The sequence below is a fragment of the Lycium barbarum genome, chromosome 11 (genome assembly GCF_019175385.1).
Source record: "Lycium barbarum isolate Lr01 chromosome 11, ASM1917538v2, whole genome shotgun sequence".
In the NCBI taxonomy this organism is placed as follows: Eukaryota; Viridiplantae; Streptophyta; class Magnoliopsida; order Solanales; family Solanaceae; genus Lycium; species Lycium barbarum.
The window spans coordinates 75,593,990-75,666,078 of record NC_083347.1 but is presented as its reverse complement, the minus strand read 5'-3'; the positions used below and the strand labels follow the sequence as shown (position 1 = coordinate 75,666,078).

Sequence of the window (72,089 nt, the reverse complement as noted above, 5' to 3'; positions counted from 1 at the left end):
CCAATGATTGTGAGGAGAGCTTTCAAAAGCTCAAGACCCTTTTGACTTCAGCCCCGATTCTAGCATTACCCGTGGAGGGTAAGTATTTCTCAGTTTATTATGATGCATCATCCCGTGTGGGTTTGGGTGCTGTTTTGATACAAGAGGGTAGATTCATAGGCTATGCTTCCCGTCAGTTGAAGATCCATGAGAGGAATTACTCTACCCATGATTTGGAGTTGCTAGTTGTGGTCTTCGCTTTGAAGATCTGGAGGCATTACTTGTATGGTGTCCATTGTGAGGTTTTCACCGATCACCGTAGCTTTCAGCATGTGTTCACCCAGAGAGATTTTAATTCCAGGAAAATCCGATGGATGGAGTTACTAAAAGACTATGACATCTCTATTCTTTATCATCCAGGGAAAGCCAATGTTGTTGTTCATGCCTTGAGTCGCAAGGCCACGATTATGAGGAGTTTAACCCGTTTGGTTGTTTCCTAGCGTCCGTTAGCCTTGGAGGTTCAGACTCTGGCCAACAGTTTCATTCGCCCTGATATTTCATCCCCATGCAGAGTTTTAGCTTGTGTGGAGGCGAGATCGTCCTTGTTAGATTAGAACAGGACTCATCAGTTTGAGGATGCTCAGTTGAGTAAGATTCTAGATAGGGTTCTGAGGGGTGAGGCCAAGGAGGCCATGATTGATTCTGAGGGTACTTTGAGGATTAAGGGGCGTGTGTGCGTTCCTCGCATTGGTGACTTGATTCATTTGATTTTGACTGAGGCCTATAGCTCTCGATATTCCATTCATCCGGGGGAGACTAAGATGTATCGGGACTTGAGGTAGCATTACTGGTGTAGTCGTATGAAGAGGGATACAGCCGACTTTGTAGCTAAGTGTGGAAATTATCGGCGAGTTAAGTACGAGCAGCAGTGACCCGGTGGTGTACTTCAAAGGATGCCCATTCTCGACTGAAAGTGGGAGAGAATTGCCATGGATTTCGTTGTGGGTCTTCCAAAGACCCTAGGTAAGTTCAATTTGATTTGGGTAATAGTTGATCGGTTGACTAAGTCCGCTCATTTCATTCCAGTTCAGGTTTCTTATACCACGAAGAAGTTAGCCAAGCTGTACATTTGTGACATTATGAGATTGCATGGGGTTCCCATTTCTGTCATATCTAATCGAGGTACTATCTTTACTTCCCATTTCTGGAGAGTGTTTCATGATGATTTGGGTACCTGAGTAGATCTTAGTACAGCTTTCCACCCCCAGACCGATAGGCAATCTGAGCAGACCATTCCGGTGCTCTAGGATATGTTGAGGGCTTGCGTTATAGACTTTGGTGGTCATTGGGATCAATACTTGCTATTGGTAGAGTTTACATATAACAACAGTTATTACTCGAGTATCGACATAGCGCCTTTTGAGGCTTTGTATGGTAAGAGATGTAGATCTCCGGTTGGTTGGTTTGATGCATTTGAGGTTCGACCTTAGGATACGGATCTATTGACAGAGTTTGTTGAGAAGGTGAGGGTCATTCAGGCCATGTCTTTTGCAGCTCAAAGTTGACAAAAGATGTATGTGGATGGGAAGGTCCGAGATTTAGAGTTCGTCGTTGGTGATCAGGTTCTATCGAAGATTTCACCCATGAAGAGTGTTATGCGATTTGGGAGGAGAGATAACTTGAGTCTGAGGTATATTCGACCATTTGAGATCCTTGATCGTGTGGGCGATGTTGCTTATGGATTGGGCTTGCCACCGGGCTTGGCAGGCGTTCATCCAATTTTCCATGTGTCTATGCTGAAGAAGTTTCATGCCCATGGTACTTATATCGTTCGTTAGGACTCGGTGTTTCTTGATGAGAATCTGACTTACGACGAGGAGCTTATTGCGATTTTGGATAGGCAAGTTCGAAAATTGATGTCTAAGGAGATAGCTTCTGTGAAGGTGCAATGGAAGCATCATCCTATTAAGGAGGCCACTTGGGAGACTAATTCTAACATACATAGCCGATATCCTCAGTTGCTTGCCAATTCAGGTACTTTTTTTTTCTTTTCCATTTCTCGCTTGAGGACGAGCGATGGTTTAATTGGTATATGATGTAACGACCTGTTTGGCGTTATAGCCTTTTTGGTGTTTTTGACCCTTTCCTGAGCTTGTTTAGCTCACATTTGACCCGAGAGGACCGTTGGCATGCTTTTCGAGATCTTTGAATTTGATTTGGTTGACTTGGTGAAAAATTTAGGCTTAAAGCCAAAAAGAGTTGACTTAAAGTTGACTTTTGGATGAACGGACCTTTTTCGGGAATTCGTCGATTCCGAGAGGTCCGGATGGCCGTTTAGAACTTGTGTGTATATTCAGTTCGATTCCCAATGCACTCAAGAGCATTTTTAGACTTGGGTTGGGATGTTGGTTATGAGGTATCAGGGTTGACTCGGGCAACGAGACCTCCATTGGGAATTCCGAGGCCACGAGCACGTTCGTAGCGTATTTTTATGTATATCTGCATATATGGTTTGTAAGCAGATGGCCTCGGATGATAGTCAGGATTTCGGGTTGAATTAGTGAAACTTAGGAGTTTCTAGTGTCTGGTGCCCGCTATGGCAGCACCAGGACGGCGGCATTGGTACCGTTTTAGTGATGACCCGGCCGCTATAGTGACCTGGTACATTTGGCTTAAACCACGTGTAACGACCCGCCTGGTCGTTATAGTGTTTTTGACCCATTTACCTTGTTTACCTTTCTCGAAGTCCCGTTAGTATGATCTATGACTTAATAAAGTCATTGGGTAGGTTCACGCAAGGTTCGATTGTAAATTGAGTCATTGGTGGAGAAGATAGTTAAGTTAACGAGTTAGAGTTGACTACGATCAACGTTGGCTTAGGATGATCCCGTGTCAATGTTTTGGAATTTCCAACAAATTAATATGATGATTTTGAACTTGTCCGCAAGTTTTGGTGAGCTTCCGAATAGTTTTAGATGGGTTTGGGTTTAGTCACGCTCGTATTCGATGTTTTCGCCATAGGTCTTTGGCTAGAAAGGGCTCCATATTGATCAAACTACCTTTGTTTTGTGTGAGGATTGAACCATTAGATCCGTATCATAATTACGAAGCTATAGCAAAAAGAATCGTCGCGTTTCACCTCCGTATGAGGAAGTTATGACCATTTTTGTTCGGGCTGTTCCAGCAGGTCCGCTGTAGCTGACTCAGGGACGCCGTAGCTGGTCCGCCGCAGCAGACATGGTGGCCGCCGTAGCGACCGACGGGGGCAGAAAACCCTATTTTTATATTCCAACTCTGAACCATTACCCATAAGACCCCAAAGTCAGTTTTCAAAAGAGAAAGAGGCAAACTTCATTCCATTCATTGGTGAAAGCATCTTGGAGGGTAAGTCCCCACCTTTATTTGTTCCTTTTCGTTTCTTCTTCAAGTGCAATGATTAGTTTAAGGTCCATCAATAGTAGGTGAAAATCCTAGAACCCTAGAATTAGTAAACCCTTAAATAATTGATAGGTTGTTGATTTTGTTGTTGATTAATCTTCTAGGAGTATAGATAATCACTTTCTAGGAAGAAAATTTGGTTTCTTATGGTTAAATTGCATGTTGATACTTAGTGTTCTAATAAAAATAGAAACTTTGTCTAAAATCTGTTTGAAAGGGTAAAATTGATTAGAAACCCATGAATTGAAGGTTAATGATTATAGAGATAGAAGTTATGATAAATTCACCATTAAAGGATGGTTTCATCCATTGAAAAGGGTAGAAGTAAGTGGGTCTTCTTCTCTAAATTGTTGTTCTTGTTTAAATACATGGTTTGTTGCTTACTTTGCATCATATTGTTAGACTTTGACCGCTCTGAGGCGCTTCGGAAACAGAAGGCTCGTGTGGAGTAGTTCGTGGATCCTATTCTGCATTCGAGGTAGGTTATAGTTTACTTTAGTTAGACTTTGATTAGCGAAACGTATATATTGTGTAGAATTGATGGGAGAAAGCATGATTACGTCTTCGGATATGGTGTTTGGTTGGATATTATCTAGGTTGGTATGACTTCTGATTATGCGGGCTTGTCGCCATTACTTTATGTATTGAATAGGAAGTGTACTTGTGGTGATATGGGAATAAAGGAGTTATTGTATACTCGTGATGTTGATTGTGGCTTGCTGCCCTGTTAGTATAATTAGGCTGTTATCTTGATTGTTGTTATTGTGATACGTGTTGTAGTCGACTCTCTCTTATTGTGACACACATTTTCGGATAAAGGAAGGATGATGAGTTTAGACCTGAATCGTGATATAGACTTTATGATAGTACATAGATGAAATCTAGATTATGATTTACTATTGATAACGATATTGTGCATGGCATACATGCTCATTCATATGCATAGTAATATTGAATTATGACTTGGTGTTGATGATGACATATCAGAAAATGGAGTACCTTGGTGATATAAGACTTAGTTGGGAGGTGTACGTGTTATGTTGGGAAGTAAAGAGAGACATAGACCCTTATGTTGGTTGAGATGGTTGGTATGATTCATTTCATGGTTGAGCTGATTTATCTAAGTCTTGATATGACTTGTGGCTTTGTGACTTGTACCTCCATTGTTATTTTGTTTGCATTGTTTTACCCTGTTTACACTCATTTATGCATTCATACATTCATACATGATGGAAAGTGATGTGAAATTAGTGAAGAAGTTAATATAATCTTCTTGTTGAACTTGTGATACTATTTGCTACATGGTACTTGATAATCGCTCATTAAAAGTGATATATAAAGGCACATTTGAAAGGGGGTGAGGATGTGACCTAGATTTTGGGCACATTTGACAAGGGGTGAGGATGTGGCCTAAGTTAAATGCTCGTGATCTGAGGTAAGATTCCGAAGCAAGGGTACATGGACACCATAGATCCCCTGCAGGTCATGACTATTGAGCAAAGACACCAAAGCATGTGTGTACACAAGTGATGAGTGACTGAGGAGTGATGTATTTGGCCGGTGCATTGTATTGAATTGCATGCACATCATCATATTTTGCATTGCACATCATTACATTTTATTCTGCATTATTATATGCTCGTTTAGTTCTGATTTTGGCATGGTTGGTTGAACGGCTATTATGATACAGATATGATCATTGATTGAGTGAAATTGTGGTTAGTGATTCTACCTAGGGTTGGAACTTGGACTTGTGATTATCAAGTGATATTATTGAGACTTGACGTACTTATGGTTTAGAAGCTTCATCTTAGGCTGAGACTCAGTTATGGGATGTTCTGTGACTTGGATTTAAGTATTAAGTTCCTATATGTTTATCTTGTTTATTTTATACTTATATGCGTGAACTAATCTTAGCCAGCGTATGATGCTTACCGGTACATAGTGTTTGTACTGATACTACCTTGCTGCACCCATTTTGAGTGCAGATTGTGTTCCAGAGATTTCATCCAGACCACATCTCTAGCTTGAAGCTAGTTAGCTTGATCAGATCCGAGGGTGAGCTTCTATCCATGCCATGCCACCAGAAGATCTCTCTTTCCAAATGTCTACTTTCATTCCAGACGTTAGTTGTTATTATATTTGAGATATACTTCATTCTTTAGACATTGTTGGCTAGAGTCCTTGTAGGATGACTTTCAGATTCTAGGGATGTAATAGTTAGACTTCCGCACTTGTATTATTTATTATTTATGACTTGGAATTCACATGTCCATTGATTGTTTAAGTATAAATGATTAAAGAAGTTAAAATTGGCTAGTGATTAATGGATTAACGGATAAGTGTTTGCCTACTAATGATAATAAGGTAGGTGCCCACCTCGGAAGCAGTAATGGGACCATGGAAGCGGGACCGCTGAAGCTCAAATGTGGGCGCGGAAGCGGGTGACGGGCAGTTAGATTCATTAAAAGTTAAAAGCCCTAAGTCTTTCATTCAATACCACCCCGACTTTAGAGCTTTTTGGGAGAATTCAAGGCTATTCTTCATAGAGAATCATTGTGGTAAGTCCTTTCACCTTCCTTTCCATTCCATGTTTCATTAATCACCTTAGGAATCCATTAATCATGCTAGTTTCATTAAGAGCTTGAGGATTAAAAGAGGGTTCAATGAGTTCTTTGTTCAAGGCTATTAAATCTTGAATTATTGATTGGGTTAGCTTCACTAAGCATGGAATTGATGATTAGAAACTATTATTGCATGATTCCTTCCCAATCAGCGGCTAATTTATGGAATTGGAAAATAGGGTTCATACCCAAATTTGGGGTTTTTGCCTAGAATCCGAATTTAAGTGATTTATTAGTTCTTCTAGCTTATAATTTATGGGAATTGATCACCTAGAACATTTATTTCATGTTGAGACCTATAGATTCCTAATTTCATCTTTTTAGTTCATAAACCCATTCCATAGGTTGGGATTTGGGTCTTGAATAGAAGTAAGGATTGAATGATGTTTCTTCTTGAATCTAATTTCATAATTCGGATATGATTAGACTTTCATTATCTCGAGGCTCAAAGGAAGGGAAAGACTAAGGTTTGACTATTGAAAATTTTATTTTTCGGCTCTCCAGGTGACTATTGGAAACTTTGTTTCTCGGCTCTCCAGGTAGGTTACGGTTTACCTTATGGTGAAACTTCGATTAGCGAAGTGTATGTTTAGATGATATTGTCGTAGAATGCATGTAAACCTTAGGGTATGAAGTCGGGTTAGGCCTTGTTGTATGATTTGGGGGCTAGCCACCCCGTTGCGTTATTGACTTATCTTGATTTACTTACTTATTGGCTCACTGCCACGTTGAGATATTGGGTATTGGTGATTAGTGATATATCATGATTATGATATTGCGGTACTTTACCTTGATTTGATATTTAGATGAGGATTGTGATTCCATTGTGGCTTATTATGTAGCCTGATTTATTAATACTACTTGTGTCCCATGTGTGGTACAATTTGGGATTGAATTGGTTATTGATATTACATTGCATCGTATTCATACTCATTTCCATGATACATTGATATTGCATTGTTATGGTACTGATGATGATAAGTGAAAAGGAAAAACAAATTCTATTGAAACACACTATATATTGAGTCATCTCTGGGCTGTGTGCGGAATGACTGATACGAGGTGTACAGGCGGGAAGTAATCATCTCTGGGTTGTGTACGGAGTGACTGGTACATGGACTTCGCAAGTCCCCCATGGGTTGTGCTGCCGAGATGTGATGTTTCATCGGTCGGAGTTCATGTGTATGGTGCATATGTGTTGCATTCATCATTCACACATTATTGGATTGCATTGTACCTCTTGGTATGGTATGGTTGTGATATACTGGTTCGGAATGGTTACACTGAGACTTGGCACAGTTTTAGATGATATAACATAGGTGATGACTTGCTGTGATATGATTGTGATATACTGGCTCGGAATGGTTGGATTGATACTTGGCACGGTTGGATTTAGATGCTATAACATAGGTGATGACTTGTACTATGGTTATAGATTCGTGTTGACTTGTACCTTGTCGTTTTACGTGTTTATCTTGCCTTGTTGTCTTTATATACGTTCGCTAGTCTTAGTCGGCCTATGATACCTACCAGTATTGTTGTTTGTTCTGACCTGCACTTGCTGCATTCTTTTATGAATGCAGAGTATCAGGTTGGATCTACTTCTACCCCTCATGGTTGATATTCGAGGATTGTTGATTCGAGTCTTTTCAGGGTGAGCATGAGGACGTTCGCTGCCCTGAGACTCTTCCTATTACTTATGTCTTATTTCCATTCGAGACATATTTTGAGACTACTTATGTATTATTATTTAGACTTTTAGTATTTTGAATAGATGCTCTTATATGACCAGACTAGATACTGTGGTGGATTTCATTTACTTCCGCACTAATTTATATTATATTTGTGAAACTTACTTTATTTTACTTTCTTCCGCTATTTTCTAGCTTATGTAAATGTTGGGTTAAGGGTTCGCCTATCGAGGTGGGATAGGTTGGTGCCCGCATGACTTAGTTAAATTGGGTCGTGACAAGGAGACCCAACAAAAGGACTCAATAGAACACACTCATCTGTGTTTCTTTTTTTGTTTTTAATTCTGTTAGCATTCAGTTGTAGTATGATTTAAGAAAACATTATAAAATTGATTAGCTTTTATTTTAATGGAGAAAAAAGTTAAGAGGGACAGTTGGTGCTAGAAGAAAGAAATGAGGGGGATGAGTGATAGCAGTCTAAAGAGGAGTGGCATTAGGAGACTCAGCGGGAGACCCAAGGTGACGACGTCGCTTTTGAAGCTACCAAAAAGGAATTTAGTTCTTCCACGAAATGAATTCAATTCGGGTGGGCTATAGCATAGAAATAGAATAGGCCTAAGGTATATTTCGGGTCCAATAGTTCAAAGCATGGTCATTTCTTTTGTTGGCTGCAACACCATGTCCTTTTCCCTTTTATAAAGGGTATTGCAGAGCCCAATAGGGAAAAATTGAGTGATAGCTAAAGCGTGTTAAACTTTAGGAATAAGGAAAATATAGGTTTGATTGTGTTAGATTGAAATCTCTTTTTATTGGAATATTTGATCGCAAAAGGCAAGAACCTTATAGTGAATAGTAGATTAATATTGTTAATAGAAAAAGAGCAGAGGTCGTCCGGGCTTAGGGATTTGAAAGGTTGGAAGGAGTGAACCACCTTATAAACTTCTAGTTCAATAAGAACTTGGAGGAGTTGCTCACAGTCAGTCGCATTAACATGTTGACTAGGGGCAGAACGATTATGAACAGACGAATAACGAAGGTCTCTAGAGTAAAAAAAATTTAAAAAAAAAAGGAGAGGATAGAGTTGGTAACACTAGGAGGATAAAAGCACAAGTTTCCCACTGGGTCCTTGAGAGCTGAGATACGATTTTTATGACGATGTTGTAAAGTTGAGATTTGAAAAAATCGAGTATTAGTGTCACCATCAGATAACCATTGAATATAAGAATTAATTTTCTAAACCTTTTCTTCTAAAAGTATAATATGATTAAAGTTAGCTTGTAGTGATTGCTCAATGTTTGAAGATAAAAACTAGTTGGATAATGAGGGTACGATTGAAGCCCATCTAGACGGGCAAGCAAATGTCTTTTGGGACGAAAGATGTTACCAAAGGATTGCCTATGCCAGTGAGTAACATCCTCAATGAAGTTAGCAATACGTTTAAGTAAGGGGTGAGGGCTGGTCCAATGAGATTTAATTAAATTTAGAAAATATGCGTGGAAGGTCCAGATATGCGTGGGAGGTCCAGATATGGTGGGGGTTATGATCAGAGTGGGTTCGTGGTAACTGCAGTACAGATGCCTCAGAGTACAAATTAAACCACTCATAATTTGCTAAAAAGCAATCTAAATGCTCTAAAATGGTATTTCCAAGCCGATGTTTATTTGTCCAAGTATATTTACAACTATGATATCCTAGATAAAGCAAATTACAGCTGTTGATACAATCAATAAAATGATAAGAACGAGAATTATTGATAGATCTACCACCATATTTTTCATTAGCACGAGTTATTTCATTAAAATCACCTTCAAGTAACCGGGGCCATTGTAATTATCATATAAAGACTTTAAATATCTCACAATAAACATGATTGAAAACATGTGGAATAGCATATATAAATATCAGAAAACAACCATTTCTAAGGAGGAATAACTTGAATGATGATGTGTACTTCCTGATCTGTCATAGCATGATTTTCAACTATGACATAGTTATCATGCCATAAAAGAACAATACCTCCCACCTGACCTATTAGCTGGTACCTCATAGTATCTTAGGAAGTGAAAATCATGGCAGATAAAATAGTGTTCAGAACCATGAGTCTCAAAGAGGACTATGAGAGCAAGGTTGTGATAATCCAGAAGAGAAAGAAAGTTCCTACAAAATTCATCCAAGTGGGAACAATGACAATTTCAAACTAAAAAATCATTTTGGGGAGTTGATGGTCATCAAGAGCTAGGAAGGATTCAAAGACAGTGCTCCTCTAAGGTAGAGGAGTCGGGGAGGAACTCGGACCATTATATCCCTAGGTATCATAACATATTTTGGAATGGAAATGAACATGAGTGTGTAATTCCCGCTTCCTTGAGTATGGTTGGTCGAATAGTTAGGGAATATTTGCTCATATTCTGAGGGCAATTGAGCTTTTTTTTAATTCCTCCTTGAGAACAAACGATCGAAGTATTTCGGAAAAACCTGGTTGATCCTTATTTTCCTGAGGTGATTGATGGTCTCGAATAGCTCTAGTTGGACATTGGCTTCTAGTTCTATCGAGCTGGGAGGAGTAAGAGAGGGAGAGTTGTTTATGTTTTGGAGAGGACTTTGAGGAAGGGTTAGAGGCTGCAGAGGTATTGATTGCACATGTTAAGGATTCTAGGGAGCAAATACTCGACAAAGAAGCAGGGAATGGTAAAAGGGGAGATCTAACGGGGTTTGGGAGGGTTTCACTAGAGTGAGCGTTTGAGTTAGCCCCTAATGATAAGCATTAAGGCTTAACCTCATGCCCTTTGTCACAATTTGATCCATGCATGATGTGTTCTAAAGAACTACCATTACATCTTGATCCAAGACTATTAGACGAAAGAGAAGGGCTGGACCTGTCAGTCCCATTTCGATCCAAGTTATGGGAAGATTATTGGGTGATCCTTGAGTGAATTATATCGAAGAAGATTCCATAGGAGGGGTGTTGACTTTCCCTTTTTGATATTAGAGGTTGAAGTGGAAAGAAAGTAAAGAAGATGTCGTGAGACTCTATAGCGGACGTACTGTGAGTTGAAAAAGTTGCATGGACATAAAAGGATCATACAGAGGCGATTGTATTGGACCATGAGAGTCTGGGGGTGGGGTCTATGGAAATAAAAGATGCTAAGTCATGGGAATCTAGTGGAGTATAGAGCTGATGTGGAGAGTAGTGAAGATGTAAAGGAGAATTATCTACAAGTGGTAAATGATTAACAGGCTGGGTAACTTAGGGTAAACAGAAGGGGATGATGGTCGGTGAAGGGGACATGGTCACATGATACAAGTGAATTGGTAATGGATTATAGGTTTTCTCATGTGGGATATAATTTTTATTGGAAGGCGTAGGAGGTGGAAGAAATTGACTACTCGATTATAGAGAAATAACAATGGATTTGGGCTTGGATTGTTCATACCCCATGAAGAGGAGTTGTGAAGTCTTATGAGAGGTTGTAATTGGGATAGATTGGGCCTACATTGAGGGAGGACAATTGTAAGGAGGTTGGCAGTGGTTGTGGGGGAGCCAAAGTCACTTAAAAAAATAGGACTAGGGAAATTATTGTATAGGAATTGAGATTGATGAAGCCAGTTTGGAGTATAAGATGATATATGACAGTTAATAGTTGATATAAATTTATCATGATTCTAGGTAAACCTAATGTATTAGTGTTAAAAAATAGGGGGTAGTAGATTCATTTAATCTTGAAGTAGGGTCAGGGTTCTTGGGTTTTAGAAGAGGCGACTTACCTGTGGCCTATGTAGACTTATTTGGGGGAGTTGCTAGCTCCGGCTGACTAACACCAACAGCTGCATACCTTGGTTGTGAGTTGCATGAATCTGGCTGTAGCATTGCATCAGTGGCATATAGTGGTCTAACAATGATTTTGGATTTCTTAAGGGGAGAGGAAGAAACTATTTGCCAAGAGGTCTCATCTGTGTTAGATATGGAGGTTGTTTCCATTGAGGATGTAGAGAATAACTGGTTGTAGATGGGTGGTGTTCATTAAAGGATGAAAATGACACGTCTTGGTGTTGTGGAAAAGGCGAACACAACTGACACATAATAGATTAAGTCTCTCATATAGAATAACTTGTTTCTTGTAACCAATGTAAACATGAGTTTTAATGGCGTCTCTAAAGGAAATTACTCGAGCATAACATCCTCTAGTCGTAGATGAAGTAACATTGTCAATCTTTAGTATATTGTCAATTTTGTTGCCAACCTTTTGAAGGATAATTGGATCATAATATTCTGTTGGGAATTTAGCGAGTCACAGTCAGACCGCAAAAAATGTTAGTTAAGTGGTGGATGTAACAAACTTAGGTTCACTACGTCGAACAAAGAGAAAATGACCAAGAATAAACCATGGTCCATCATGAAGGGAATGATGCATATTTTCCCTGGGGGTGAAGTCGTAAAGGTAGAACCTAAGACAATAAGATTCATTGGCTCGGAGGGTTTTGTAAATTTGTTTTTAGTAGGTGATGGCCAATTTCTTGGCCAAATAGTTTAACTATGACAAAATATTTCCATGATTCAAATATGTGAGATTTGTCGTCAACAGTGAGGGGAAGAAAACTATCTGTATCATAAAGATTGCCCGCTTCATCCTCCAACTTAATATTGAAAGATAGAATACTAGCTAAGGATGTAAAGGGTGAGTCTTTGTGGGATTGGAGCAAAGATTTGAAGAAAAGAAGATTGAATATTAGGCCGGGCTATGATATCAAGTTGCATAAAATGCATTTCATTTGGAGGATCATGTTGGTGAGTTGGGGAGTTAGCATTGGAAGGTGAATCCATAGTGTCAAAGAAGATGATAGTGTTAGCTTAAGTAAGTCAAGTTATCAATAGTGTTTTAATGATGACAATTTTAATGTGCAGGTAACCCAAAAAGGAAGAAGTTGCATTCAAGGAAATAGCAAACTCTCAACTACACAAAAGGGGAAAACCCATAAAAGGAAAACAACATCAAGGAATACAGAAGGAAACAATATACAAGGCAGCACTAGAAGGCAATGAGATCAGTCCAATCCACATCAAGAATACAGGAGGAAAAGATACACAAGACAACTCCAAAAGGAAAGAAGATCAATCAAGACCACTGAAGATTCAATCATCAGGCTTGTGACCTGAAGGATTCAGATCAGTCAAGAAGATTTTTACACCATCCACTGCTAAGGAAAGGAAGTCAATACAACTCACTAAAGGGTCAAGCCATGTCAAACACGAAAGAATAAAGCTACAAGATCAATCAGCGGATACTTAAAAATATTAATTGAGAACAAACTCCCTTGGGTTACCTTAGAGTAAGCAAATCAAAATCAATCAAATAGAAAGATTGATTTGTCACAACCTGCCAAGATCTGGAAGCACTGAAAGCATCAATTATAAATACAACACTTGCAAGCCGAAGACAACTACACCTTCACTTGAGCAATATTCCTGTTCACTCTTGATCTTGTAACAAAGCACTATATTCATATAAGTCTATCAGTGTTAGAAAAATAAAGAAAGAGTAGGTAGCTATACAGGTGAGGTTTTCTACTAAGAATTCAGGAGAAAGCATACTCGGTACATGTTGAACCAACTCTGTAATCAAGTTACTCAAAGACTCTAAGGAAACCTTTGTAACCCAAAGGGACTGGATTAGACACCACATCGGTGATCCGAACTAGTATAAAAATCCTTGTATAATTCTATTCTGCGTCACTTTATTTATCTTTATCTGTTTACAAATCTGTTTCTTCTAGACGTACAGGGCAGTCGACTATCTAAACTATTAGTTGACTTAGTAAAATAAACAAGGGTAACAATCCCCCCCCCCCCCCCTAATTTGTGTTTCAATTGGTATCAGAGTAGGTCTCACTTCAAGTCTCCTAATAGCACGTGAAAAAAGATCTGATGGTCGGATATCAAATACCTGGTGAGATTTTACAAGATAGGCATTCCACAATGAGACCTCCCTACTTCAATGGTCAGCATTACAATTACTCGAAAGAAAGATTCAAAATTTTTGTTCTATCAACTGACTACCAAACATGGCTCGTAATCAAGAAAGGACCAAAGCCAGTTCCAAATGTTGATGCATGGGAATCAACAAGCAAGATTGATATGGAATCCTTTGAAGTCACCAAAGAGCAACAGGAGGTAATTGAAACTAACGCTAGGACTATACGTTTGCTTTATTGTCCAGTTAGCAGTGAGGAGTATGGAAAAATATCAACTTGCAAAACAGCAAAAGATATGTGAGACAAACTGGAAGGCACCTCAGAAGTTAGGAATTCATGAATTAATGTTTTTCAACATGAATACGAACTATTCATGATGAAGGAAGAAGAAGGAGATATTGAACCCATGTTTACTCGGTTCAGTAAAATCACAAGCGAGCTTAAGTCTCTAGGAACTGTGTACACGAGTGGAAAAAAGTCAGAAAACTCGTAAGAAGTCTGCCTGAAGCATGGGAAACAAAAGCCATTGTTCTAGAATGTGGAAAACTGGATGACATGACCTATGATGAACTCAGAGGAAATCTAATGGCCTTTGAGACTAATCATATTAAGAGATATTCAAAAGAGGAAAGAAAAAAGTTGTTGCATTTAAGCTGCTACAGATGAAAGTGATGAGGATGATGAAAGTAATGAAGCTCAGGCTATGATCAACCAAGGAGTCAAAAGCATCCAGAGGGAAAGAAAGCAGAAACCTCGCAACGGGTACAAACACAACGATTAACAAAAGAATGATGATAGATGTTATCAATGTGGAAAGCTAGGGCACACAAACCAGAATGTCCAGATCTTAAAAAGAAGAACTACAGTAGACAAGCTTTTATATAGTCTTTGGATGTAGTTTACATTTCATTTCTATTTTTTAGGATCTTTGTTTATTTTTTTTTTCTTTTTCCTTTCTTGTACAGAAAACTTCTATTTTAATAAAACACTGCCAAACTTGGTTTGGTGGTTTTCATTATTAAAACGAATAACTAAAAGAGGCAACATACCTCTAAATCCTATGGAGCATGGAGTGATGATGAGGAATCAGATGCAGAACCAGAGAATGTAGTCAATATGTGCTTTATGGCTATTGGACAAACTAGTGAGGTGAGAACTCCTAACTGTCCAAAATGGGTAGAACTTCAAGCATCTCTTAATCTGGTTACCGATGACCTTCAAAAGATAATTGATAAATAGAACAACTTAGCTAGAGAAAAGAAGGACTAGCAAATTCTTTTAGAAGCAAGTCAAATCGAAGTAGACTTGTTTGATGAGGAATTGGGTGAGATCAAAATGCAATTAAACAGCATTAGGAAATCACCTAGTCACAGTTCTATTAAATCAAAATAATCTTATTTGAAAAATATAAATAATGGCATATTTGTTAGGAACCAGTCGACTTCCGACTAGTCCTTAACTGAATTTTACTCTGCCTCAAAAGATTTTTCCTAAAAACAATTTCTCGTGTTATTCCTGTGGTAGATTAGGTCACAAGTCTTTCAACTGAAACTACAAGAAAACCAAATCAGGAAAATGGGCTTGGAGACTTAAAAACACTGTCTCAGGGCAAGACACAACTAACCCCGAAGGACCCAAGAACACTTGGGTACCTAAAAGAAACTAATTTCTTTGTTTTGCAGGAACAACACATGAAGACCTTTAACAAGGATATGTGGGTCACTGACAGTAGGTGTTCCATACTTATGACGGGTAAACGAAATAATTTCAAAACTGTGAAAAAGATAGATGGAGGACAAATCAGGTTCGGTGACAATTCGAAAGGAGATGTTGTTGGAGTAGGAAGCATTGGAAGCATTACTCTGAGTCCATCATGTGACTTAGTGGAAGTATACCTAGTGAAAGAACTCAAATACAATCTTTTGAGTATCAGTCAACTATGTGATGCGGGATTCAAAGTTCTGTTCGATACTATAAAGTGCACACTGAGTCATGCAGCAAGGAATATTGTTATTTTCGGTGAAAGAGTGGAAAATATTTATATTCTTAGTAATGTTGATTGACATACTCTTACTTGTCTTGCATCTGTAGCTAGTGATCCTTGGCTTTGGCACAGAAAATTAGGATATGCCAGCATGCACATTCTTGAAAAACTTTCTAAGCATGATTTGGTCCTAGAACTCCCTAAACTAAATTTTTCAAATGATCATATCTGTGACACTTGTTAACTAGGAAAACAAACTCGATCTTCTTTTAAGCCTAAGGACATTGTTAGCACCACCAAACCCCTTCAATTATTGCATAAGGATCTTTTTGGACCTACTAGAACTGCTAGCATAGGTGGAAAAAATATGTATTTGTCATTGTAAATGATTATTCTAGATTTACCTGGGTTATTTTTCTAACTTACAAAAATGAGGCCTTCACTCAGTTTGACATTTTTTGTAAAAAATTTCAACGAGAACAGGGGTATTTTATTTTAACCATTCACAGTGATCATGGAAAAGAGTTTGAGAATAGGTCATTTGAAGAATTTTGTCTTGAGCAAGGATATACTCAAACCTTCTCTTCACCACGATCTCTATAATAAAATGGAGTCATAGAAAGAAAGAATCGATCTCTTCAATAGACTGCTCGAACAATTCTCTTAGAACAAGGGCTACCTGATCGGTTCTGGGCTAAAGTTGTAAGCACTGCATGTCATATTCTAAATCGATGTTTGATAAGGCTAGTTCTTAATAAAATGCTTTACGAACTCCGTAAAGGTAAATGTCCTACAGCTATTTCCATCCTTTCGGATATAAATGCTTCATTCACAACAATGGTAAGGACAATCTTGGAAAGTTTGATCCTCGCAGTGACAAAGGTATTTTATGGGTTATGCACCAATTAGCATGTCATTTAGAGTATACAATAAAAGAACTATTGAAGAATTTGTTCGTGTTGTGTTTATTGATACTAACCCCAGTGTACAGGACACAAGCTCTACTAATGATGATGCAGGAGAAAAAGTTGACTTAACAAAGTCGACTATTGAAAGTGTGACCAAGTCGACTGGAGAAGTTGATAAATGAGAAGACAAGCTTGTTCAGGAATAATGATCAGTCAACTCAAGAGAAGGTGGGCATAGAAACTGCACCCGAATCTCAAGTGGCAAATATCCCTAGAGAATGGAGAAGTGAAGCAAGCTTCCCAAATGAATTCATTCTTGGGGATCCGGAAGCGAAAATGCAAACTAGATCTTCTCTCAAACAACTTTCAGCATTTGCACCCGTATCAAAAATTGAACTCTAGAAGGTTGATGAATCCTTGAATGATGAATCTTGGACTCAAGCCATGCAAGAATTCCAAGACCCAAAAATGTCTCTGTGATAGGAACAAAATAGGTTTGCCAAAATAAATTGTACGAATTTGGACAAGTCGTCAGAAACAAAGCTAGACTGGTAGCTCAAGGCTACTCTGATGAAGCATTTTCACCCGTAGCAAGGATAGAATCAATTCATATTCTTTTAGCATATGCATCCTTCAAACGCTTTAAACTATTTCAAATGGATGTAAAAATTTCTTTTTTAAATGGGTTCATTAAACAAGAAGTCTTTGGGAAACAACCTCCAGGTTTTGAAAATGCATCATGTCCAGATCATGATTTCAAACTAACAAAAGCTCTATACTGTCTAAAACAGGTTCCTAAAGCCTAGTATAAACGTCTAAGCTCTTTTCTTCTCAAAAATGACTTTTTACGAGGAAAAAATTGATACAACTCTTTTCATTTAGAAACCTTCAAACTGCATTTTAATTGTTTAAATCTATGTTGATGACATTATATTTGGAAGTTCTGACCCTCTTTTGTGCAAGAACTTTGCTGATATAATGAAGGAAGAATTCGAAATGAGTATGATGGGAGAACTAACATTTTTCTTAGGATTGCAAATAAAGAAGTCGACTAATGACACCTTCATAAGTCAAACAAAATACACAAAGAAGCTAAAGTTCGGAATGGAAAAGGCTAAAGCCTTTGGCACTCCAATGAGTCCATCAACATGCCTGGATACAGATGCCCCGAGGAAGGATGTTTATGAGAAAACTTATCGAGGGATAATTGGGTCATTAATCTATTTCACCGCTAGTCGACCAGATATTATGTTCAGTGTGTGCAAATGTTCAAGGTTCCAGTCAGCTCATAAGGAATCTTATTTAACAGCAGTCAAGAGAATCATCTGTTATCTTATTGGGACACAAGAACTGGATTATGGTAACCTCACTCTAATAACTTTGACTTCTGGTTACTCAGATGCTAATTTTGCAGGTCATAAGACTGATCGAAAAAGTACTAGTGGCATGTGTCAAATCTTAGGAGACTCTCTGATAGCTTGACATAGTAAAAAAACAAATTCGGTTGCTTTATCCACAATTGAGGCCGAGTACCTAGCCTTTGGGTGTTGCGGAATGCAACTTCTATGGATGATGCATCAATTAATTGATTATGAACTATTTTATGACTTTGCTCCTATAATGTGTGATAATACTAGTGCCATTAGTCTATCAAAATATATTGTGCATCAATCTAGCGCAAAACACATAGATATAATGCATCATTTTATTCGTGATCATGTTGAAAATAGTGATTTTATGCTAGAATTTGTTGATTTTGAAAATCAATTAGCTGATATTCTTACAAAACCTCTACTTGAAGAGAATTCTATTCCCTTTGTGCAAATCTTGGCACAACACTGTGTCCAGAGGATTTCCAAAACTAGTGTAGTACTTTAGGAAAATATAAACCAAAAAGATTTTCTTTGCTTACTTTTTATTTTGTGTGAATTATTTTAGGAACGTAATTTTACTAGAAGTTTTTATAATATCTTATGTGTGAACTGTTTATTTCTAAAAACATCATTACCCCTAGTCCTTATGACTGAAGAGACATAACTCTTCAGTCACGTCTGTTCAATTTCTCAAGAAAGCCATCCGCCCCCTCTTCTCTTCTTTATCTCCATCTGTCCTCCTCCACTTATCACTCCTCATCTTCTCACCACTTATTATCTTCCAAAAAAATTCTCTCTCTCTCTCTATCTCTCTCTCTCTCTCTCTCTCTCTCCCTCACATTCACCAAGGTTAAGGTCAAAGGAGAAAGTTTTTGTTGTCGTTGCTCTGGTCGGCGATTGCATAGCATCACTGAAGATCATGTAGACCTCACCGAATCATCTGATGATGAAGTTATCATAGCCTATTTCGACAAAAAGTGAAGTATTTCTCTTCAGGCTAAAGAGAATGTCTCGAAGAAGACCAAAACTAAGGGTTCTGATGCGTTTGGACCAGAGGACATGCAACTATTTGGGGGGTCTGCTGAGAAAGTCGATTCAATATTTTTAAGAACATCGCATTGCAACTGGTCGTATCATAAATCTTGAGCAAATGAAGGACATCAACTGCAATGTAAGTTCTTTTTTCAAAGCACAAAAATTGCCTCTTGTGTTTCAACTTTGTGAAAATGAGTCTATGAGGAATACGTTAGGATGTTTTATGCAAATCATCAAATATCTAAAGATAGTGGAGAACTTGAAACCCTTGTCATGGGAACAAGGCTTGTGGTAAATGAATTTTTGTTCGAAAATTTTTTTAGAGTTAAGTTTTCTGGAAAAATTGATTTCACGAAAAATGGATGGCCTGAAAATTTTAAAGTCCCGCTTGATGAAGCATGAACGTTTATGTCTGAACTTGATTCCGATCTCTCTGATTTTGGTCCCTCAACCCTATGCTTTATAAATAGTATTCTTGCTCACATTGTAGCAACCACTTTGTTGGCCCGAGTTGGCTCTCGTAGCACCACTACAAATATGGATGTATATGTGGTATACTGTCTGCTTAAGAAATATCGAATTAATTGGGCAATGTGGTTTAAAGAATACATGCTTGAGAGTGCTGAGGACCCTTCCCCCACTACAAGTCTTCCCTATGGGATGATCATATCTCGTATCTTGAAAGACCAGTTCATGGATCTCATTGACTTTCCAACAGTTGGGGTTAACTCAACTTATGATAATCGTACTTTTGCAAATATGAATTTTGTGTTCTCTAAAAATTAATGGACCAAGAAGGATGTTATCAAGGTGAAAACTGAACCAGTGCAAGCCACTGCTCAAATCCAAGTGTAACTCGGGAAGTTAATGAATCGAAACAGAGTCTTGCTGTAGTGGAAGGTAGCCTAAAGAAAATTCATAACACTCTTGAAAATGTGTTGAGCACATCCAAAGAAATGGGAGCTGATGTTGGAAAGCTACGAGTCAGAATGGAAGGATTGCAAAAGGAAGAGTAAGGACTGTGAATAGGCTAATTGAATGAGTCGACTTTCTATCCAGAAAAGTTACAACTCCAACACTGACCTAGCCGTGGCTGTTAAGAACTCCTATTCAACTTTCTCTCCTGGGACATTGAAACTTCCTATAATTCCTTCTCTAACAAATCAACACCCTCAAATACTTCTGGAAACTCTCTTCTAAAAACTCTGTGTTTGATATGTACTTTTGGACTACTATTTGGACTTGTTTTGTTGTTTTGCTACTACTGAGACTGTTTATGTCCTCAACAACTATGTTGTTTTGTTGTGTTGCTACTATTGAGGATTGTTTGTGTCCTCAAAATCTATGTGTTTAGGATAGCTTTTAGTTATACAGGTTCCTATTTGTGCATATATTGCTTGTTTTTTTCATTTCTGAAGATATCAAAGGGGGAGAAGTCGGAGTAGCACCAACACATGCTCAGGGGGGGCAACAAAGTAGGGGGAGCATCGCATTTCTTCAGGGAAGTAAAATGTCATATTCCTTTTTGGTTGTCATTATCAAAGAGAGAGAGATTGTTAGCTTTAGTAAGTCAAGTTATTAATAGTGTTTTAAGATGACATTCTTAATGTGCATGTAACCCAAAAAGGAAAGAAGTTACATTCAAGAAAGTAGCAAACTCTGGACCATACAAAAGGGGCAAACTCATAAAATAAAAACAACATCAAGGAATATAGAAGGAACCAACATACAATGAAAAACTAGAAATCAAGGAGATTAGTTAAAGTCGCATCAAGAATACAGAAGGAAAAGATACACAAGATAACTCCAAAAGGAAAGAAGATCAATCAAGACCACTGAAGATTCAATCACCGGGCTTGTGACATGAAGGATGCAGATCAGTCAAGAAGATTTTACACCATCCAATGCTAAGAAAGGAAATCAAGTGTCACGACCCGGCTGGGGGCCGTGACGGGTACCCGGGGCTAGCCACTAAGCACCACTCATTCTGCTACTCACCTTACCCATTTAATGCTCTTTTATCAATTCATGCTTAGGACATATGAAAATCATCTTTTCATTTGGGAAAATAAAAATACTTTTGTATACATAAGCCTCTCGGCCATCAAAATAATACATACATATACATAAAAGCCTCTCGCGAGACCATCTAACCCACACTACGCATCTACGAGCCTCTACTGACATACTATACATGTAGACGGAACAAGACTCCGTCATGCCCAAAATATATATATGTACCAAAAGAATAATCATAAGCACCTCTGAACAATGGAGTGCTTTCAATCAGCTGACAGCTCCTAAGAATCCGGATCGAGCTCACCTCCCTGTCTACCTGTGGGCATGAACACAGCGTCCAAAGAAACCGGACGTCAGTACGAATGTTGTACTGAGTATGAGAGGCATGAACAATAACAACACATCAAGAAAATAAAGGGAGCATCAAGTATGGAGCAACTGTACCTGGCTAGGAATCGTATGAAAAGTAATGCATGCTGACTTACTTTTATGCTTATCATCATCTCATGTATGCATATCATGTACATATATATATAAACTGCCCGACCATATAGGTGCGGTGTGATAATCAGTAACATTAGCCCGCGTCCAGGCCTCCCGCGTCCGGGGTACCATCTCATGTCGCCCACTAGTGGTGTCTTCCCATGCCAACTGGCCATGGTGTATCGTATAGCTACCCGCTTTCGCGGTGACTGCCCGGCCAACTAGGCCCGGTGTAATATGATTATGACATGCTCATTATGAAATACTTATAATAATATGCTTATCAAAATATGCTCACAATTGTGCATGCATAGGGACTCTAGAACAAGTGTATTTTATCGAGGTGACGTAAGGTCGTGAACCCTCGATTCCATTATGGGAATTCATGAACATTCTGCCTCACCTTGAAGGGATTAGTATGTAAGGTGAGTGTATAAAATGGACGACATCATTTACTTTATAGGAACGTCATATCATATCTCTTGACTCATATAGCTATTCATGATCTTAAGCTCTTGGCTTTCCGGAATATAGGAGAATCATTGAGAGGAAGAAGAATCATATCATGGGATTCATGCCATAGAAAGAAAATGATTAGCCTCACATACCTTTGTCGCTTAGTTAAGCGATCGTTCACTTGTTCTCCTTCAATATCACGTTGCTACTTTCACGAGAGAATACGCATTATAGTTAGTCAATCGACCATAAGAACGCATCGTTATTTCTAGAGAAAATTGGGCAGCGTTTCCTTTGTTTCTACTACTTTTCTCATGTTCTATTTCAACTCCCAAACATTTACAACAACACTCACAATATCTTATCAACATTCATCACTTATCTATATTTGGCAAAATCCCCCATTTTTCTCCAATTTCTCCACATTTAATGGTTTTAGCTCATCATCATAATTTTTGCTTTCTTCACACCTATTCCATGGTCTATACACCACTTATAACGTATTCATCATCACAACATATCAACGTTCATGATTCCATTCAACTATCATTCAATTGTGACACTATTCACTCAGTAATGGCCCATTTTCTATGTTCTTCTACATTTCAAGCATCTTAGCGTTCCAATACCTTAAATAACATGATAAAGTCATGAAACATACCTTAGATAATGGTGGAACAAGCCTAGAGTGGAATCACTCCTTTAGCACCAAAACCCTTCTTCACCTCTTTTGGAATTTCTTGAAGGAGATGACTTCCAATTAGGTTTCATACACTTTGTTTCATAGATTTGGTGTTGATGATCATTGATTTCCTTGGTATTCTTGTGGTTGAAGTGTTTGGAGTGTTCTAGAGATTTCGAGGGAGAAATTCGTGAAGATGAAATGAGAAAATGAACTTGGGTCCCTTCTTTTTAATAGCTAAAATCTGATTTTTATGAACAGTGGTAGAAATGCACAGTGGTTGTAAACCCCACTTTACGGGCCGTATACTGGTTTACGGTCCGTCCCCCACGACCGTATTTAAGCATATCAGAAACAGAAAGGTTGGCTGAAGATCATGGCGGTTTACGACTCAATTTACGGGCCGTATTTCAATTTACGGTTCGTATTCCAAGTCGTTTTTTACCATTCGAAGCATTTGACAGAAAGTTGAAATTTTTGAAATGCTGAAGGACGATGGCACTTTACGGTCCGTAAATCAATTTACGGGTCGTATTCCATTTTACGACCACTGGCTGAAATGAAATTCTGCAACTTTCTTAATTTCAAAGTTCATAAATAGTCATTCCCTACTTAGTAAAACATCGCACACTCATGCCCTTCGTTGATCTATTCATGGCTGGCTCACGAAAAATTTTTGAGGTGTAACACTCTTCCCCCCTTTTTGGAACATTAGTCCTCGAATGTTAAACACCCGGGATTCTACGAAAATTCCGCCAGAGTTTCCCCTGTAATTTTACACTACCAACATGTCACAACAACCCATAATATCATCGCCTCACAGGGCTACATCACAATATCAACATATCCGGGGCCACACACGACCAAAAGCATAAAAATGAAGCGTACATACCTCATATCGTCGGCGTTTCATCTTGGATCTCTCCCGGGGGTTGGAATAAGTGTGGGTACTTGGATTTCATGCTCTCTTTGCTTCCCAAGTCATTTCTTCCCGGTTGTTGTTTCGCCACAATACTTTGACTGACGCAACCTCTTTATTTCGAAGCTTGCGCACTTGCTTATCTAGGATGGCAATAGGTACTTCTTCATAGGTTAGCTTTTCCGTTATTTGCACATTGGATACCGGGACAATCTTGGTGGGGTCTCCAACACACTTGCAGAGCATCGAAACGTGGAAGATTGGATGGACTGATTCAAGCTCCAAAGGCAAATCCAATTCATAGGCTACCTGACCCACCTTGCGGATGATTTTGTAGGGTCCAATGTATCTAGGACTTAGCTTCCCTTTCTTACCAAATCTCATCACCCCTTTCATTGGAGACACTTTCAAGAACACCCAATCACCGGCTTGAAATTCCAAGTCTCGTCGGCGATTGTCCGCATAGGACTTTTGGCGACTTTGAGCTGTCAACAACCGATCTTGGATCACCTTGACTTTTTCTATTGCTTGTTGGATCAATTCAGGGCCCACTAGTTGTGCTTCTCCTATTTCGAACCATCCGATTGGAGATCTACATTTCCTTCCATATAAAGCTTCATATGGAGCCATTGTATACTGGAATGATAGTTGTTGTTATATGCAAATTCAACTAGCGGCAAATGATCGTCCCAACTTCCACCAAAATCCAGCACATATGCTCGTAACATATCCTCCAAGGTCTGAATAGTACGCTCGGCTTGTCCGTCAGTCTGTGGATGAAATGTCGTGCTAAGCTTCACTTGAGTGCCTAGACCTTCTTGAAAGGATTTCCAAAATTTGGCTGTAAACTGTGCCCCTCTGTTTGTGATGACAGATAATGGGATTCCATGGAGTCACACAATTTCTTTGAGATACAACCTTGCATAGTCTTCTGCTGAGTACGTGGTCTTGACTGGAAGAAAATGGGCTGCTTTCGTCAGTCTATCCACGATCACCCATATAGAGTCATACCTGCCACGGGAACGGGGTAATCCCACGATGAAATCCATGTTTATCACTTCCCATTTCAAAGTAGGGATTTCTATTGCCTGTAACAAGCCCCCTGGCTTCTGATGTTCAGCTTTTACCTGTTGGCAATTTGAACATTGTGCTACGAATTCTGCTATGTCTCTCTTCATGCCATCCCACCAATACATCATCTTGCGATCACGATACATTTTTGTTGCACCTGGAGGAATAGAATACCGAGAATAGTGAGCTTCTTCTAGAATCCGTTGGCGCAAATCCGCCACATTCGGCACACATAACCTGCCTCGGTATCTAAAAATTCCATCCACAGAGACTTCAAACGGAGACTTTTCTTTCCCATAAGATGTGTCTCTATAACGACATAACTGCGGATCTTCGCACTGCCGTTCTTTCACTTCCATATCCAAGGATGAAATTGTGGAATCATTTATACTAATTCTGGCATCGCCCGAATCAATTATACGCACTCCCAAGTTTGCTAATCGGTGAAGTTCTTGAACTATCTCTTTCTTTTCCGGAGGGATTTCACATAAACTGCCCATCGATCGGCGGCTAAGTGCGTCGGCTACTACATTCGCCTTCCCGGGGTGGTATAAAATATTAACATCATAATCTTTTAATAATTCTAACCACCGCCTCTGCCGTAAATTCAGCTCCTTCTGTTTAAAAATGTACTGGAGACTCTTGTGATCTGTATAGATATCAACGTGCACCCCGTATAAATAATGCCTCCATATTTTTAGGGCATGAATAACCGCAGCTAGTTCGAGATCATGAGTTGGATAATTCTTCTCATGTTTCCACAATTGTCTCGAAGCATATGCAATAACTTTCCCGTGCTACATCAATACGCATCCTAGTCCAACACCGGACGCATCACAGTATACCACGTAGCCATCTGACCCTTCTGGGAGTGTTAAGATTGGAGTTGAGGTCAACCTGTCTTTCAACTCTTGGAAACTATCACATGCATCGTCCCACTGAAATTTAGCGGACTTCTGAGTTAGTTTCGTCAATGGGGCTGAAATAGATGAAAAGCCCTCTACGAACCTTCTATAATATCCTGCCAAACCCAGGAAACTACGAACTTCTGTGGGCGTCGTAGGCCTTGGCCAAGTCTTCACAGCTTCAATTTTCTGAGTGTCTACTCGGATACCATCATCTAAAATAATATGGCCCAAGAATGTTACATAATTCAGCCAGAACTCACACTTTAAAAATTTTGCATACAATTCTCGGGCTCGAAGAATGCCAAGTACAATTCTCAGATGGTCTACATGTTCTGATTCTGTGCGAGAATACACCAAAATATCATCGATAAATACTATCACAAATAGATCCAAGAGAGGCCTGAATATGTTGTTTATTAAATTCATGAATACCGCCGGAGCATTAGTCAACCCGAATGACATTACTCGAAATTCATAGTGGTCATATCTCGTTCGGAAAGCTGTTTTAGGAATATCTGCTTCTCTAACTCTCACTTGATGATAACCCGACCTCAAATCTATTTTTGAAAACCACTTAGCACCTTGCAGCTGATCGAATAAATCATCAATCCTTGGAAGAGGATATCTGTTCTTTATCGTCACTTTGTTCAATTACCTGTAGTCGATACACATTCGTAAGGATCCGTCCTTCTTTCTCACAAACAAGACTGGTGCTCCCCACGGTGATGAGTTGGGTCTGATAAACCCCTTGTCAAGCAGATCTTTCAGCTGTGTTTTTAGCTCTTTCAATTCGGCCGGAGCCATTCGATAAGGAGGAATAGAAATGGGCTCGGTGTCCGGCAATAAATCAATGGCGAAATCAATTTCTCTTTCTGGAGAAAGACCTGGGAGTTCGTCTGGAAATACGTCTGGGAATTCATTCACCACCGGAACAGATTGAAGAGTTGGCGAATCTGCTTCTGTATCATGAACTCGAACTAAATGATAAATATAGCCCTTGGCTATCATCTTCCTTGCCTTGAGGTAGGAAATAAACCTACCCTTTAGGGATGTCGTATTCCCCTTCCATTCAAGTATGGGCTCTCTCGGAAATTGGAATCGGACCACTTTCGCCCGGCAATCAACATTAGCATAACATGACGCTAGCCAATCCATGCCCATGATTACATCGAAATCTACCATTTCAAGCTCAATCAAATCAGCTTTAGTCTGACGATCACATATCACAATGACACAATCCTTATACACTTGTCTGGCTATCACGGGATCACCAACCGGAGTGAACACTTCGAAAGGTCTAATTGGCTCTTGTTTCACCCCAATACAATCAGCAATATACGGAGTAACATAAGAGAAAGTGGAACCCGGATCAATAAGAGCATATACATCACGGGAAGATATAGTCAATATACCTGTGACCACATCTGGGGAGGACTCAAGATCCTGTCGCCCAGCCAAAGCATATACGCGGGGCTGAACAGCACCTGAAGTAGACGCTCCCCCTCTGCCTCTACCTCTACCTGCTGGAGTTTGATGAGTCTATGCTGTCGGACGTGCTGAAGAAGATCCCACTGCTGAACCTATGGGCTGAGTCCCAACCCTATCTCTCACCGACGGGCAATCTCTCATCATGTGCCCGGTCTGACCATAAGTATAACAAGCATCCGTACCCTGATAACATCATCCGGAATGCAATTTACCGCACTGGTTGCACCGCGGTATCGGAGGTCTCCTCTGACTAAAATCTCCCCTAAACTGAGAATCCGAGGCCCTCGAACTCTGGCCCTGTCCTGACCGGGAAGAACGATCAAACCTCCTATCTGGAAATCTGGAAGGCGCACTAGTCGCTGACTGTCCTGAGTGCCTAGAATACATCTGTCTCGATCCCCCTCTATACTCGCTGCTCGTTCCCATTGACCTAGCCCTCTTACCTTGACTTCGGTCAATATCACGATCACTCCTTGGCGGCTATTGTCGTCCCTCTAAATTCTGAGAATGGGCCTGTATACGAGAAATATCCATCCCATCTTGCAATGAAGCCGTTAAACAATCTTTGAATAGATGTGGTCCCAAACCACTCACAAACCTGTGCACTCGATCCCCCATGTCGGCCACCATAGTCGGGGCGTACCTGGCCAGAGAATTAAATTGCAGGCTATACTCTCGAGCACTCATGCTTCCTTGCTTTAGATTCAAGAACTTGTCTGCTCTAGCTCGGCGGACCTCGGGCGGCAAATAATAGCGAATGAAAGCATCAACAAACTCTTGCCAATCGGGAGGAGGTGCATTTTCTGTCCTCGATGCTATCCAGTTGTTATACCACAATACCGCCACATCACGGAGTCTATAAAAAGCCAACTCTACCGATTCAGTCTCAGAAGCATGCATAAGTTTCAGCGTCCTCAGCATCTCATCAATGAAGCCTTGTGGGTCCTCATCCGGCTTCGACCCGAAACATTTCGGAGGATTTAGAGTCAGGAAATCACGGGCTCTCGTACTAGCGGAACGATCACTCGGGCCCGCATTCTGCCGTTGTGCCTGGGCGGCAACCAATTGCGTCAATAGATGAATAGCTTCGGTCACTTGTTGACCCGAAGCAGCTGGCGGAGGAATTTGAGCGGAGGCTCCTCCTTGCTCTTCTACATTGGGCGAGGCCTCATTTTGTGATTCGCCCTCGTCTACATTCATTTGAGGCTCTCTTTCCGCCCGCCTCTTTGTCGTAGCTTTGCCCTTCTGGGTGGTTGTAGTTTTTCCCTTTGGCGGCATTCTGAAATCACAACACACTTTTAGGAGGAGCAAAGTCTTATGCATGGCTCTATCGCACGATCTCATAAGAAGAAAGACGGTCATTTTCCTGAATGCCCTGTAGCCTCCTGTCTATTGATGTGGCGTGCAACACACCATAAACAAGACTCTACTAGACACGGCTCGTAGACACTTCCTAGGACGAACTGCTCTGATACCACTTCTGTCACGACCCGGCTGGGGGCCGTGACAGGTACCCGGGGCTAGCCACCGAGCACGACTCGTTCTGCTACTCACCTTACCCATTTAATGCTCTTTTATCAATTCATGCTTAGGACATATGAAAATCATCTTTTCATTTGGGAAAATAAAAATACTTTTGTATACATAAGCCTCTCGGCCATCAAAATAATACATACATATACATAAAAGCCTCTCGCGAGACCATCTAACCCACACTACGCATCTACGAGCCTCTACTGACATACTATACATGTAGACGGAACAAGACTCCGTCATGCCCAAAATATACATATGTACCAAAAGAATAATCATAAGCACCTCCGAACAATGGAGTTCTTTCAATCAGCTGACAGCTCCTAAGAATCCGGATCGAGCTCATCTCCCTGTCTACCTATGGGCATGAACACAACGTCCAAAGAAACCGGACGTCAGTACGAATGTTGTACTGAGTATGAGAGGCATGAACAATAACAACACATCAAGAAAATAAAGGGAGCATCAAGTATAGAGCAACTGTACCTGGCTAGGAATCGTATGAAAAGTAATGCATGCTGACTTACTTTTATGCTTATCATCATCTCATGTATGCATATCATATATATATATATATATATATATATATATATATATATATATAAAAACTGCCCGGCCATATAGGTGCGGTGTGATAATCAGTAACATTAGCCCGCGTCCAGGGTACCATCTCATGCCGCCCACTAGTGGTGTCTGCCCATGCCAACTGGCCATGGTGTATCGTATAGCCGCCCGCTTTCGCGGTGACTGCCCGGCCAACTAGGCCCGGTGTAATATGATTATGACATGATCATTATGAAATACTTATAATAATATGCTTATCAAAATATGCTCACAATTGTGCATGCATAGGGACTCTAGAACAAGTGTATTTTATCGAGGTGACGTAAGGTCGTGAACCCTCGATTCCATTATGGGAATTCATGAACATTCTGCCTCACCTTGAAGGGATTAGTATGAAAGGTGAGTGTATAAAATGGACGACATCATTTACTTTATAGGAACGTCATATCATATCTCTTGACTCATATAGCTATTCATGATCTTAAGCTCTTGGCTTTCCGGAATATAGGAGAATCATGGAGAGGAAGAAGAATCATATCATGGGATTCATGCCATAGAAAGAAAAGGATTAGCCTCACATACCTTTGTCGCTTAGTTAAGCGATCGTTCACTTGTTCTCCTTCAATATCACGTTGCTACCTTCACGAGAGAATACGCATTATAGTTAGTCAATCGACCATAAGAACGCATCGTTATTTCTAGAGAAAATTGGGCAGCGTTTTCTTTGTTTCTACTACTTTTCTCATGTTCTATTTCAACTCCCAAACATTTACAATAACACTCACAATATCGTATCAACATTCATCACTTATCTATATTTAGCAACATCCCCCATTTTTCTCCAATTTCTCCACATTTAATGGTTTTAGCTCATCATCACAATTTTTGCTTACTTCACACCTATTCCATGGTCTACACGCCACTTATAACGTATTCATCATCACAACATATCAACGTTCATGATTCCATTCAACTATCATTCAATTGTGACACTATTCACTCAGTAATGGCCCATTTTCTATGGTCTTCTACATTTCAAGCATCTTAGCTTTCCAATACCTTAAATAACATGATAAAGTCATGAAACATACCTTAGATGATGGTGGAAAAAGCCTAGAGTGGAATCACTCCTTTAGCACCAAAACCCTTCTTCACCTCTTTTGGAATTTCTTGAAGGAGATGACTTCCAATTAGGTTTCATACACTTTGTTTCATATATTTGGTGTTGATGATCATTGATTTCCTTGGTATTCTTGTGGTTGAAGTGTTTGGAGTGTTCTAGAGATTTCTAGGGAGAAATTTCGTGTAGATGAAATGAGAAAATGAACTTGGGTCCCTCCTTTTTAATAGCTAAAATCTGATTTTTATGAACAGTGGTCGAAATGCACAGTGGTCGTAAACCCTACTTTACGGGCCGTATACTGGTTTACGGTCCATTCCCACGGCCATATTTAAGCATATCATAAACAGAAAGGTTGGCTGAAGATCATGGCAGTTTACGACTCAGTTTACGGGCCGTATTTCAATTTACGGTCCGTATTCCAAGTCGTTTTTTACCATTCGAAGCATTTGACAGAAAGTTGAAATTTTTGAAATGTTGAAGGACGATGGCACTTTACGGTCCGTAAATCACTTTACGGGCCGTATTCCATTTTACGACCACTGGCTGAAATGAAATTCTACAACTTTCTTAATTCCAAAGTTCATAAATAGTCATTCCCTACTTAATAAAACATCGCACACTCATGCCCTTCGTTGGTCTATTCATGGCTGGCTCACGAAAAATTTCCAAGGTGTAACATCAAGACAACTCACGAAAGGGTCAAGCCACGTCAAACACGAAAGAAATAGAGATACAAGATCAATCAGCGGATACCTAAAATCCTTGATTGAGAACAAACTCCCTTGGGTTACCTTAGAGTAAGCAAATCAGAATTAACCAAATGGAAAGATTGATTAGTCACAACCTGTCAAGATCTGGAAGCACCGAAACATCAAAGGCAGCCCTCGCAAGCCGAAGACAACTACACCTTCACTTGAGAAATATTCCTATTCACTCTTGATCTTGTAACAAATCACTATATTTATATAAGTCTATCAGTGTTAGAAAAAGAAAGAGAGAGTCGGTAGCTATACAGGTTGAGGCTATCGACTAAGAATTCAGGAGAAAGGATCCTCGATTCATGTTGAACCAACTCTGTAATCAAGTTACTCGAAGACTCTAAGGAAATTCTTGTAACCCAAGGGGACTGGATTAGGCACCACACTGATGATCCGAACCGTTATAAAAATCTATGTGTCATTCTATTCTACATTACTTTATTTATCTTTATCTTCTTACTAATAAGTTTCTTCTAGACATAAAGGGCAGTCAACTATCTAAACTACTAGTTGACTCGGTAAAATAAAAAACGGGTAACAATTCAACACCCCCCTCCCTCCTCTCTTGTGTTTTAGATAGGCTAAAGGAAGTCAATGACGGCTTTAGAAGGAGAAAGAGAGAGCATTTTAGGAGGAGAGTTGGGTAGATATAATTCTTGAATTTGAAGTTCCAAATTTTGTGCTTTGGCATTATAGACCTGATGAGATTCTACCTTGATTTGAACTGCATTGGTTCTTCATATGCAACTAAACTTACCATTATAAATATTATCAGTAATTTTTATAGCTGAAAGTAATTTTGGGACGTATGTGTTGCAAGATTATGAGCAACTAGTGCAAAACATATTACAATCATAATGCACCTAGAAAATAAAATCATTTCCGATTTTTGGGACTATAGAATCTATTGTTATTTGGTATCAGAATATTATATTTTTTATTTTTGGCTAATATAACAGAGACAAATTATTTTATTCAATTTTATGAAATGTATGGTGTATATAGTTGAAAGTTTTCTTCTGATTAATAATGACATTGTTTTGACAATCTATGAATTTATTTATAACACAAAAAAAAAAAAAATGATTGTTCTTTTGTTACCAAATATTCCATAAAATTAAATATATATTTTGAAATTATTTCATAATAGAAAACTTTACTTTCTATCTATATTTTCAGCTCTTCAGTCAAAAGAGTTTGTTGTGTAGTTAGAGATTAATATTCTTTTTTTTTCTTTTTCTTGTTTGCTTTAAACATCCAATATTCAAAGAATATTACTGAGCCGGTTGATTCGAGCTTATGCCGAAAAAGAATTCTATTTAGACTAATATTAAATAGAACTACAATCTTAGAGGATGTACCTTTATTAAAGATATTAATGTTGGCTGGCCCGTGCTAAGCCCAGGCCCAATCCAAGGTTATCTGTAGATATTTTTATAATTTTTTTACTCTTACTTCTTTGTTTTTATAATATCAGTTTGACACTTTTTAAATATTTCTAAAATATTAAAGTACAAAAAGGTATCTGAAAGTTAAAGGAGAACATTTTCTTAGTTTATACATTAGATTTTTAAATAAAAACAAACAAATGCATGCATAAAAGCTCTTCTAATTTCTATTTTACTGATTTTTTTTTATTTTATAGTTTCTGATGATCCAAATCGACTTTTGTCATACGCAAAACTAATTTCATTTGTTTCTCTGAATTGAACCCATAATGGCTAACTTATTTTTGGCATGAAGATACTACAATATTGAACTATGTGAAAAATATTTAATGCTACAATATTATTATATGATGAAATAAATAAAGTTAACTTATAAATAAATATAAAATAATAAAAGTCTTGGTATTGCATACTTTTGTAAATGTTCTTTCAATTTAAATCTCACAAAAAAATACTGAAAAGTTAATGAAGTTAAAGTTCTTACTTTAAGCGTCCTTTTTTCTTCCAAAGTATGTATGTTAACAAGTACTTTCATGTTTTTCCTCTTTTTTTTTTTTTTTTTTCATTTAATGAACTTTTTATGGAATTTACACTGTAATAGTCTTTTCATGTTGAACTTAACAGTTTTGTTCTAAATTATATAAAATATTGATTATCCCATATTTAGCAAAATATTTTAATATTAAAATGTAAAGAATATATGTTTTGCAATTGTTAAGTATTATTATTGTTTAGAGATCAAATTGTATTTTCTTTCACTATAGTTTTTTTCAAACATTTTCATAACATATATAAAAATTATGTTTTATAGTTCCTCTTTTTATATAGTTATTTATTAGATAAATTTTATGTTAGCAGTGTGCGCACGTAAAATTAGATTAATTAACTACCGTACCTTGGAATTCATTTTTCTATTGAGACGGAAGGACCATAATTTACGTTATTGATACCTTTTTAAAGTATTCAACAATGATATCAATTAATTCCGTTTATTCTTTTAATTTAAAACTTAATCCTACCCTAAGTAAAATCTTTGTTAATTACATATGATTGCCAGCATATTCGACATTAAATTACAGGAGAAAATACTTTAAAAATAAACTTTTAAAATAGCAAATGATAAATAGAAAATAACATCAATAAATAATAAATAATATTATAAGAATAATGTTTAAATAATAATTACTCCTATATCAAAATAGAAATTGAATAACAGGATTATTCTTTACATGTCTATAACAAATTCTTAAAGAAAATTATAATTTGTAATAAGTTTAATAACATTTCCACATAAAAGAAATCAAATATGTATGAGTGTGCTTTGTGGGGTCTATCATCTTTTCCATGACATTACCATTTAATAGTGGCAAGTAAAAAACTCCTAAAATGCTTTAAAATTACCAAAATGTGAGAAGCTTACAAAGTCATAAAAACTTTAATTAGGGGTAAAAGAGACAAAAAAACTCATGTGAGGACTACAAAAATTGAGAATTCTCCCATATATATAGTAGTAATATCTTCATTATCCCAACAAATCAGTAAGATGGACTATTACTATTTCAACACGGCCTTCGGTGATAGAAATAAGTACTGTAGGTGTTTGGCCATAGGATTTGAATCCCTAATTTGATGCTTTGATTTAAAATCAGCATTTTGTTTATGAAATCTGAACAAAATTTGAACCTCAATTTCAAATTATGATTTCAATTCTCAAATTCTTCAAAAAGTAGGATTTCAAATTCCAAGTTATGATTTCAAATTTTTTTAAATGTACAACCTGAACGATAAATATATATTATGTAAAAAGAAAATATTCATAAGTTAGTAGATATATTTCTATATACCAACCACCACTAGCGGATCCAAGATTTTAAGGTCATGGGTGTTCACTTCTTCAATATAAATACACAAATATTTAAACTTGAAAATTTAAAAAACTAACGAGAAAATGACGATTAAATATTATTAAGGAAAAGACTTCTAGTCACAGTTGGAATGAGCAAACTATGATTAATATTATTACTTTTTTTTAGACAAAAAGAAGTCTTCTAATCACTAAGAAAATAAATTAAAAGAAATAGTCAGGAAAAGGTCAAGATTAAAATGTTACCAGGTAAAAAATGGCCATGAATGAAAAGAAAGAAAAAAGAAGAGAAGGTGAAGTAATGTAGTAGTAGTAAAACTCCTACGAATTGCTTCATCTAGAGGTGGAGCCAGGATTCGAAACTTATGGGTTCGAAATTCTAATTTGTTTAAGCTACTGGGTTCTAAATTAACAATTTATACATATTCAACGAATTTTCAAGACAAATACATGGTTTAGATCAAAGTTTCTGAGTTCGGCCGAACCCCCGAGTACTACGCTAGCTCCGTCCCTAGCTTCAGCCACCACGGTTCTCGTATGCTGGGCGCCGAACTATGAGCTTCAGAACCAAAGCACCCATCCGATGTTTTTGTTTATGGATGCTCAACTGTTCATTATATCAGTTTTTTAATATTTTCTGTCTAACTATACACATTTTGCGTCCGCGTTAGTGGGTGCTCGAGCACTCGGAGGCTAGAATGTAGGTCCGCCCTTGCCAACCACATTCACTCTTATCAACCATATTATAGAGTAGTTACACTACAACTCACGTTCAATTCTCCTTTTTATTGAAAAAAAAAAAGTCAATCAATAAATGTTGTATTTGTTTTTTAAAGAAAGGCCTTCTAATGCAGGGTCTGGAGAAGGGCCGCACCCCAAGGTCTCCTCTTTAGACAACCTAACCTAATTTAAGCATTGATGACTGCTTTCACGGCTCGAACTCGTGACCTATATGTCACACTAAGACAACTTTACTGTTGTTGCAAGACTCCTCTTCTAGTAGCGTATTATACTTTATTATGAACTATGGTTTGTTAATTTGATAAGATTATATAAGAGTTGAGGAACTTTTGATAGTTTTCACAAATTTTGGGGTTTTCATGTTTACGAGAAAGAAAAATACAATTTAAGATATTCAAATTGTATGTCCAAACAAAACTTTAACCTCAAATCAACTTAATTAAATCACTGATTTCAAATCATGTCCAAGCGGGGCCTAAATATTGACGATATACTTAAAACAATGAAAAGAATCAAATGGTCCATATTCAACAGAAAAGAGCCAAAAATACCTCTGAATTATTCGAAATGGGTCAATTTTACCCTTAGTTATGTTTTTTTCTTCCTAAAAAATATGTCCTCGCCATTAGCCAACTAGCTCAAAGATGTCCTCCAATTAGTTAAATAACTCAAAAATATCATTCCTACTAATGATTGCTCCGAACAAAAAAAAAAATGAGTTAATTTTGCCCTTGAACTATTCAAAAATGGGGTAACTTTTCCCTCCATTTTAAAGTTCTGCACAAGTATTACTACTTTGACTATTTTTAAGTGAATATTTTATGCAATTCCAACTTTATGTAATATAAAGTATAATTACAAACATTTTTTTTAATTAAACACTTATTTTACTATTTTCTTTTAAAATTATATATCCTCAACTGAAACGGGGATAACTTAAAGTTATAATATGTAATATAGCGTATCAATGTATAATTGAATTTGATTTTTTTTATCATATCATTCAGAGATAGTAAAATAAATTCAATATTATTAATATAAAAAATAAAATTTTAAATAGTTATGTAAGAAAAGCTACACGATTCATGTTTAAAAATAATAACTCATGCCAAATACACAAGGAATCTCGAGAAAACAAAAATTATGTGCCATCATTTTTTATTTATTAAAATAGGAAATCTTTATACTATTTTTTTCTTATATTGTTATTATACTTCTCATACATTCAACCCCCTCTGTTCCCCAATTCTTTTTTCTTAATAAAAGGACAAGGATGAAATTGACTCTTTTGCCATTGTTTTGGAGCAACCATAGTAGGAAGATTATTTTGGGTTGTTAGGCTAGTCGGAGAGAGTTATAAGCTAGTTAATTAAAGGTGTGTTCGGCATGGAGGTAAACATTTTATAAAAGGACAAGGATGAAATTGACTCTTTTGCCATTGTTTTGGAGCAACCATAGTAGGAAGATTATTTTGGGTTGTTAGGCTAGTCGGAGAGAATTATAAGCTAGTTAATTAAGGGTGTGTTCGGCATGGAGGAAAATATTTTCCAATTTTCTCATGTTCGTTTGGTTAAAAATTTTGAAAAATATTTTCTTTTGAAAAATATTTTCCTCAAAATTGGGGAAAATGACTTCCCTAATAAAAGTAGAGAAAACAAGTTCACAAGTTCATTCCACCGACCACCCTACCACCACCCAACCACTCCCAAGCCCCACCCCCTCCCCACCCAACCCCTCCCCCCATCCCCCTCCCCCCTCCCGCGGCCAAAAATAATTTTTTTTTTGCACCCCACCCCACCCCGTACCCTCCCCCACCCCCTCACCCCCTACCCCCACTCCCTGGCAAAAAATTATTTCTTTTGAAAAAAAAGTTGATTTTTTTTTTTGCACCCCACCCCACCCCGCACCCTACCCCCTCTCCCACCCCCGCACCCTTACTCCCTCACTGCCCGGCAAAAAAAAAAAATTTGACTTTTTTTTTGCACCCCACCCCACCCCCACCCCCGCACCCTACCCCCTCCCCCACCCCCGCACCCCTACCCCCTCACCTCCCTACCCACCCCCCAGCAAAAAAAATATTTTTTTTGAAAAAAAAAGTTGACATTTTTTTTGCACCCCAACCCCACCCACACCCTACCCCTACCCCCTAGCAAAAAAATATTTTTTTTTTGAAAAAAAAATGTTTTTTTTTCCACCCCACCCTACCCCTCCCCCACGCCCTCACCCATACCCCTGTCACCCCCCCCCCCCCCAAATAATATTTTGAAAAAAAAGTTTTTACATTTTTTTTGGTTTTTTGCACCCCCAACCCCCACCCCACCCTCGCACCCTACCCCCCCCACCACAAAAAAAAAATTGAAAAATAAGTTTTGACATTTGTTTTGATTTTTTGCACCACCCCCCCCCCCCCCCCCCTCCAAAAAAATTGAAAAATTTGACAATTATAAAAATTGAATGTTTGCGTGGTTAAAAATTAAAACTTTTGGAAGGGGTGATGAGGTATTTTGGGTGGGGGCGTGTGGTGAAAAGATTTTTTTTGGGGTAGGGGTGTCTGGGGGTGTAGAAACCCGCAAAAGACAATAAAAAACTTCAAAAAAAAAATGTTGGGGTTGGGGGGGGGGGGGGGGTGTTGGTGTGGTATGGGTTCCACGCAAGAGGGGAGGGGGGGGGTGATGGGGGATGTGGTCGTGTAGAAAATTTAGAAAAAAAAAAATTAAAAACTTCAAAAAAAATGTTGTGGGAGGGGGTGGGTGGGTAGGGTGCGGGGGGAGGGGTGGTGTATGGGTTAAGGGAGTGGGGTGGAAAAAAAAATAGAGGGGGGTGGGGGCGTAGGGGTGAGTGAGTGGGAGTGGGGAGTGGGGTGTGGGTGGGGTGGGGGGTATGGGTTGGGTTGGAGTTGGTGAGGGTTGGGGTGGGCGTGCAAAAAACAAAAAACAAAATTCAAAAGAAATTTATTTTGGAGGGGGTGGGGGGTGGGTGAGTGGGAGTGGGGTGGGGTTGGGGATATGAGGTTGGGTTGGAGTTGGTGAGGCTTGAATGAGTATTTTCCGAAAAACGTTTTCTATCAACCAAACGAACATGAGAAAATAAATAAGAAATTCACTTATTTTTTAGAAAAACATTTTCTTTGGAAAACAGTTTCCTCCATACCAAACACACCCTAAGTCCAAAGCATTTTTGAGCCGAAAAGCAATGCCAGGTAAAATTGATCTATTTCAAAAATATTTAACTCTCTTCCCTATTTAATCTAATCACTATAAATTGAAATCTGTTTTTCTTACTTTTCTTCTCCCATTTTCGGCCGAAAATAAATGCTACCAAATTTGTATCAGCAAACCTTGTTGGAAAAAAGAAATCAGAAGATATTGTCAATAATACCCTTTCTTGTTGAACAATACAGTACATGTCTTCCATTATCTTGTTGCCAAAGAAATTAAAATTCTATTTTTTTTTTTTGTTTTGTTTTGACAATAATACTTTCTTGAAGAACAATACATGTCTTCCATTATCACATGCCACGCGTCCTCACCATTCCGCATCTCAACACCACAATCTACGGTCCAAAAAGTGTCTAAATCATCAGAACCTTCAAATCAACGGTCCAGATAAAGCGGAGTTAAACACACCGTTTAGGGCTTTTGTTTGCATTTTTTAAATATAAATAGCCTCTCCACTCTATACTCATTTCTTCTTCACCATAGCTACAAAGCTTTCTTCTCTTTAATCTTTCTTCGTTGATTTTATTCGATTCAATCATAATGGGAAAAGGACCTGGATTCTACTCCGACATCGGGAAACGTGCCCGAGGTTCGTTTTCTATTTATTTTCTTAGGACGTTAGTGGAGTTAAAGTTGGATCTATAAGGAACGAGTAGATGCATATTTTGATATGTATACATATATTTAGATAACTTTTATGTATATGTTGAGTTGGAGATTATTGGAGTAGACACGGATCTAGAATTTGAAAATGAGTGGTTGCACATTTTTAATATGTATATTTATCTTTGAATTTATCGTCCAACTTTTATATGAATAAATATATAGAGTTCGAGTTTGAGGTAATTTAGTACGTAATTGGTGCAAGTTTAGTTTCGAGTTTGTACATGGACGCCCATAATTAGTTGCAGTTGTCTATAGTTTTATAATTGATTTTTGTTGCTCGCTAGAAGAAATGCGATGTTGACTTTGTTTTTGGTTTCTAATTGATGTTTCCTTGTTAATGTTGTTTTTATGTATTGTGTTGAACAGATCTTCTGTATAGGGACTACCAGACTGATCACAAATTCACCATTACGACCTACTCTCCTACCGGAGTTGTGAGTTTACTCCTTCGTTTGCTGTGGATATGTTTTAACTCTGAGTTAGCTAGGGTTCTTTTCTGTATTGCGATTCATGAAATTCGGCTGTTGCTGTTTTATGGAAGATAAGAATGACTCGTGTTTGTTTCTGTTTATAACCATATATATGAATTTTCTTGAGAGGTTAACTTATTCTGAAGGGGTTTATGAACTGTATATGAACTCACATAAACATTAGTATCCGTGCTCGCTCGATTGAATTATTCACTAACATCTACTCTTCAATTAGACATTACATATTGCAATACATGCCTGCATTTGAGCACATAATGTTAACAAATGTCTTTTACACTATTACTGTAGTTAGTTGCCCCCATGCGACCACGGGGTCACGGGTTCCAGCCTCTTGCAGAAATGCAAGGTAAGGCTGCGTACAATGGGCCTTTGTGGTCCAGCCCTTCCCCGGACCCCGCTATGCGCGGGAGCTTAGTGCACCGGGCTGCCCTTACTGTAGTCACCCACTCTTGCTTCTTATCTGTCTTTTGTTTCAAGTAATCATTGTGACGAAATGTTTAGAACAGATTTTCATGTTTAAATGAAGTTCTATTCATGTATCTGTTTCTTTTTAATATGCCTTCTTAGGATTTTCTTTTGAAATTATTCTTAACTTGAGATTAATTAAATTACATGATTGTAATTTTTATTCTAATTCTTGATTATATTGTACTAGTTTTAATCACATACAGTAACAACAACAACATACCCAGTGAAATCCCACAATGTGGGGTCTGGGGACGGTAAAGTGTACGCAGACCGTACCCCCATCTTCGGAAATAGCCTCGGCTCAAGAGAAAACATGACGAGGATGAGGAAACAATTTTTATTCACATACAGTAGGCCATATAAAGTGCTACACAGGATGAGGAAATAATTTTTATTCCAATTTAACAATAAAAATAATCAAGTCATCCCATTAAAAGAACTTGAGATCAATAGTCGTGCTACAGTGCCTACATTATAGTCATATATAATTTCCTAAGAGCCAAATGACCACGTGGATGGTTAATGCACCTTTTCTGATTGTCTTCATCAAAATGCACCTTTTCTGATTGTATAGTTGTTAGGACCACTGCTTTCTGTTGTGATATCTTTATCTGATAGACTGCACTAATATTTTCCACTTGCTCAATTATTCGTCTTGGGGTTTTTCTCATCCTATGTTCTGATGTGAAGAAAATGGTAATTACTACTTGCGTCAAACTGATTGCCAGAGTCCTTTTTGCAACAGAAATTTGTCTGGATTTTGACTGTTAACGTTGATTGTAATTGCAAGCACTAGCGTTTTTTAACTCGAGAGAAATATGTGGAGATATTTGCATGTGTACATTGCTCTTCTTTTTCTTAGAAGTATGATTTCTTCTGAGAGCTAAAGACATTTTTTCTTTTGGTAGGCTATCACTTCATCTGGACTAAAGAAAGGTGATCTATTTCTGGCTGATGTTACCACTCAATTGAAGAACAAGAATATCACAACTGATATAAAAATAGACACCAACTCAAATGTGAGTAGCTCTGTTCGCTCCTTTTTTGGTTAATATGTTTGCTTTTTGTTCCTGTGAGTGTTCTTATGGTCTGGGCTCTTGATCATTAAAATTTTACCTAGTTTTTATGTTACAATAATCCTCATGCGTCTGGCCTCTACCTATGAGTCCATAATCCACTTCAACAACCCAGACACACACACTCTAGAAGTCTTAAAAAACTTTCTTTGTTCAATTATAGTTTGTTTTTTAATGTACTTTCTTCCTCCTTCCTTTGGCTCAAGTATTTAGCATAATCTGTTTGCCTTTTCCTTCTTGGGACATGTGTTATCATAAGTCTCTTGATCTGACTTAATTTTGTTTCCTATGCTAGCTTTTGGCAACTATTACTGTCGATGAAGCTGCTCCTGGGTTGAAGACAATCTTTAGCTGCAGAATCCCTGATCACAGTTCTGCAAAGGTAAACAGCTATATCGTTTTAGCTAAGATTTCTACCAAATGTGGTTATGTAATGTATTGCTGATGCTTGTTTTCTTATTTTGTTTTGGTCATGACAGATGGAACTTCAATATTTACATGACTATGCTGGGATATGCACCAGCGTTGGGTTGACAGCAAACCCCATTGTCAACTTCTCTGGTGTCTTGGGCACTAACGTTCTCGCTTTGGGAACTGATGTATCCTTTGACACCAAGGCAGGGGCTATCACAAAGTGCAATGCAGGCTTGAGTTACACAAATGCTGACCTCATTACTTCTTTGAATCTGTGAGTTCTTTTCACGGCTGTTAGATGTCTTACTTGATAACTGACCATGCATTATTGTTGAGTTGGTGTATGACTTTTCACTTGTCAACCCAGCTTTCATGCTACTCTGTGTGATCAAAATTTGCTGCGAAACACTATATCATGAACTTTTGACTTTAGTTGCAGACTGATTTTTGGAATGCTTATTCAGTGTTTGATTAACTTGCTTTTGAATGTGCATGTATGGTGAAAAATCAGTAACAACAAGGGAGATGCTTTGAGTGCATCATACTACCACATAGTCAGCCCCTTGACTGGTACTGCTGTTGGCGCGGAGGTGAACCATAGCTTCTCTACCAATGAGAACACCATCACTGTCGGAACTCAGCATCAATTGGATCCTTTGACGACTGTGAAGGCAAGGGTTAACAACTATGGCAAGGCAACTGCTCTGATCCAGCATGAGTGGCGTCCTAAGTCACTTTTTACCATTTCAGGAGAAGTGGACACCAAAGCTGTTGACAAAAGTGCCAAATTTGGACTGGCCTTGGCTCTCAAGCCATAGGCTTAGTCAGAGGTTTAGGACATGGGCTATGGAGAAAATTAGAAAACTTGTTTCTTTGGCAATTTATCTTGGTGGTTCTGGACTGTGAAAATAATTTTAGGCGGTTGTTTTAACCAATAGTCTTGTCATTATGAGTTAGTACATTCTTACTCTCACCCCTTTTGAAACTTCTGAGATGTTTTTGCTCAAGATTTTTGTCCAAGTAAAAGCGCACAATTTGACAAATCATTATCGATCTTATGTTTTCTGCTCAGCAATTTGCAAGATTTTTTGTCGTGTTCATGATTGGGATGTTAGCTTATTTTAATGTTATGATGATAATTGATGTGGGAAATCCAGCTTGTCAACAGCCACATATAGCTGTGATTCCTCTGTTTCCCTTTCGAATTGATGCCTGAAGCGTAATTGGAGATGTAATGCATCGTGTTAGGGATGTGTTTTCTTTTGGCTACTTTATGTGTTTGTCGCTGGTAGCAGAGGCAATTCTAGTGGCTAAAGGTTTGTGAAATAATTTGCAGTCGGAGAGGATTTGGTTATATTGATTACTTTGTTCTTTTGCGATGGAGATTCTAGTTAGGTAATATTTTTTATTTTTTTGGTAAATAAATGATTTTATTTATACCAAGTAATAGTTACAAAACCAAACAGGGCAGACCACCTGTTTCTCACATCAAAACCAATACCTGTTCTAGACTCTACAGTTCTAATAGAGTCTAGTTACGAGGCATAGACACTAGGTAGCCAGTACTTTATATTTATGTGGCAGCCAGTTACACAGAAGAAAAAAACAAATTCCAGTGACTGCACCTAGCTAAGACAATACACAGATAGTCAATTCTATCAGCTACATCCTTTCCTCTGCATCAGTGATCTGTTACGGCATACAATTCAGCTGGGACAATACTGGTTGCCATTTCCTCCGTGTTCTGCCTCTAATATGCAGATGGACAGCAATCTCTTTGCATAGTCTGTCTTCATTGTAGTTTTGGCTCAGAAACCTGATCAAATTCCTATCTCTCCAGACCAGACCAATTACCATAGCAAAGATAGCACTGATAATTTCTCCCTTGCCAGATTTCCTCTTTGCCATTGTAGTAGTCCAGTGTACTTCCTCTTGCCAACTTCCAATCGCTCTGTGTACCCCTAACCAGACTAGCATCCTGTGCGATAATGCTTGAGTTGCAGGGCAGTCAAAAAATAAATGAAGCAAAGTCTCATCATAAGTATTGCAGAAAACACAAGTTAGGGGGACATTGATTCCAAATTTCAAGAGCCTGTCTACAGTAGCTAGTCTTCTCCTCATTACTAACCATAAGATAAATTTATATCTAGGGTGGATTCCAGCATGCAATGTAAGAGACTTCCATGGTACTTTAGGAAGCTGCGGCAGCATAGCAATGTACATCTTTTTTATAGAAATTTAGATTGAGTTGCCACAGCAGCAAATCTCAAAGGCAGGTCACCATGAAGGTTCGGGGCTTGTAGAAGATACCTCCTAGACTCAATGATCTTTCTAATTACCCATGTAGCATTTGCAGGGATTTGGCAGGTCCCCACTGAGTCTTGTTTCATGTAGTATATATGCACCCACCTAATCCATAAGCAGTCCTTCTTTTCAGCTAAGGCCCAAAGTTGTTTCAGGATGGCAGCTTTGTTCCATAAGCCCAGGTTTAGTACATTTAGTCCCCCTGCTGATGTTGGGAGGCACACATTATCCCATGACACTAGGGCTCTTTTAGAGGTTTCTGCTGTTCCTGTCCAGAGGAAGGTCCTGCATAGACTATTGATGTCACGACCCAACCCCGTGGGCCGCGACTGGTACCCTAGCTGGGTACCCGTACATACCTACTTAACCGAATTTCGTATCATACAGATTTTTTTTTCTTTCCAAACAGATGTTACAGAAGTAGGCCGATACAGATACGGCACGCGCGCAAACATATATATACTTGAACATACAGAAATTTACAGATAAGCCGATAAGGCTAACATACGAATAACGTCATACAATCGTACGTACCTACCTGAACAGATGTAACCCGTAACCCACACATCTATCTACAGGCCTCTAACATACATACAGAATCATATGACGGGACAGGGCCCCGCCGTACCCAGAATTTCCATACATACAGAACATACAGATACCAGAAGATGTATATACCGAAGTACATGCTCCGAATCAAAAGGAGCTCTTCAAGATAGCAGAACCTGTGCCCTAGACTGGCGGCGTGTCACCGAGTACGTCTGTACCTGCGGGCATGTAACGCAGCCCCCGAAGAACCGGGGGTCAGTACAAAAATGTACCGAGTATGTAAAGCAGAAATATATGAAACAAAATTATGATCTGGACCGGAAGCGCAGAAATATACTAGACCGGCTCATAAGCCGGACAGACAGGGTCATAGTCCCGACAGACGGACATAATCATGGTCCAGACAGACAGAATCAGAATCCCTACGGATATACAGAATCGGAATCCATACGGACATACAGAATCGGAATCCATACGGACATACAGAATCGGAATCCATACGGACATACAGAATCATAACCAGTCGGACAGACAATCCGGGCGGACAGTCAGAGTCATAGCCAGTCGGACAAATAATCCGGACGGACAGGCAGAATCATAACCAGTCGGACAGATAATCCGGACGGACAGACAGAATCATAACCAGTCGGACAGATAATCCAGATGGACAGACAGAATCATAACCAGTCGGACAGATAATCCAGACGCACAGACAGTATCATAACCGGTCGGACAGATAATCCAGACGGACAGACAGAATCGTATATAGGGTACAGGAACGTGGTCGCCACTCCTGCCATTGGCACCACAACACAACATATATCAGAAATTCTTCTCCGATCTCCGTCATACATCATAACATAACCACGGTACCCGGGGGCGGACAGATAACACAGCACCCCGAGCCCGGACACATCATACTTCATAATATATCCTCGGTAACCGGGGACGGACATATACCACAGTACCCCGAAACCGGACACATCATACTTCGAAATTCACATATGGGGCTCGGCGGCCCATCCGCACGATATACATACCGGCCCGGGATCCGGTGAAAGGAATCATAGCACATGCACGAACTGATTAATGAAAAACCACATACGTACAGATCGTCGTACAGATTCAACGGAACAAAAATAGGCCAACTGGCAGATCGAATCAAAGTATTCAGATAGTTTTCAAACTACGCACCTACACGTCACTTGGGGAGGCACGACAGATCATAACCCGAACTAGATTTTCAGATATCAAAACCATATTGTGAGATTTATATAAAAACAGTCATATTATGTTCAAAATGATAGTTCAGATGTTGCCTGTGAAAAACGGACGGAAATGAGGCAATTTAGATCATTCACGGGATATCGGGGCTCTGTGGGCCCACCTCGGACCAACTCGAGGCAAGATACATAAATTACTGATAAAAGACCTTATGAGGTCATCCATAATCATTCGAAAGTATTCCGGCTCCATTTAGGAAGGTTTCGTACAAAAGCATACTTTAAAGATATTTTATAAGGACATGGTTTCAATCTTACTGAAGGAATTGGAGTAGATTTCCATATCGAATTCCGAGGAACGGAGTCGTATTTAAGGCTCGCGGCCGAGCCTATTATGTTCAGAACATGCCTAAGAATGAAGGGAAAGACTTTACATACCTTAGCTGCGTCTTACGCTTGTCCAAATTCAATTCCCGTTTCGCTCAAAATCTACAAATGGTCACATTTACCAATTGTCAATAGTAAGACTTTTAGCATTCTTTAATTCACTATTTGTCTACAGAAATTTGGGCAGCATCTCCCCTGCTTATATGCCTAGCCCGAATTTTTAATTCAGCAGTCAACAACACAACAACAATACCAACATCAATAATATCCTTTTTCATATCAACATATTCCATAAAACAGCCCACACGCTGTTTTCCAACTTTTATAAGTAATTAACTCAGTATACAATTATTTAATCGCGTCTTCTTCGTAAATAAACTAGTATTAACACAAATAGGAAGAGATTCATACCTTTCTCCTTTTAATATTGTTGTATCTTCCCTTTTTCACCTTATTTTTATGCCACAACACACCGCCATACGATTCTGCAGTGAAAATTATACGCTATCCGGACTGAAATTGGGAAATTATACCTGGTTTGGGCTAAAATTTGGTGGTGGAAAGTTGGAGAGTTTTCTGGAATTTTTGGGGAGTTTTTTCGTGGTTTTGGATGAAAATGAGGGGGTCTCCCCCTCTTTATAACCGTTTTGGAAGCTGCCAGAAGCAGCTGGAAAATTGCTCATCGCGTTCGCGCTGCCTTCTGGCGCGATCGCGCAGAGTTAAATTTTCTGACTGGATGTTCGTTCAGTAAAATGGTCATAACTTTTGATCCCAATATCGTATGAGGGCCCACGACCTATGGATGGAAAGATAATTCAATTATCTACAACTTTTATTTCTGGGCGTTTTCCCAAATTCCAAACTTATAATACCGTTTTTATCCCTGGAAGTCAGATCATCCGAAAATGCTTCCTTAAATTGTCCTTTTGGAGGGCTTCCACTTTGATTTGGCCCAAGGGTCCTTCTTGAGTTGTGTTTAACTTCACATATGTGATTCATATAATTTGTCACATGTCCCAAAAAAAATCTTGACGTGTGGGCCCCACCTCAGCTTACAAATAATTCGACGTTCGAAAATGCAGGATATAACATTCTCCCCCCCTTTTGAACATTCGTCCTCGAATGTTCGATTGACCTTAGGGGGTCTCGTGACACTTCGGGGAGGTTCCTTTCTTTCCTTCAAAATTCCTTTCAACGTTACGATTGCCATCAACATCTTTCACCTCTTGTCACACTTCTCGGTTCCTTACAACGTTATCATAATTTCACGTTACATCAAACAGGTTCATAACTAGAGCCAGACGCACAAAAGCATATCGGACAGATCCATAATCAGAGACAGATGTACTGCACTATGTCGGACAGATTCGTAGTCAGAGTCAGACGTATAGAATTATATCAGACAGATCCACGATCAGAGTTAGACGTACAGAGATGTACCAGACAGATTCGTATCCAGAGTCAGACATACAGAGGCGTGTCAGACAGATTCGTAATCAGAGTCAATCGTACAGAGGTATGTCAGACAGAAACGTATTCAGAATCAGACGTGCAAAGATTTATCAGACGGAAACATAATCGAGTTCAGAAGTACAGAGACGTAATAGGCAGAGCCTTATCAAAATCGGAAGTGCAGAAGTATAACAGATAGAATCTGAATTAGAATCGGATCACTCTTATTAAGGATCCAGTAATTATGAAAATTTCCCTTATTTGTAAACTTGTTCGCCAAGTTGTCATACAAATCGTCTTGCGTGTCGCTTATCGACTCTTTCAGAGATTCCGCTTATTCGCACTTCTTATCTTTCATCTTTCCTACCATCCATACTCTTTTTTTTTCCAGACATCGTCATACCAGACTGAGTTATAATGGGATAGGGGTTTTTCTAGTCCTTGACAACATTTGTGTCCTCACCCCCGCTTCGTTTCATGTATTCGGTTTAGTAAAACCTTTCATCTATCACAACGTTAGTTGCCGGGACTCGGCTCTTGACCCATATGGGCACCAAATGAAAATCATACACATACACATACACACACACATATATATTTTCTAGTATCTTAGTGGCGAACACCTCCGACCGTTATTCAAATTCGCTCAATTTCCGAGCGGTATTGCGCTTTTTATTTACGCCCATTTGGTCCGCATTGGTCTGTGCGGCTTCTGCAAGGGCACTAGTTACTCCACACATTCTCTTTTCCTTTAGGTTATCCCAAATTTCCATTTATATCTTTCATACTTTCACTTGTGAAAAATTTTGCATTACTTCCCAGGGGGTCACCCATCCTAGAATTGCTCTGGCTTGAGCACGCTTAACCCCGAAACTTTCACGCATTTTGACGTATTAGGGCTGATATAATTTCGGCGATTGCCCCTCACGACCTTTGTCACATAATTTTAGGGCAGATCGGGGTCTTAGCAAATTTTCAGAAAATTCTCGTAGCGGGTCCCACCCCGGGCGAAGTCATACAATTACCATGTTGCCTTTCTGAATCTCCGATATTCACTTTCATACACATATACATACAATTACAGACAGGCCACAGATTTAAGTCTTCGTCCCACGAATTCCGTCTCCAAATGGCCGGTGGAATCTGATAAAATGTTACCATAAGGTGTTCTCCAGCCACCGACAGAAGAAAACTAAATTCCGACAAGTATCGCGGGACCTTTTAGCACTTAATTTATATATTTACTTCCATATTTCTGGAAATATTTGGGCAGAGGTTCCTCTGTATTTCTTACTATCCGAAACCTGTACACAAGAAATACCAACCATGCCTCACGGGGCCAACACATATACGCATATATATACATCATATCATGTTGTCTCGTAGCCACACGGGGCTAACAATTACAGATAAAATTATACAGATATCGAGGCTTACCTCACATGCCCAACTCAAACAACATCGGAGGCTTCTTCCTGTTCACTTTTCTGTTCAATCTTCAACTTTATATTTCTACCACACTTCAAACAACTTCTCCGACACACAGCTTTCATGTTATTGCTTACCTGAGTACTGTGCGGCCTCCAATATCATCAGCCATTGCCTTCTGTCGATGCCGTCCTTTGGCTGAAATTAAAAGTTAGTCGAAAGGAATTCATATCCTACATCTGGCTCTATCGCATGATCTAAGATTCAAAGAAGGGTAACATCCTAGATGCCCTGTAGCTTCCTGTTTATAGATGTGGTGCACAACACATCGATAAACAAGACTCTACTAGACACGGCCTGTAGACATTCCGAGGACTAACCGCTCTGATACCACTTCTGTCACGACCCAACCCCGTGGGCCGCGACTGGTACCCTAGCTGGGTACCCGTACATACCTACTTAACCGAATTTCGTATCATACAGATTTTTTTTTCTTTCCAAACAGATGTTACAGAAGTAGGCCGATACAGATACCGCACGCGCGCAAACATATATATACTTGAACATACATAAATTTACAGATAAGCCGATAAGGCTAACATACGAATAACGTCATACAATCGTACGTACCTACCTGAACAGATGTAACCCGTAACCCACACATCTATCTACAGGCCTCTAACATACATACAGAATCATATGACGGGACAGGGCCCCGCCGTACCCAGAATTTCCATACATACAGAACATACAGATACCAGAAGATGTATATACCGAAGTACATGCTCCGAATCAAAAGGAGCTCTTCAAGATAGCAGAACCTGTGCCCTAGACTGGCGGCGTGTCACCGAGTACGTCTGTACCTGCGGGCATGTAACGCAGCCCCCGAAGAACCGGGGGTCAGTACAAAAATGTACCGAGTATGTAAAGCAGAAATATATGAAACAAAATTATGATCTGGACCGGAAGCGCAGAAATATACTAGACCGGCTCATAAGCCGGACAGACAGGGTCATAGTCCCGACAGACGGACATAATCATGGTCCAGACAGACAGAATCAGAATCCCTACGGATATACAGAATCGGAATCCATACGGACATACAGAATCGGAATCCATACGGACATACAGAATCGGAATCCATACGGACATACAGAATCATAACCAGTCGGACAGACAATCCGGGCGGACAGACAGAGACATAGCCAGTCGGACAAATAATCCGGACGGACAGACAGAATCATAACCAGTCGGACAGATAATCCGGACGGACAGACAGAATCATAACCAGTCGGACAGATAATCCAGATGGACAGACAGAATCATAACCAGTCGGACAGATAATCCAGACGCACAGACAGTATCATAACCGGTCGGACAGATAATCCAGACGGACAGACAGAATCGTATATAGGGTACAGTAACGTGGTCGCCACTCCTGCCATTGGCACCACAACACAACATATATCAGAAATTCTTCTCCGATCTCCGTCATACATCATAACATAACCACGGTACCCGGGGGCGGACAGATAACACAGCACCCCGAGCCCGGACACATCATACTTCATAATATATCCTCGGTAACCGGGGACGGACATATACCACAGTACCCCGAAACCGGACACATCATACTTCGAAATTCACATATGGGGCTCGGCGGCCCATCCGCACGATATACATACCGGCCCGGGATCCGGTGAAAGGAATCATAGCACATGCACGAACTGATTAATGAAAAACCACATACGTACAGATCGTCGTACAGATTCAACGGAACAAAAATAGGCCAACTGGCAGATCGAATCAAAGTATTCAGATAGTTTTCAAACTACGCACCTACACGTCACTTGGGGAGGCACGACAGATCATAATCCGAACTAGATTTTCAGATATCAAAACCATATTGTGAGATTTATATAAAAACAGTCATATTATGTTCAAAATGATAGTTCAGATGTTGCCTGTGAAAAACGGACGGAAATGAGGCAATTTAGATCATTCACGGGATATCGGGGCTCTGTGGGCCCACCTCGGACCAACTCGAGGCAAGATACATAAATTACTGATAAAAGACCTTATGAGGTCATCCATAATCATTCGAAAGTATTCCGGCTCCATTTAGGAAGGTTTCGTACAAAAGCATACTTTAAAGATATTTTATAAGGACATGGTTTCAATCTTACTGAAGGAATTGGAGTAGATTTCCATATCGAATTCCGAGGAACGGAGTCGTATTTAAGGCTCGCGGCCGAGCCTATTATGTTCAGAACATGCCTAAGAATGAAGGGAAAGACTTTACATACCTTAGTTGCGTCTTACGCTTGTCCAAATTCAATTCCCGTTTCGCTCAAAATCTACAAATGGTCACATTTACCAATTGTCAATAGTAAGACTTTTAGCATTCTTTAATTCACTATTTGTCTACAGAAATTTGGGCAGCATCTCCCCTGCTTATATGCCTAGCCCGAATTTTTAATTCAGCAGTCAACAACACAACAACAATACCAACATCAATAATATCCTTTTTCATATCAACATATTCCATAAAACAGCCCACACGCTGTTTTCCAACTTTTATAAGTAATTAACTCAGTATACAATTATTTAATCGCGTCTTCTTCGTAAATAAACTAGTATTAACACAAATAGGAAGAGATTCATACCTTTCTCCTTTTAATATTGTTGTATCTTCCCTTTTCCACCTTATTTTTATGCCACAACACACCGCCATACGATTCTGCAGTGAAAATTATACGCTATCCGGACTGAAATTGGGAAATTATACCTGGTTTGGGCTAAAATTTGGTGGTGGAAAGTTGGAGAGTTTTCTGGAATTTTTGGGGAGTTTTTTCGTGGTTTTGGATGAAAATGAGGGGGTCTCCCCCTCTTTATAACCGTTTTGGAAGCTGCCAGAAGCAGCTGGAAAATTGCTCATCGCGTTCGCGCTGCCTTCTGGCGCGATCGCGCAGAGTTAAATTTTCTGACTGGATGTTCGTTCAGTAAAATGGTCATAACTTTTGATCCCAATATCGTATGAGGGCCCACGACCTATGGATGGAAAGATAATTCAATTATCTACAACTTTTATTTCTGGGAGTTTTCCCAAATTCCAAACTTATAATACCGTTTTTATCCCTGGAAGTCAGATCATCCGAAAATGCTTCCTTAAATTGTCCTTTTGGAGGGCTTCCACTTTGATTTGGCCCAAGGGTCCTTCTTGAGTTGTGTTTAACTTCACATATGTGATTCATATAATTTGTCACATGTCCCAAAAAAAATCTTGACGTGTGGGCCCCACCTCAGCTTACAAATAATTCGACGTTCGAAAATGCAGGATATAACAATTGATCATCTTCATTATTCTTTTTGGCAGTATGAAAATTTGGGCCCAGTAAGTCTGCAAGCCAAAAACCACTGATTTTATCAATTACAATCTGCCTGCGTAGGATAGTAATTTGGCAGACCAACACTGTATTCTTTCAGTAACTTTCTCAACTAGGGGCATGCATTGAGCGATGGTTAGTTTCTTGGACGAGAGAGGGATTTCGAGGTATTTAAAGGGGAGTGTGCCTTCACAAAAACCTAAGGTTTGCAGTATGTCAAGCTTCAAATCATCTTTCACCCCTGTCATGTATATTGAGCTTTTGTCAATGTTTGCTTGCAGCCTAGAGGCTGCTGAGAATTTTAGAAAAGTAACTTGTAAGAGCTTTATAGATTGCTTCTCAGTTTTGCAAACACATGAGGAGATCATCAGCAAAACACGAGGAGATCATCAGCAAAACATATGTGCATAATACCCAATCTCTTGCATCTAGGATGAAATTTGAAGTTAGGATGCTCAGCAAGGGTGTTTAGTTCCCTTTGCAAGTATTCCATGGTAATGACAAAGAGGTAAGATGACACGGGATCACCTTGTCTAATGCCTCTCTTGCCCTGGAATGGTTCAGTGAGTCCACCATTCAATACCAAGGAGTAAGTAACTGAAGTGATGCATTCCATTACCCATTGAACAAATTTATAAGGGAAGCCCAATTCTACTAGCAGACTTCTCAGAAAACACCACTCAATAGAATCATATGCTTTCCTTAAATCTACCTTCATAACACACCTTGCTGACAAGCCCTTTTTGGTGTACCATTTTAGCAGCTCATGACTAAACAGTATGTTGTCCACTATGCTTCTTCCTTCTATAAAAGCAGATTGAGCAGGGCTTACAATGGTACTGATTACACCTTTTATCATGTTAGTTAGGACCTTAGTAATGATTTTGTAGAGTGTAGTACAACAGGCAATAGGTCTGTAATCCTTCACCATAGAAGGTGCAGCAGTTTTAGACACCAGTGTTAATGCAGTACAACTGATGGCTTTCAGCATTTTACAGTGTTTGAAGAATTCTGTGACTGCTTGAAACACATCTGTCTTAACCGGCTCCCAGTTCTCAGTGAATAATTCAATAGGGAATCCATTAACCCCTGGAGCCTTATCATGAGGCAACTCCTTAATGGCTGCATAAATTTCCTGCTCAGTTAGGTAATATTGTCATCGCTTAAATATGTAGAAATTGCAGATGTCATTTACTCCCTTCGGTTCGGACTAAGTGTCCGCTTATAAATTTTCATCTGTCCCTATTTACTTAAAGAAAAATAAGCAAGAATTAAATTAATTAAGGGTAGTTTAACATACTTAGAAGTTAGTGTTTTCTTAAGGATTATGAAAAAGACTAAATGGTGCTTATTTTGAACGGGGAGTAACAAAGAGCCTACTCACTAAACCCGTCAACCGGTTCAGGTTAACCGGTTCAAATTGGTAACCGGACCGGTAAAACCGGAACCGGTTTCGGTTAACCGTATATTAACTACCGGTCCGGTTTCTATTTTTTGGAACCGGAACTGGATCGGTAAAACCGGTCGAATTAATTTTTTTTTTTAATTGTAGCCGTTGGGCTGCTAATTTGGACCGTTGGGCAAGGGTCCATTTGCAAAAATGGCCGTTGCCAAACGGTCCCAAACCCATTCCCCCCCCAACCCCCTAAACTTTTTTTTAACACTTTAACCTATCCCCCTCTCTATTTTCATTTTAATCCACACCAATTCACTTTTCTCTTTCTCTCAAATCTCAATCTCTCAATTATAGTTACTTTGCAACAATTAGTCACTTTAAATTTTTCTCAAATAAATAAAGTCTTATTATAGTTTCAATTATAATATTATTGGTGGAGTTGGTGATTTTGCAACAATCCGAAGTAGCTTTGGTGGATTTGCAATTCTAGCCGCCTTCGCTTTGTTGGAAATTAGTCCGGCAATTTGGTACCTTCGTTCCAACTCTATCTTTATTTTTCGCAATTTAATTCTAGCAATTTAATTTGTTGCAATTTATTTTCTTGTGATTTATTTGAGTGTGATTTAAATTAATTCTATTTAATGATGGCGAAGAGATTTAGACGTGGTGCCGGTAGTAGTGGTATTGTTAGGGGTGGGCTTAATGAGGAAACATTTGTGGAAGAAACACCTAATTTAGGTATTGATGTTGGTGGAAATAATCCATTTTTAGGTCATGAGGCAATGCAACAACATTTTACCGACACTTTTAATGAAATTGATGATGATGATGAAACACAAGCCCCCGAAAATCCCATAGGAGATACATGTCCTGCACAATCACATACACAAGGCAAACCGCCTAGAACTCGTAAGCGAACCGCTAAAATTTGAAAATTTATGACTAAGGATAGGGAAAGCCAAACAACTAAATGTACCCTATGTGGACAAGTATTTGCTTTTAGGCAAGAAACTATTAAAGATGGTGGAACGGGTACACTAAATGCTCATATGAGAAAGAAACATATGGATGTTTGGGGAGAGCAAACGGGTTCAAATGTGGGGGGTATTCAAATGACGATAGACTCACGAACCGGTAAAATTTTTAAGTATGACAAGAAAAAAGAGCGTGTAGAAATAGCTAAAATGGTAGCTTATGATTGTTTACCATTTTTCTTTCCTTCGGGTTTGGGGTTTGTTACTTACATTCAACGTTGTTATAATCCGTTATTTGAGGGTATTCCTAGAAGTACTTGTAGAGTGGATGTTATAGATTTGTATAAAAAATATAGATTTTATTTGCGCCATGTATTTAATTCTTTAAATTGTAATGTTTCTCTTACCGCTGATTTGAGTCTTAGTCTTAACAAGTTAGATTTTTTTGCTATTACATGTCATTGGGTTGATGACAATTGGGTTATGCAAAAAAGAATTATATCTTTTTTATATGATGAAGGAAAAGGTCGTCACGATGAAATTTTTTTAGCGGATTCAATGTCTACTATTATGAGATTTTTTAACATTTATAGAAAAACACTTTGTATTGCTTTAGAGAATGCTTCTAATAATACAAAGGCGATTGGTCTTTTAAAAAGAGAATTAAACCCTCCGCTAAAAAATATTTTTCATGTGAGATGTAGTTGTCATATTTTAAACTTAATTGTTAAAGATGGTCTTGTGCGTTTTGACGATTCTATTAAAAAAGTTAGAGAGGCGGTTGCGTTTCTTTTTTGTAATGCTAATAGGAGAAGACTTAGAGATTTTAAGAATTGTTGTGTGGAAAATAACCTTAGACCTAGAAAAATTCAAGTAGAAATTGAGACTAGGTGTAACTACACTTACATTATGCTACAACAAGCATATGAGTATAGGATTCCCATACAACAAGTTCACAACAAATATAATATTAATAATGATGATTGGTTAAATTTTACGCATTGGGAAGATGCTAAGGAATGTGTTTAACTCTTAGAATTTTTTTATAATGCAACTCTTGCTTTTTCTAAACAATTCTATCCCACGGTAACCGGAATTTCAGCCTACTTAGCGGAAATAACTAGAGTTTTATAAGAGTATAAATATAAACCCGATTATCAAGCGGCTATTTTTGATATGACAACAAAATTTAAGAAGTATTTGTTTTTCCATCCCAACTTTATTTATATTGGGTTCTCTTTTAAATCCTTGTTTAAAAGTGTCTTATACTAAAGCATTGGTTGGTCAAATTTATACATTTTTAGAAATTGAAGAGGGAGTTCAACCATCTTTAGCTGAAGCCGAACTCGCTATTGATGACGAGTTTAGAAAAGTTTTTACTCATTATTCTAATTTGAAAGAACATGTTACACCCGTTTCTCCACGCCCTACTACTTCTCAAAGTAGCAAAAAGGGCTTGTCGAGTTTGTCACATTTAAAAGTTTTACATTCACAGTCAACTCCTTCTTGTAGTGCAAACTTTGATGAATATAACTTTTATTTAATGCAGCCAAATGTGGATATCAAGGAACTAGATGAGTTGGACGTCTTAGCATGGTGGAAGAAATACAAGGCAAGTCATCCGATACTCTCAAGAATAGCTCGAGAAATCCTTACGGTTCGAGTATCAACCGTGGCTTCGGAGAGTGCATTTAGCCAAGGAAGACAACAAATTGGAGACCATAGACACTCATTATCCGGCTTTAGCTTGCAAGTACTAGTGTGCATTCGCGATTGGATTAGATCGGAGCGACGCAATCAAAACTTAGAAGCGGAGGAAGGCGAAGAGGAAGAGATTGAAGATTTGATAGCAAGTGGACCGGACCAAATGAAAGACTTTGAAGATATCTCCATGGCCGAATATGATATAGGGGAAATTAATCAAATGATTGAGAATTGGTGATTTTATTATTCTACTATTTCTTTGCAACTCATGTATTATTTGCAAGTTAAAAAAAAACTACAACTTGCAAATAAATGTTATCCAAGAATGAATAAAATATATGGCTCATTGAGTTTTCTTCTATTTACTTGTGTTCATATTTTTGTTTATATTAAGTTAGGAATATACCTAAAATATACTAAGAATATACTTATAATATACATCTACTTAAATTAAAAACTAGAAAGTTATATACTTGAAAAATAACTAAAATATACTAAGAATATACTTATAATATATAGTATACATATAACTTAAACATATATATATATATATATATATATATATATATATATATAAGTTATATAACCTAAGTATATTGATATATATAAGTATATTCTTACTATATTTTAGGTATATGTAGTATAACTTAAGCATATATATATATATATATATATATATATATATATGTTGTATTGCTGACTTGCTGTTAGCCTGCTAGTCAGTAAATATATAAACTTTACTTATAAACTTATATAACATATGTAAATATACCTACAATATACTAATAAATACTATAATATATATATACTATACAAAAAAAAAAAAAAAGGTTTTGAACGTGTTTGAACCGGACCGGTTCCGGTTTCGAATTTTTAACCGGTAAACCGGAACTGGTGGCCAGTTTGTTAACCGATTACCGGTTCAATCCGGTTCAAACCGGTTAACAGGTTTACTACTCGCCAAGAGAAAGAAGCCTTTATCACAAAGTTCACTCCGTTTTGTGTCATGTCAGATCCTAGTTTCACTATTTTTATGTAGGGGCCGAGTTAAGATCATCAAGGAAAAAGGCAAAAAGCCCCTTTCTTGTGAGGTGACCTGTTTCCAATGTTGTGAAATGAAAGTGTTAACTTCCAGGGGGTCTAAATTAATGTGGCCTACAATCATACGTGGCTAATAATAATAATCTCGTAACAGTTATGCATTTGTCAATTTTTAAGAATGTACTCATTCAAAATAAGTGTCCGCTTAGTCTTCGTATTTTGATTCAAAATAAGTGTCTATTTACATAATTAAGAAAGAATTCTGATTTATTCTTATCAACTCAAGGCAATAAATAATCAAGAAACTTATTAATTAAGGATAGTTTAGTCAAAATAGTTATTTATTTTAGGAGTTAATATTTTCTTAAACGGTGTGTTACAAGCTAAATATACAATTATTTTGAATCAGACTGAGTGTTAGCCAGTGTACCAAAGAATATTAAAGAGGAGTTGAACTCTTTCTCTGAAAAATGGAAAATACAAAATTGATAATCCAATCTTATGAAAACATCAAATTATTACACGAGGTCCGAGGACCTACTTCAAAGTGTCATTAATTAGGCTGCAACACGCAAATGGCATGAAAGTGCAACTTTCCCTTCGCGCCAATGGAAAGCCAAACAAGGTCTTTGAAATATATGATATGTTGAATTTATTTGACCAAAATTTAATTTATAATTTAGCTAGCTAATTTGTTCTTTTGTTAGAGGGGTCAATTAAATCAAACCACGTTGTTGTAACAGCATCATTCTTATTTTACCCTCTACCAGCCTGAGTTGTATCCCCCCTCAAGCTTCAACAAACTTACTCTCGAGCCTTGCCACAAATTGTACGAATCAGAATGAGACGGAAGCTAGAAGGATAGTTGAGTTCTTTCCTAAATTGGTCAATTCAGTCACTAAAAGAACTAAATTAACGCATTTTAAAATAGTTGAAAGATGTCTAGTAAAACAAAGCCGAAAATGTACAAAATACAAAATATTAGGGGGAAAGGAAGGAGGCACGCAAGAAAACTTTGGATAATTTAATTAGCAGCTAATATAGGCCAGGTAAGTGATGTGATTTACTTTTGGCAAGTAAATACCTAAAAAACTCCGATAAAGACACATTGTCTGACAAGATAAATTGCAATCAACTGCAAAACTTCTTGTTTGCCAGGTTAGGTAGCAAACAACCTATATAGTGAAACCAAACGTTGTGTGTATCAATATATGGATTATATAAGCTCAACACAAGTAAAGCTACTGTATCAACACTAAACTAAAAGCATCGAACCGCGCAAGACTATCAATTACCCTTAATCTTTATTAAACTAATGCTGGATACTTTCAGCCTGAAGAAGACCCTCGCGGATCTGAGAAGCAACATCTTTGACAGCACCTGGTCCATGGGGAATAAACACTGCAGATAACTTGGAAGTAGCTCCAATCTCCTTCATTGTATCAAAATATTGAGTAACAAGAACCATGTCCATCACATCTTTGGCTGATGTTCCAGGCACGTTCTCTGAGAAAGCAAGCACACTGTCTCGAAGACCATCTACAATGGCTTGACGCTGTCGAGCAATGCCAAGCCCTGACAAGTACTTGGATTCAGCTTCTCCTTCAGCTTTCTTGATCTGCAGTATTTTCTCTGCTTCAGCCTTCTCATTCGCAGCAACACGGAGTCTTGCAGCTGTTGTCACCAGCAAAGGTTTATCAGAGCAATCACATACATCACTAGGCAATAGATAATTTAAAACATAGTTAAAATTTCTGAAAAGAATATCAAATGCAGTCATTGTCTAGGAAATGCAACAGCCTTCCATGAAAAAGGTAGAAGAAAAGGAATAACATTATTTGCTCAATGTTGTCGCAAGCACTTAACAATTTAGACATCCAATTGACAAACAAATTATCTTTCAGATTGTAATTTGGCCTTACCAGCATTAATCTCATTCATTGCCCTCTTGACATGGATATCTGGCTCTATATCCACAATGAGGGTCTGGACAATCTCATACCCATAAGCAGACATAGCCTGCAATTTTTATAGGAAAAAGGACTAGATTTTAGTATAACTAAAATGAAAGAAGACTGAAACAGTGAATTGGTCGTTTGAGGCAAGAATCATATAACCTTTTCAAGTTCTTCCTCTACTGCTTTAGCAATTTCATTCTTCTGCTCAAATGCAGCATCCAACTCCATTCGTGGCACACTGGCCCTTATAACTAAAAGGAGATTGATAGATGTTACGTCAAGAACACAGAATGTTACAAGAATCCCCAACATAAGCAGAAAAGACATGCATATAAATATCTAACAAAACCCAAGATGACCACCAAAGAAACCACCCAATCTACTTTACCATTTCTAATAATTAATGCCCTCAAAAGATACATGCCATGTAATATCAATGTTAAGAGAAGACAAACACTGATATTGAGAAAAGCTTGTAAAGATGCATCAATAGATTAGGTTCAGTAAAATAGAAAGTGTGGTATATAGAAAAAGACAACTTGCCAATCATCATCGCATATTTCCACCCCACAGTTCTACAAGTCTATGACACTTATTAACCCCAACCCCACTCCCGTCTTCAGCCCTTTCATACTTCTTATGTGGTGAAGTGAATCTTATACTACTTGGTCTACAAGCTCCTCATCTTTCCATGGCAACAACTACAGATATAGATCTGAAAACATACCATCAAAAACATAGGACTGGATCTGTCCTTTGGTGTTTGAAAGCTTGTAAAACGCATCAGCTGCAGTTTCTGCTAACGCTCTGTACTGAATGGATGCTACTACAGTGACAAAAACATTGTCCTGGAACAACGAGAACAACAATACTTCGAATTGTGATGATCAAACTAGCAAGACCAAAACGGTGAAATGCGATAGAACTTAAAAGATACAACGTTCAAGGAAGGAGAAACTAAATTTAGAAATAGATCAAGAAACTTTTTTGATTTGGTGGATCTATGACCAAAATTTCACAAAAGGGAAACTATTAATGAGTTAAGAATTCTGCCGTAAAAAGCAATAAATCAGAACGATTCAGATATGCGAGATAGTGAGATGTAAACGTACCTTTGTTTTTGTCTCAAGCGAACATCAAGCTGCTGAACTCGCAATGAGAGTGAACCAGGGACTTAGTACCCAAAACACCACGGCAAGCAGTCACACCCTGGCTCCAGGACTTCATCAAACTTACCAAAGCGTTCTTTCACAGCAACAGTTGACTGACCTACTTGAATGCAACCAAGTGTTTGACCCATAGTTCAATCTACAAGCATCGTGTTAAGAACAGAGAAACGAAAATTAGGAATTACAATATAGCAAATTACACATATATATAAAGTATTACATAAAAATTCGACATCTTCATTTTGTTATCATATACTCCCTCCGTCTCAAAATACTTATCGTCCTTACTAAAAATATTTGTCTCAAAATTCGTGTCATTTTAGAAATTCAAGATTTTTTTCCCCCCATTTTACCCTTAGTAGTAATTGTTCTTGAAGACGACAAACACCTCAATTATGACACATAAATAGAGTAAATATTCAGTGAAGAGAGATTATATCTTGAGACATAAATAAAGGTAAAATAGTCAAACACCCGTCCTAATTAATGTTTTCTTAAGGAGCGTGTGAATGAAAAAAACGACAAGTATTTTGAGACGGAGGGAGTATCATCTAACATTTCGGAATGATGATCATTATTTACAAGTCAAATAAAGAAATAGTTACACGTGGAAGCATCTTAGAACTAAAACAGTTGATCAACATAAAAATTGCATTTTATTGACATGTCCCAGAAGAAAAACTAGCCAGCTACTTGACAACTAAAAAAAGCATAACAGGAGGTCACGGGTTCGAGCCGTGGAAACAGCCTCTTGCAGAAATGCAAGGTAAGGTTGCGTACAATAGACCCTTGTGGTCCGGCCCTTCCCCGGACCCCGCGCATAGCGGGAGCTTAGTGCACCGGGCTGCCCTTTAGTTTAAAATCTCAAACAGATACCTCAAGCATGCAAAGCTTTCACGACACTGAGGGTGAATTTGGTATGACAAAAAATGTTTTCTTATTTTCCCTTGTTTGATTGCACTAAATATCTTGGAAAATGTTTTCCTTAAAAATTTGAAGGAAAACAATTTTCGGATCAATAAAAACCAATGCATCCCCAACCCACCCTCGCACTATCCACCCACTCCCTTCCCCTACCCCACCTGCCCCCACCCCCGCCCCCACCAACCCCCTTCCCCTCCCCCAACCCCACCAACCCCCTGCCCGCCCTACCCCCCCACCACCAGCCCCTGGCCCTACTCCACCTACCCACCCCACCCCCACCCCCCCACCACTAGAATGTGCACTCCGAATTCAAAAACCTCATAGTGTTTTGCTTGAAGATATGCAAATGTTTTTTAAATGACATTTTCCAACTAGCGCACCAAACACAAGAAAATGAGTAGGAAAATCACTTTTTTTTCAAGAAAATACTTCTGTCATACCAAACATGCCCTGAAAGGTAAATAAGTACAAAATTCTCATTTAAGTAATAGGAAAAGTACAAATAAGATAGAAAATGCATGACATGATGAAAGCTACGACGGATCAAGGAAAACTCATCAGAAATTTAAAAACAAAATCATCAAGCTGTACAAAGGTGCATGTGGCGGACCCAGGATTTTTAGACAGCGGGGGCACCATAATCTTAACATAAACGCCAACAAAATTTTTAATGACGACTGAGGGATAATACCGTGTCGGACCGGTCACTAATAACATAATAGTGGCGAAAATACAAGTATATAGGTCAAATATGATTTTTTAGTAATAAATAAAATTTAACACAATGAAGCAAATGAAAGAAATAGCTCAGTGGCTAAGGTTGTGCAACATGTGTTAACGGTGCATGTTTGAATTTGGGCAAGCTCATTTAACGCTTGTTGTTTTCCTAAAAATAGACTCAAAAAAATAATTAAGAGTGACATCGGATTCGATCCGGGGTGACATGTAAGGGAAGCAGCAGCTGCAACCAACGGGCCCAAAGACAATTTCGTTTGTTAGAGTGCACAATTAAATATATACTAATTTCTCAAGGTATAAGCACACACACACATATATATATATATATATATATATATATATGATTTTTTTCCGAAGCTAACGAGTGCACGTGCACTGCCACCTTCCAAGTGGGTCCGCCTCTGTCAGCATGTATCCTAAAATTTTATGCAACTATCACCATATAACGCCTCCAGAAATTCAAATTGATCAAAATTTAGCTTTCTCAATAAATCCTAGTTAAGTAGTTTGTTAGCTAGGTTTTCGTATTTGGTAATTAAAGATATATTTTGCAGAGATATTCCAGGCTGGGTTATACTCCTATCTTTTTACAAGAGAAAACCTAGTTCTCAAAACTATACTCACTAGAAACTCACAATAGATCAAACGAAATTGATATAAACACATATGCAGGTAGATAATCACACTTGTACACCATAAAATTACTAGAAATAACCACAATCTTAAAAAACCTTAATTCATCATCAAATGATACACCCAAAATTCATATTTTTCGCCTACATGCAAAAAAAAAAAAAAAAAAACACATGTTTAGGTGGGCTAAAAGGGAAGAAGAACCTGTGAAGTGAGCAACAGCGTAAAAAAAGCAAAAGATTTTTACTCAACAAGATTATAAGAGAAACTACGGTTTAATTGTTTCTCTTGTTATTAAATAAGAGAGGAATGGATTCAGAAGAGGTTGTAAATATGGTTGCAAAAGGTACTCTGTAACTCGTGACACGCGGTTTAATTGTTTGCTTCCTGCTTTGGTTTTTATCCATTTTTGGCTAAATGATAAAATTGTCCCTTGTGAATTGTGATCGGGTGATTTACGGGAATTACGGGTGGGCATGTTAGGTAGTTTACAAAATATGATTTTTGTAAAACGTGATAGCCAACGTTTTACAAAATATAATTTTTCCCCACTATTTTGTTTTTAAAATTTCAATGAAGCTCTTTTTTAACTCAAACATACACCACAAGTTATATAATAATTAACTCAAACAAATATTCTAACTCTAACCTTTCATAAAATAATTAAAAATGCGTTTTCTAATATGTGAACATAAAAAAAATACTAAAAATATAAGTTAAATAAACGTCACACATTATCTTAATAGTAAATGTTAAATTAAACACGTAATTAAACACCACAAGACATATTATATATTTATTACAATAAAGACAACAACATATTCTTGGAAGATTACATAAGGAAACCACGATCATACAACTTAGGAAAAAACATAAAAACCAACAAGCAACAACAACTATTGATTTCTGTCGGGGCAGCGATTCTTGTTATGACCTGTTTGCTTGCACGTACTACACTTTCCTAGACATGCGAGCAAGGGCTATATCCATTTCATTCCTCCTTCTAGTTGTACTCTGCACTTTTGAAGTTCGCTCGTATTCAGTGTTTGCAATTAAACTGAAGGGAGAAGGTGGCCAATATGCCTCATCACCCAACGGTGAAAAATTTCCACTGTACGTTTGCTTGTAATACCTGCAACTGTAGTACTTGCTAACATAGGTCTTTGGCTGAATTCCGCGGATATCACAAAATTTAGTGGCATGTGAACATGGCATATGGTAGTTTCTCCACTTCCCACACGAATATTTTTTCCCTTCGGCAGAGACTTTATGGATATTTTCGCACTTACCTTCGTGTGCAAATGTCAGAATCTCAAAGACCCCTTCAGCTACATTGTATTGTTGCATGTCAGTGTGCTTTAGGGACTCTCCCAGTATTCATCAAAATTCTTTTCAACAGCGAGCGGCCAAGACTTTTTATCTGCAATTAACAAAGCAGCAAGGGAGCTTCTCTCAACAAACCGATCAACAAGATTTTTAAACGTTAGACGGACCATGGCAGTAATAGGCAATCTACGAGCTTTCTTCAATAAACCGTTGCAAGACTCGGAGACATTTGTTGTCATAGCCCCCCACCTATGACCGTTGTCCTTAATCAATATCCATTTCTCCTCCAAAAGATTATTCAACCATAGATGCGCTGGAGGTGACAATCTTTTGATTTGTTCTATCCTCATTTTATACTTCTTCTTCTGGTGCTCTGTAGCCGCCAACCACATTAGCTCCTCAAGGTCATTATTGAGGAACTTTTTATTAAAGTTGTTTTTCAAATGCCGAACACAAAACCTATGGTGTGTGGATGGTGGTTGTAATCAATTATGTGTTTGGACACATTGCAAGATGCCTTGATGACAGTCAGAAATAAGTCCAATTCCTTGTGTCCCACAAACAACATGTCTCCACAACAACACAAGAAACCATGTCCAAGACTCAAAGCTCTCGCGTGCAACAACAACATATGCAAGTGGAAAAATGTTACTGTTCGCATCAATTCCAACAACAATTAACAGTTTCATCTCATACTTACCGTACAGATGAGTGTTCTCTATTGAGATGACCGGCCTGCAATTTTTAAATCCATCGATGCTTGGTTTGTAAGCCCAGAAAAGAAACTTGAAGATGTGTTCGCCTTGCATTGTAGTTGACTGGTGTTCCTACTCAACAATGGTCCCTGGATTGAAATATTGTAGGGCAGCCATGTATCGGGATAATGTCTTGAAAGAGATTTCAAAATCTCCATATACCATTTCAATAGCTTTCTTACGCCCCTTTTGTGCTTTTCTATAACTAGAAGTAAACATATACAACCCTTTTATTTTTTCCTGAACTGACTTAATACTGATGTATGGGTCGACTATAATATATGGTATCAATGTAGTAGCAACCAGGTGACTATTCAAATTAGAATAATCCTTCCTGTAATCATCCGTGAGACAACTGTGTGGGAGAACCATTTTGCCTGCCTTCCACATACCACTTGAAATTTGTCTAAAACGGATCGTCCACTAATTTCCCAACATATGATGCTTGCAAATAACCTTCCAAAATTTACTTTTGGACTGATCAGAAATGAACTTTTTCTTTTCTTTGAGACAATATAGTCTCACTGCGCCTTTCATTTCCTGCTTGTTCTGAAATAACATATCTAATTGCATAATACAAGGAAAATTATCAACCCCCTAAAAATGGGCCAACAAACAAAATGAAACATTTTGAATATTCATTGCCACCATACAAACCTGAATTGATAAATTCAGGTTTTTTACGATCCCAAAGTGCAGACCGAACTGGACCGTCATCTCTCATGAAGGCAAAATCATCCGGGGCTTCTTCTGTGTTATCCAAATATGGAATCACATTAGAATGACAGCTAACGTTACCATCACCTCGGGCAGTAACGTCTTCATAAGAATGGCCATCATCACCAGATGAGTGATCATCGTCTGTTTCTTCGTGATCTAATAGGATATCACTCTATGACTCATCTGATTGATCATTAGCTACATCGTTATTGCTCACAGTTTATGTGAGCTGAGTCAATATGGGATTTTCTTTAAAATCGTTACACTTACAAACATAGCAAAATTCAAGGCGTTCAAATCTCAAAAACAATTAGTTAGAAGTCTCCTAGTTTAAGTGAACAAAACATCGTTATATTTACCTTTTCGTAAATGACTCCACTTGAGCAGGCGATATCGAACTATACTGCCGCCACCTAATTCATTTTTATCTGGAGCACTATTCGGTCCAGGAATATCACAGCTCTGTACAGTCCAACCAAAGTTATGTGACTGACTACCAACTCCTACCATTGTTTCTTGTTGAAGTGTACCTCTTTCAAACCCAATACTCATAGTGGGAAGATACGTAGAAGTACCTCGAATATCAAACTCATCGTCAGTGGGTTCTTCAACATGGGTAGAGCCTTCAACAATTTCATACATGTCAAGTGTCGCTATGCTGATATGATTGCTAAATATATCAGGACTTCGAAGACATAACGATAAGGAATCATCGCCTGAAATAAGAGTTTCCTCGTAAATGGGAAATCCCCTAGCCGTAATTGTCGTTGGATATCGTCCAGTGATAACCACTGAAAGGTTAGAATCAGTTATGGCCATTTTGCTTTTAAAAATGCGTTCCAGACGATCATATCTGAGGGAGATTGGGAACCTTTGTACCTCTCCCGGACGACGGTTATATCTCACCGAACCTTCTTCGTACACAACTTCACCACCCCAATATAAATTAACTCTTACATAATTTTTCGCCATATTATTTTCAAGGGAATACAAAAATGGAGAAGTGGAGTCTACAAGAGAGATGTGCAGAATACAAGAGAGAAGTGGAGAATACAAGATAGAAGTGGAGAATACAAGATAGAAAAGTGGAATCCTCAACTGATATAAAAAAAATGAATCACGGACTTCTAAATGTAATAATATTGATCTTGAAAAAATTAATCTACTGTTTGATTTTACAACTGCATAGCAGATTTGACGACTGCATGGGAGATTTGATGATTGCATGCATCCTCAGCTTTAATTAAAAAAAAAATAGTAAGACGTGCATCGTGCGACGATTTAGAATAAAAACGCAATGTTTTACAAAAATTATATTTTACAAATCGTTGGTTGGTCTACAAAATACAAAATATAATTTTTGTAAAACGTAGACCATTCCACGTTTTACAAAATATAATTTTTGTAAAACGTGGACTGGTCTACGTTTTACTTCTAATTTTTTTTTTAAAAAATCGATGCCTCGTCTGAGTTTATCAAGGACTATTTGAAGTGGCAATCAATTCTCATATTTCATGCTAGTGTCTTTATTACCTAGGAGATATTTTAGTAAGCCTTGAATTCAAAGTGCAATGACTGTTTGTCAGCCTTGAATTCAAAGTGCAAGGACAATTTGTCATCCTACAAACAAAGTGCAATGAATTTAAAGTGCATTGACCTACGTGCCTTGAAATTAAACTTGTACTCCCTGTTTACATATAAAGTGCAATGACCAAATACACAATTTGTGACTATTTGAAACACAAGTCTAGACATTTTTACATTGTCCCTTCTTTCCCCCCGTGCCGCACTTAGTTTGCCGGCGCTCTCATTTAGATCTATGTTGGTGAACCTCCTCTTGTATCACTACCGCATCCTGTAAATATCATACAAAATAGAAGTTATTTTTATTAGTTTACTGTACGATTGGATTCCTTATATAAATAAAGTAAAAGGGAATTTTCGTAGCCATTGTTTTAAATCTCTTCCCATTTTTCTCATTAGAAAAAGGAATTTTTTTAATTGACAAGTAATTTAATAGTGATACATCATTATTGATAGATTTCATAGCTTTTCTACGTAAAATCTGACAACATCTCCCCTGTAACAAAGACTTCCTCCAATACCATATATCAACAACAACAACAACAACCAAAGCAATCCAACAACAATAAACTTCGCTAACAAGGCTTCTTAATTTAACTTAATGGATAAATACTTTGAATAAAAAACGAACCTGTGGCTCTAAGTCCTGTACATCCGGCATAGGAAGGTGTGAGGATCCAACGTCAAATCCATGGAATACTATGCAAAATAAATAAAATAGACACATAAGGTAGCCATTAAATAAATGAAATTAAACAAGATACAAGCTATTTGAGTGGTTAGAGCACTCACGTCGGTAAAACTCAGCCTCCTCCCACTTGGAGAGCTATGTCCAGCGAATGCAGGAAAACCAACTGTCATCCCATAAGAGGTTCCTGTCTGAACACCACAGCGTTGGGCCATATCTATCAGGCTAATAGGCTGGGATAATGCGAATGGCCGAAAAGGCCCATCAGGTGTGATTACGCCAGGTGTTTGGACACGTGGAACCACAGGAGCAAACATTGATGAGCTGGACATATCAAAATTTATGATTAGGTAATATGCATCATCAACTGCAAATATTGATGAGCTAGGCATATCTTGATCAAAATGAACCTCGTCTTCATCAACCATGATCCACATGGCCTCGACCCTGTCTGTTACCTGCTTGGCGTCCTCTACCATATGCAGTAGGTCTAGGTACATTAGGACGTTGACGACTTAGAACATGCAAAGTAGGCATCTCAACGTACTCCGACGTGGTGTATAATTTGGAGTGAACCTTAACATCGTCCCCAGGGAGGCAGCACCCATAGACTCTGTATTAATGTGGCTAAACTTCTCTGCTAATTCCTTTATTTCATTGGACACGATGGGATCTTGGATAGTTTCGTGAGCCAACCTGTACGATTCTTGATGTCCTAAAGCCTAAAAAAAATTAAATAATAAGATTTGACAGTTGTCTAAGACACATATAAAAATATCAAACATCTAATGCAATGTAATGTACGTACCAGTGCCTTATGCCTACCTGCCATGTGTTGGTAGCCTCTATTCATATTATGCACGGAATTTCCTATGAAAGTGCGCGAGTGACGTCGATACCAACGAAAGTACTCTGATAGCGCCTCTGGCTCTTCAGTTTGATACTCGGCGAGAATTAACCTTCGTCAACGATCAGCCCATAAATAGTCCGTACGTATAAAATTTTGTTGATCTTCCTCTTTTATAGCATATCGCTTGTCATGTTTGTAATGAAAATGATCAATCTCAACACATGGTCCCGGAATATGTTGCTTCCTACCAAACTGTCTGAGAACGCGGTCTACCATGTGCCACTTACGATGGATTCCACAAATGAGGGGTACCTTGTCACGACCCAACCCCGTGGGCCGTGACTAGTGCCCGATATGGGCACCCGTACATACTTACCAACCGAATCACGCTTACACTTACATTTTTTTTTAAACCTCGTGCGTACAAATTATAAACATATCCTTTAACCCGTTATTTATATCATACACGTGACTCGATTATGTTAACGTAGTGCAGGGGAGAATCAAACATAACCCAAGTAAGCGTTTCTGAGAAAACATGACCCGTAACCCACATACATGTCTACAGGCCCCTAATACAGACAACAGAATCATATGGCGAGACAGGGCCCCGCCGTACCCCAGAATAATCATAAACACAACAATATGTACAACTGAAGGATCTGTACCAAGAAGGTGGGCTCCGGAACAAAGGAGCACTCCCAAAAGAAGACGGTGTACCTAGGCTGGTGGACCACCACAATAAGCGTCTGTACCTGCGTGGCATGAAGCGCAGCCCCCGAAGAAAGGGGGTCAGTACGGAATATGTACTGAGTATGTAAAGCATGGAATACAGAAAATAGAAACGTAACCAGAACAACGGTACCAAAGCAAGTATGCTATCCAAAATACCAGAGTGCTTACCTTCCACACACAAGTCATCTATTTATTTATATGTCGAAGTCGGAGGCCAGAAGAAATACAATAAATACGTGAATCATCCTGTGTACCAAGAGCTTACCTACCAAACTCAGGGTGTGCATGACAGGATCGTATATCTTATATGTATATGTCAAATAACATGCCCCGACCCTTTGTGAGGGACGCGGTAAATGGAATCATATATATTAACATCATATATCAAATGTTCAAGTATCGTGCCCCGACCCTTGGTAAGGGACGCGGTGAATCATATATCAAATAAGCCAATGTCATGTATCATATATGCAAGTAACTTACCCCGGCCCTCAGTGAGGGGCGCGGTGAATCATATTTCATGTATGTCAATGTCATGTATCATGCATGCATATAACGTACCCCGACCCTCTTTTGCGGAACGCGGTGAATGGAGTCATCATATGCCATCCTGGCCACTTCCCCGTAATCATATCATGTACATATACGTGCCCCGGTCCGCAAGTGAGAGGGACGCGGTGAATAATGCAGAGAAATACGCACGAGAACATATCCTGGCCCGGGCTCAGTGAAATCCAAATCAAAGCTTGCACGAACAGAGTAGTGTGAAACCACATGCACACAATCAAGACCCGAGATACAAACATACTTATATGCAAACACATTATCGGTATCTGGAGGTCCAGAAACAAGCTCCGGGTCAGTCGAAACTAGTATACGAAAGTTACGAGCGCTCGAAGTACAGAACGCTCCATAAATGTTTCGGAAGTCAATCTTTGCAAAACCAAAGTATTAGTCGTATCGGATATCTTCCGGATGATGTATAGATCAACTTAAGTACAACTTAGATTCATACGCACATACCATTACATATCAAGGTATTAATTATATCACTTATTTTATTTTTATTTTCCTCTTTATATTAATAACTAAGGAACATATCAATGGGTCTTTAGGTAACATGCCAACTTCATATAGATTAACTCAAATAAGCTTTCGGAATCATATGTACGCATCATACTATATCAAGTTTGGTGAAACCATCGTTCGTGTTGTCATACTTACCAAAATTTTCTTTAACACATGCCTCACGAAAATTGGGGACAATATGACTCATAATATTCTTTCCGACACAAATTCTTTATACTTATTTCGTTACTCGATCATGTCGTAAAATGGGTCATGTCAGGCATACTTCTATCAATATAAGTCAGAATCATAGGCAGACTCGGAACATATTAGATAGCACTTTAGAAGCGAATTACTTCCGGATATCTTTACGGATCAGACCAAGTATAATTTATAGGATCGCGTGTTCATATCAACATATGGATTAAGGACTCAATGGTACAGTAAGACAACCATCGTTTGGTCATCGGAACAATCACCAAAAGTTTCCCTTAATTATTGTACGGAATTAAGTCAAATAGAATAATAGGGGAGGATTCGGGAATAGTGGGTCCACCTCGGGTCAAGTCAAGGCGACGAACATGAATCATGGACATTAAGGGCTATAGAGTCATCCAAGGAAGTTTCGAGTCGACTTGATTACATTTACAAAAGTTTCGGATGTTTGATTACTTTCCAACCCAAACATGAGATTTATAGTTCAATTAGATTGAATGAATAGTGCTCAATTTCAATTTCGGATTTCTATGAACAGAATTGCCCCCGAGGCTCAAGTATCGACCTAGTATACCTAGGACATGCCAAAAGAAGGAATAGGGTAGCCTTACATACCTTTCTCGCGGCTTATGCTCGCGCAAAATCAAATCCCGTTTCGCTCAGAATCTACAAATGGTCAAAGTTACCAATTAGGAATTGCAAGACTTTAAGAATTCATTTAACTTTATATTTGTCTACCGAAATTTCGGCAGCACTTCCCCTATATATATGACACCCCCGAGGCTTAGCTCGGCTCATAATATCAACAACAACAACCCAACAATACCAAGCGACATCAAAGTCACAACAAAACAAATCTAACGTCAATATCCTTCCTTTCTACATAAAGCGACAACTTTCATCCAAACTTCACACTATCAAACTAATGTCAACATTTTCCATATCCATTAATCAATTCAAGATTATTCAATTACATTCCAATAGCATTCCAAACATTATTTACGAATTCAAGTATTCCCGCCAATTCCATATTCTATTCAAAGCTTCTACAATGCAACAACACCTCCAAATCACATTGTTTTCCTTCCAAGTTTATTAACAACAATTAATACTCATATTTAGAACCCTAATTCCATACTTACATAAAAAATCATGAAAAATTAATATGATTTCTCGTAATTGCATACAAGCATTTCCAATACTAATTCAAGTCATTAAGCCGTTATTTGCGACGCAAAGGTCACAACGACACAACTAACAAATCAAATGAACTTGAATTCATTCCTCCTCCACTCCCATGTGGCTCACGGCCAAACACACCATTTACACACACACACGCCATGCACACACACACCATACTTCCACAATCCTCATCTAATTCTAATCATTACAACATATATACTTATTCCATAACATAAAACATAGAATTCATACCTTTCTCTTCAAATTCCAACTTGCCACAAAAGGTAGTTCTTTCGCTTAACTAATT

The 72,089-nt window shown here is 38.4% G+C and overlaps 3 protein-coding genes across 3 annotated transcripts; 1 reads left to right on the top strand and 2 right to left on the bottom strand.

The window, feature by feature from the left end:
- Window positions 1-38,709: 38,709 nt before the first annotated feature.
- On the top strand, window positions 38,710-42,463 carry LOC132617673 (mitochondrial outer membrane protein porin of 34 kDa-like). The gene is made up of 6 exons (XM_060332730.1): window positions 38,710-38,866; window positions 39,310-39,377; window positions 40,811-40,921; window positions 41,274-41,360; window positions 41,458-41,666; window positions 41,904-42,463. Exons 1-6 carry the CDS (start codon window positions 38,818-38,820, stop codon window positions 42,208-42,210), a joined length of 831 nt encoding a protein of 276 aa, XP_060188713.1. The 5' UTR covers window positions 38,710-38,817; the 3' UTR covers window positions 42,211-42,463.
- A 621-nt stretch (window positions 42,464-43,084) lies between these two features.
- LOC132619924 (uncharacterized) lies at window positions 43,085-43,615 on the bottom strand. The gene has a single exon (XM_060334675.1). It carries the CDS (start codon window positions 43,613-43,615, stop codon window positions 43,085-43,087), a length of 531 nt encoding a protein of 176 aa, XP_060190658.1.
- Window positions 43,616-58,251: 14,636 nt separating this feature from the next.
- On the bottom strand, window positions 58,252-60,494 carry LOC132619923 (hypersensitive-induced response protein-like protein 2). The gene is made up of 6 exons (XM_060334674.1): window positions 60,431-60,494; window positions 60,307-60,329; window positions 59,922-60,042; window positions 59,354-59,445; window positions 59,159-59,255; window positions 58,252-58,910 (listed from the first exon to the last, which is right to left on the bottom strand). Exons 1-6 carry the CDS (start codon window positions 60,492-60,494, stop codon window positions 58,549-58,551), a joined length of 759 nt encoding a protein of 252 aa, XP_060190657.1. The 3' UTR covers window positions 58,252-58,548.
- Window positions 60,495-72,089: the final 11,595 nt, after the last annotated feature.

Bases quoted from the DNA above. Each gene is read 5' to 3' on its own strand.
- LOC132617673 (XM_060332730.1), top strand. From the start codon at position 38,818: ATGGGAAAAGGACCTGGATTCTACTCCGACATCGGGAAACGTGCCCGA. The intron at 39,378-40,810 runs GTGAGTTTACTC...TTCTTTTGGTAG, and splicing joins CCTACTCTCCTACCGGAGTT to GCTATCACTTCATCTGGACT. The intron at 40,922-41,273 runs GTGAGTAGCTCT...TTCCTATGCTAG, and splicing joins AAATAGACACCAACTCAAAT to CTTTTGGCAACTATTACTGT.
- LOC132619924 (XM_060334675.1), bottom strand. From the start codon at position 43,615: ATGTACATTGCTATGCTGCCGCAGCTTCCTAAAGTACCATGGAAGTCT.
- LOC132619923 (XM_060334674.1), bottom strand. From the start codon at position 60,494: ATGGGTCAAACACTTGGTTGCATTCAAGTAGGTCAGTCAACTGTTGCT. The intron at 60,330-60,430 runs GTAAGTTTGATG...CAGCAGCTTGAT, and splicing joins TGCTGTGAAAGAACGCTTTG to GTTCGCTTGAGACAAAAACA. The intron at 60,043-60,306 runs GTACGTTTACAT...TCGTTGTTCCAG, and splicing joins CGCTTGAGACAAAAACAAAG to GACAATGTTTTTGTCACTGT.